The sequence below is a fragment of the Hydractinia symbiolongicarpus genome, chromosome 1 (genome assembly GCF_029227915.1).
Source record: "Hydractinia symbiolongicarpus strain clone_291-10 chromosome 1, HSymV2.1, whole genome shotgun sequence".
Taxonomy (NCBI): domain Eukaryota; kingdom Metazoa; phylum Cnidaria; class Hydrozoa; order Anthoathecata; family Hydractiniidae; genus Hydractinia; species Hydractinia symbiolongicarpus.
In genome coordinates this window covers 27,458,773-27,530,437 of record NC_079875.1, presented here as the reverse complement: position 1 = coordinate 27,530,437, position 71,665 = coordinate 27,458,773, and the positions used below count along the sequence as shown (strand labels likewise).

General features: G+C 35.4%; 7 protein-coding genes across 8 annotated transcripts in view; 5 read left to right on the top strand and 2 right to left on the bottom strand.

Moving 5' to 3' along the window:
• Window positions 1–7,210: 7,210 nt before the first annotated feature.
• Window positions 7,211–9,822, top strand: LOC130648885 (piggyBac transposable element-derived protein 4-like). Its single transcript, XM_057455007.1, has 2 exons — window positions 7,211–7,562; window positions 7,723–9,822. Exons 1-2 carry the CDS (start codon window positions 7,396–7,398, stop codon window positions 9,686–9,688), a joined length of 2,133 nt encoding a protein of 710 aa, XP_057310990.1. The 5' UTR covers window positions 7,211–7,395; the 3' UTR covers window positions 9,689–9,822.
• An 11,994-nt stretch (window positions 9,823–21,816) lies between these two features.
• Window positions 21,817–29,523, top strand: LOC130648873 (uncharacterized). 2 transcript variants are annotated; one of them, XM_057454994.1, is made up of 3 exons: window positions 21,817–23,848; window positions 28,748–28,784; window positions 28,966–29,240. In XM_057454994.1, exons 1-3 carry the CDS (start codon window positions 23,261–23,263, stop codon window positions 29,094–29,096), a joined length of 756 nt encoding a protein of 251 aa, XP_057310977.1. In that variant the 5' UTR covers window positions 21,817–23,260; the 3' UTR covers window positions 29,097–29,240. The 2 variants fall into 2 exon arrangements, with proteins under 2 accessions (XP_057310977.1, XP_057310970.1); XM_057454987.1 differs by lacking the exon at window positions 21,817–23,848 and having other exon boundaries at window positions 27,169–28,784; window positions 28,966–29,523.
• A 6,669-nt stretch (window positions 29,524–36,192) lies between these two features.
• Window positions 36,193–41,182, top strand: LOC130627439 (uncharacterized). The gene is made up of 7 exons (XM_057441387.1): window positions 36,193–37,649; window positions 37,736–37,812; window positions 37,899–37,933; window positions 38,081–38,173; window positions 38,499–40,273; window positions 40,421–40,492; window positions 40,666–41,182. The coding sequence occupies exons 1-7, from the start codon at window positions 37,577–37,579 to the stop codon at window positions 40,962–40,964; spliced, it is 2,424 nt and encodes an 807-aa protein (XP_057297370.1). The 5' UTR covers window positions 36,193–37,576; the 3' UTR covers window positions 40,965–41,182.
• Window positions 41,183–41,324: 142 nt separating this feature from the next.
• Window positions 41,325–44,061, top strand: LOC130627280 (uncharacterized). The gene is made up of 4 exons (XM_057441377.1): window positions 41,325–41,402; window positions 41,913–42,039; window positions 42,193–43,545; window positions 43,790–44,061. Exons 1-4 carry the CDS (start codon window positions 41,325–41,327, stop codon window positions 44,059–44,061), a joined length of 1,830 nt encoding a protein of 609 aa, XP_057297360.1.
• A 3,967-nt stretch (window positions 44,062–48,028) lies between these two features.
• LOC130627119 (uncharacterized) lies at window positions 48,029–52,338 on the bottom strand. Its single transcript, XM_057441366.1, has 6 exons — window positions 51,725–52,338; window positions 50,434–51,646; window positions 49,425–50,275; window positions 49,283–49,382; window positions 48,267–48,354; window positions 48,029–48,118 (listed from the first exon to the last, which is right to left on the bottom strand). The coding sequence occupies exons 1-6, from the start codon at window positions 51,801–51,803 to the stop codon at window positions 48,029–48,031; spliced, it is 2,421 nt and encodes an 806-aa protein (XP_057297349.1). The 5' UTR covers window positions 51,804–52,338.
• Window positions 52,339–52,433: 95 nt separating this feature from the next.
• On the bottom strand, window positions 52,434–55,474 carry LOC130648862 (uncharacterized). The gene is made up of 2 exons (XM_057454975.1): window positions 53,859–55,474; window positions 52,434–53,736 (listed from the first exon to the last, which is right to left on the bottom strand). Exons 1-2 carry the CDS (start codon window positions 54,292–54,294, stop codon window positions 53,084–53,086), a joined length of 1,089 nt encoding a protein of 362 aa, XP_057310958.1. The 5' UTR covers window positions 54,295–55,474; the 3' UTR covers window positions 52,434–53,083.
• Window positions 55,475–70,804: 15,330 nt separating this feature from the next.
• LOC130648853 (P2X purinoceptor 7-like) overlaps window positions 70,805–71,665 on the top strand; it is a 1,058-nt gene continuing 197 nt past the window's right edge. Inside the window, exons 1-2 of the mRNA XM_057454964.1 lie at window positions 70,805–71,093; window positions 71,479–71,599. Coding sequence (XP_057310947.1) covers window positions 70,805–71,093; window positions 71,479–71,599 — 410 coding nt within the window. The remainder of the gene's footprint in view (window positions 71,094–71,478; window positions 71,600–71,665) is intronic.

Below are 71,665 nucleotides of genomic sequence, written 5' to 3'. Positions count from 1 at the left end.
ATTGTGAAGGTGATTTTTCAACATGAGTAACAAACTTGGTTCAATAATTGCAAAGTTCGCAAACCTTTCCAATAATAACATATCAGCATTTAATAACCAAAGTTTTATCTTCGAAGGAAACAACTTTCCAATGGTGTTTAGAAAATAGTGTAAGTGGAATACAATATTGTCCTAAATATTACAGCCTAACGAAAATATGTAAATCTAGTAAAACTTCAGATGGACACCGTTGGCGATGCAGAAAAGACCTTCATGACGTCGAAGTCTTTGAGAACGGATTCATGGTTCTCACAATCAAACTTAACAATAGACCCTTTCAGGGTTGCGCAAAGAACTCTGAGTAGTCAGTGCAAACAAAAACAACAGAGTGGATAGCGATAAAATGTTTGTGATGGCGTTTGTTATTAATGCGAGGTTTTCCTAAGATTATTAAAAGTATATAGTTATATGAAGCAAAGGTGATGGCTACGTCTGAAGATATTGAATGTTTGGAGAATTTTTTAGAGCTATCTAAAGCTGAACTTCAATTTTTCCTTTCCCAACGTGGACTACCAACATCTGGATCCTATAGAACGTTAGCTGCAAGAGTCCTAATTGCTCATGAACAGAAAGTTAAAATAAAAACCACTGCCAAGCAGCTTGCTAGGAAGCTAATAAAGACTATAACGATCTACTTCATGAGCAAGAGCTGGAAGATCCATTTACTTATGAGCAGTCCTTTTATAATGATGATGTAATCAACTTTCCGAAAGTTAATAGTGGTCAGATTTTTCGTATATTCTTCCAACCAAAGCCTTCGAAACAGAATATATCGGACATTATAAAGTTCGAAAAGCTTACTCTTTTTGTAAATCTGGCTCGGTTGATAAGGTTTACATTGGTGACATAAGTTCGAGAAAAGTAGTTGAATGTGCTGTTACCCTATCTCAACGTATTAACGAGAATAAACATAAACTATGGATTTTATTTGATGACAATAGTGACATTTTGTCGTCATTTTGCACATTTACAGCAGGCTATAGTAGTTGTTGCAATCATGTTGTGGCTACTTTGTATAAAAATGAATTTGCGAATGCTAAGGGTTTGTCAGATCCCACATGTACTGAAAACCTGTGCTACTGGAATAGTGTTTCTAAGCAAATAAAACCAATGAAAGTATGTCACATGAATACTGTTGAGCACAATCAGAAAAAGCAACAAAAGCAAAGAACGATTAACTACAGTGACAAATATTATTTTTGACTTAAGACATGAGACAGCGCATTGTAACTATAAAAAGAAAAGAAAACTTCATGGAAAAAATTAGAAGGACATTACCCAATCCAATGCAGTAATTAATACTTGTTTTTTGCCTCCCATTGATATGGATGTTCCGTTTCCCTTGGATGTAATTAGCACAGCAGGTCCTTTTCAGGTTGCCTGCAGCCAGTAATACTGAATTATTGGAAGAATTTAACTCATCGTTATCAGTCAATGATAGCCAGCTAACAAAGTTAGAGAAAAGTAGCAGGAACAAGTCCTCGTCTAATTCTTGGTAGGCACAACAAGATAGATAGATAGATGTGCATATTTTACATGGCTAGCCTCACAAATATCGAGGGATATACCCTGTCTATTATTTCCAGAAGGGGGCATGGCTTAGATGGAGAGTCCTAGAGTATTTAATGCTCATTTTGAGCGATGCAGACCCAATTAGGGCCCGCGCTCTACTAGACAACTCCCGGCAACATCCAACGGCCCACACAGTGTGCCATCTTCCCAATTTCCCTCACATGGCTTGGGTTAACCTGGGGCTATGGTAACATTCAATCGCCCATGTTGAATCGCCGTCAAGAGGAATCGAACCCCGGTCTCCCGCACAGAGTACGAGAGCTATAACCACTAATCTACGGCGCCATAAAACCCAACAAAAAGGTTGTATTACTGCTTTAAAATTTCACAATGTCTACCAAAAAGTGCAAACTTCTTTATAAATGCAGAGAGAAAGAAGAAAATGTTGTTTTACCCCATTAATTTTGGGATTTGTTTAGGCCAAAGAAAGAACTAATGTTTCAGTACTCACATTGGGTAAAAGGTAAAGCTGCAGAGGCATTTATGAAAGCTAAATTAAATATGATAAAAATCGTATCAAGCTTATAAACTTGATAGCATTTGGAACAGACGATAAGAAAAATTTATACGATATATTCATTGCAACGTTACGTTCAATTTCGCAAAGCATTTGTTATCTAACATCCAAATGAGGGACAACGTGCTGAAAAAGTTTTCCGGCCTGGGTATTGACAGTACGCCTTATATTGATGAAATGTTGAATCAGTATAAAAAAACATAAATGAACATCTATGCTGGCTTCCACCAGGACAGCGTGTGGTTTAGGTAATCAACCAACACATTACGCATAAAATAACATCAAATCAATTAATTCTATGATCAAGAGAAGCAAAGGAATTGGCAAGTAACTTTGAAATAGATCATCAAATTGATCCAAGACGAGGTGAATAAATACGATAAAAAGTTAAACTTGATCTCTGTAGGAAAGGTGTGTCAATTCTTTATAATTAGGTGGTTTAGAATTTAATTGAATCGATAAACTTAAAGCTAGGATAAAACGTAAAAATTTCATGGTTGATATAGGAAACGACGTTCAATTATTGTAACGTTCCTTGTCAGAACATTTAATTAAATGGTTGTAGGACCTGGAGACGGTTTTGGTGCATATTATATTGCGTTTTTTTACAGGTGACTGGATGATTGGCGAAAACTAGAGAGATATGTCAACTGCACACTGAATCACAGCAGTCCACAAATTTAACAAATTTGTCATGAGTGATGAAACTTTCATTTTCAACTCATGTATTTCCATCCATTTCTATTAATTAAAAGCAGCCACTGTCACAACACCAGATCATCCACAAATAATATGTTAGTTTCTCGAAGTGGTGCAGCGATTTTTAATAGAACATTTTTATATTCATCTCTAAAGCTTTGGAATATTTTGCCAGATGATATCAGACAATTAGATAGTCTCCTTCAATTCAAGGTTGCAGTTGACATGCGTCATAACTTTAAATAGTAATTTCTATAATTTTTACATACCTTATAAAATATTTTAATCTTTCTTTTTTAACACAATTAAATGATCCTGATGTTTAATAATAAAAGTGTCCCCCACCCCCCTTCGTTCACAAGTTGCTCATCAATCTCTGAACCTTATGGGTACTCAATTACTCTATCTCTCTCTATCTATCTTTCCACCAGAGTGACCGTAACGTCTGAAACATTAACAGATAACATCTCCATATCTCCATCCCACTGTGAAGCCTCTTCAGGATATCTAACTATAGGTATTTCTGATCAACTGCTACAATTCTTAATTTTGAATTCCTTTCTAAACTAAACCTTCTTGTAGATCAAGATGCTCCCATGAGAAAACTGTCAAATTTATAAGACCCTTAAGCCAGCCCGACCAGTCTGATGCAATAGTGAAAGGGGCAACGAAGGACAGACGAGTTAATAATATTGGCCTCTTTAATTCTATATCGAAAAGAAATAACAAGACATTGGCGCAATATTTTAGCAACCGTTTTGCTACACGATTATGACTATTGTCAACAATTTTACGAAGCTAACAAAAGCGCTAACAATACTATTAGTCTCAAAGCGGGTTTATTTCATTGCAATTGCATGTAAGTAAGTAGTAAGTAAGTAAATATCTTTTCTAAGGAATAATATATACAATAACATATGCTACACAAAAAAAACCTAAAAGAGGTTATCTAGTCTGTGAACATATATATTTTTCTTTTTTTCCGGTCAAGTGGCAAACAAGTTACGGCGGGGGGAGGTGGATGGGTTGACAGTTAGTAAATTTATTTTTAAGAATAGAATATTTTCGCTAGGGTGCTTAATGTATAGTGGTATAAAAGAAGACTGAATTCGCTTGTGTTAGTGCATCGAGGATAGATGAGTGAGAGAAACTAGAGATATATACATATTTACATATAAGTGCTACTTCAAAACATATATAGGCTATAACAAATAAATAAGAAGGGAACTAAAAATGTTTACATGACTAATTGGTACTTTTGTAAAGGCTATTCTTTTTATAAAAAGTTGATTTACAGCGTAGACCAGCTACGTGTAACCCAACTCAAACAATGGAACTATTTTGGATGCTCTCATGAGTTTACATGTTTGTTTTTGAGTAGGTTTGTCTACAATTCGTCCTTTTTTATCATTTCTGATTTTAAGGATGTGATCAATGAAGCTCTGGTGGCAGTTTTTAGACTTGAGTCAAGCCGATTCCAAAAATTCACAGCGAGAAGTGAAATGAAGTTGAGACCTACGGAGTCAGGTGCATGAGGTAATGTGAGTCCAAGATTACCAGCCAATCTGGTGTTATGATGATGAGACGTTTTTGTGAACAGTTCCTTTAATGTTGCTGGAAGATTGTCGTTAAAATAATCATGGATTAATTTGCATGATTCTAAATTGAATAAGTTTAGTATGCTTAATATATTCAAATTGTGAAAATTTTTATGCTCATTAAAAGTCATTATTTTGATAGCTTTTTGTAGTTTACGTTTTAAATTATTAATATGTTTGGATTTTATTCCACCCCATGTTGTAATGCAATAAGAGATATGTGATTGAATTAAAGTATGATATATGCTTTTGATCATAACTATGTCCATAAATTTCCTAAGCTTAAAAATTACCCCAATTCCCTGTGATACTTTATTACATAAATAAATGATCTGCTTTTCCCATGATAAGTTATTATCAATCCTTAGTCCCAAATATTTTGTATTTTGTTTTTCGTCAAGAGAAGTATTAAAAATTTTCAGGGAAGGTGAGGGTATATTTTCATCCTTTTTGAAAACTAAATAGTGTGACTTGGAGGCATTCAAACTTAGTTTATTGGCAATAACCATTCTGATACTGCTTTCAGGTCAGCATTTAATAAGTGTTCTAGCTCCTTGGGATTTTTATGTTTGAAGAAAAGACTTGTGTCGTCAGCAAATATAGTAGCTTTTGCATTGCTCAATATGGTAGGAAGATCATTTATATATAGTAAAAATAGTATAGGTCCAAGAACAGAACCCTGAGGTACACCACATGTTATCTTTTTAATACCAGAAAGAGTACCTTCAATTTCAACTTTTTGCATACGATTTTGTAAGTATGATTTAAAAAAACTGTTAACCACACCTCTTATACCATAATGATTTAATTTTTCTAGTAATATTTCGTGGTCCACAGTGTCAAACGCTTTGGCAAAATCCAAAAATACTGCACAACTAGTTGTTCCTTCCTGCATGGATTTTATTACTTGTGAAATTAACTTCAGTACCGCATGACTTGTCGATTTTCCTTGCTAAAACCCATATTGATCAGGAGAAAGAATCTTCTACTTATTTAGGAATGCTACTAACCTCGTACATATTAATTTTTCAAACAACTTATCAAATAAAGGTAGTATGGATACCGGCCTATAATTTCCTAGTATAGTTTTGCCACCACCTTTGTATAACGGTATAACTCTGGCTGTTTTAAGAAGATCTGGAAATACTCCATCCTGTATACATTTGTTGAAAATAGCAGTTAAAGGTTCACTGATAATATCTTTCAGACCAACAATAATTTTAGTAGGAAAACTGTAAATATCTTCAGCCTTTTTCAGATCAAGTTTGGCTAGTAATTCCTTTATTTCTTGTGAGATAATAGGTTGGAGATACATACTAGAACTGTTCATATTTTTTATATAATCTTTGTGACTTTTATTAGTTTTGCCCAGTTTATTAAACAAGTTCGGAGCAACATTTACGAAAAAAGAGTTGAACTGGTTAGCAATTTCATGTGGTTTATGGGTTAATTTTCCATCGATATTAAGTACTAGTGGTGATTCTTTGGACTTGTTTTTAGTGTGCAGAAGTTCATTTACCCCAATCCAGAATTTTTTACAGTTTTTTTTATGAGTATTGAAATATTAGTGTACTATTCTCGCTTTCTTTTCCTTATAAGATGATTGATTTCATTTCTTAAGCTGGTATATGTCTTATGAACATCTGGATCTTTTGAGTGCATGAAAGATTTAAAAAGACTGTTTTTATATGTAATTTTGTTCAAAATTGATGGAGATATCCATGGTTTTCCTTGGGCTTTAAGCTCTTTCCTATTCATTCTCTTTACAGGAATATGTTCAGAGAGAAGTTTTAACAAATTATTATGAAAAAAAGTGTACATGTCATTTGGATCGTTCATGTTTTGCAAATTTTCTAAAAGATTAAGTGCTTTTAAGTCTGTTTCAAATGATTGTTGATTAAATTTGAGTAATCCCTTCTGAACTTGTCCCTTTTAAGGTGCTGCAGGGGTTTTCTTTCGAAGATCAAAAAATTAGGAAGATGGTCAGTCACATGCGAGATTAAATTACCACTCACCAGATTGCAACTGGTATTATTGGTGAAGATATTGTCAATTAAAGTTTGCTTACCATTTGAAGAGAACCTGGTTGGCTGTAATATAAGTGGTAAAAAGAAGTTTTCCAGTGTAATTTCTATGAATTGATTTGTTTCCTTATGAGCCTCATGTTTTAATAAATTTAAATTGAAATCACCCATGAAGACACATTCTTTATTGTCAGAATTTATTTTTTGTAATGTGTTTTGTATGTACTCCATAAAGTTTTTGCAATTGCCACTAGGGTGCCTGTAGATAACACCTACAATCTAATTTGATTGCTTTTCGTTTATGATCTCTACCCATAAACCTTGAAAATCGGGTAAGGAATCGCTTGCTTGAAGCAAATCTGTTCTTATAAAGTAGCGAAGACTTTTTTTTATAAATAATGCACAGCCACTGTTTTGAGAAGTGCCCTGTATTCTTTCAACAGTGTGATACCCATCCAAATTATGAAATTGTTTTTTCCTAGTGTTATTTTTAGGATCCCAAGTTTCACTGAGCCCGATAAGATCAAAGTTGTGTTGAAGTTGTTGAAGTGTGATCTCTAACTTACTTATATTTTGTTCGAATGACCTGATGTTACAGTGTAGTACAGATAGACTATCATTGTTAACACGATTTTCCAATTTATGAAAATCGTGTAACTCATAATATTTGAACTTTTTTGAGCCTATGAGATTCTCTTCTTTGTCAAAGGGGTTCCTCATTGAATTTAAAAAATTAATGTTTAACTCTTTCTATACCGCCCCAGCTAAAATCAGTCCTGTGGGACTGATGACTTCAAAATCGAATTGTGAAACAACCACTGGTCGTCTCGCAGGCTATAAAAGCTCAAAATACGGCTTTTGAATCAGCCAATCAGATTCAAGTATTTTCGTTTCCGTGTGAGTTGTAGATTCGGGCCAGCAACATCACAAACATTCAAAAAACAAAATGGCGAAGGCTGGAAGCTCAAGGAGAATTTCTCTTGAAGATGCTGTCAATTATATGCTTGAAACTGATGATTCTGACATCGATTCATGTCATGGGGGCCTCAGTAGTGACGAAGAAGAAAGAATAGATAATGCTTTATTGGGTTACTACTCGGATTGGGATGAAAAGTAAGTGCTTTATCGTCCTTTTTCTGTGCTTATGCGTTTCTCGCTTGGAACCTGTCTTGTAATTATTTTATGTAACATACTTGATGTCTACTTTTAAACAGTCTCAATAAAAGGTGATGGTAAGACTTTTCTCAGGGTGATTGCTTCCTTTTATTTTTAGTGATCCAAATGCTGATGTTGAAAGCAATCTTGTCGGTCGCTCATCACCGCCTCCTTCTTCACCGCCACCGCCGCTGTCCACAAACTCGACTGAAACGTTGAACAATGAAAGTCAAGTAACTGCTCTAAATTCTGCTGTTTCTCTAACATTCTGTGCCAATAATAATGTTCCTGACCATGCCACAGTCACTAATGAGCCCAGTACGAGAATTTCTCGTCGCACGCGCCGTCCTCGAAAACAGGTTATTGATTTGGGGTCAACCGATGATGACTGCGATAACAAAGAAAACATTTGCGAGAAACATACCTCTACAAAAAAAGGTAAAAAGAAGCCAGCTAACAAGAAACCAGCCAATAAGAAGCCAGCTAATAAGGAGCCAGTAGCACATAAGAATACCAAGAGTTATGATGATCCAGATACTCCAAACATTCTACCAGATTTTACTCCGACACGTGACCCAGGATTGCATTGTGATGTTCCATTGATACGCGGCGTTCAAGAAATTGATTTTTTCCAACTATTCTTTAGTGAGGAATTGATTCAGGATATAGTGAAGCATACTAATACATATGGCTGGAGAAACATCAGCAAAAAGAAAAGTTGTGCAAAAAAAGATGGGTCATGGAAAGAAACCTCTGTCCACGAGATGAAGCAATTTATCGCTTTACTTATGTACATGGGTATCGTGCGGCTACCGCGACACGACCGATACTGGAGTGTCAAATCACTGTTTCATGGTTTATGGGCAAGGGAGATGCTGTCCAGGAGTAGGTTCTACGCTTTGTTGTCCATGCTACATGTTGTGGATCCTGAGGAGGAGGAACAAGGTCATAAGCTAAAGAAGGTCGCACCGTTCATCGATCATTTTAGAAATCGTTGCCGCACGCTGTTCCAACCAGAACAAAACTTAGCAGTTGATGAGCGCCTTGTCAAGTCGAAACATCGTTCTGGTATCCGCCAGTATATCAAGAACAAACCGGTTAAATTTGGTATCAAACTCTGGGTAATTGCCGACAGCAAGACTGGTTATACATGTGACTTTAGTGTTTACACGGGGAGTGGGGATAGAGTTGTCCATCCAAAACACGGGCTTGGATATGGTGTTGTGATGACCTTGGCAGAATCCTTCTTGAATCAAGGATATCATATTTTCTTTGACAACTTTTACACGTCATGCATTTTGGTCATTGATCTTCTCAAACACCAAACTCCGTCTTGTGGAACAGTGGTTGAAAGCAGAAAAGGTTTTCCGGATTCGATGAAGGGAGGAAAAAAGAGCTGGGCACCTAAACAACACCGGGGAGCTATGAGATGGAGCCGTGAAGATAAAGCGTTGTGTCTTCAATGGAAAGACAACAAAGTGGTTACCATGGTGAGCACCATTGACAGGGCAGATAAATTTGTTGAAGTACAAAGGAAAGTCAAAGCTGATGGTAAATTTTCTACAGTTACGGTTAGACAACCAGAATGCATCCAACGGTACAATTCTTATATGAATGGTGTAGATAAATCCGACCAATATCTAGCAAAATACAACATGCTGCGAAAATGTGTAAGGTGGTGGAAAACTCTGTTCTTCCACATGATCGACATTGGTTTAGTCAACGGTTTCATACTGTTTCAATTGCATCGCTCCCGTAACCCTGATGTTCCGGGGCTCAAGCGACCTAAGTCTTACGCTTTGCTTGTTTTTCGAGAGGCTGTTATCAGGCAACTAACCAGTATGGAAGAGTATGCAGATCCTCCTGTTTACAATAACTTCCAAGCTCCCATTGATAAGAGATATAACACTGAACATATGCCGGTATTCACCGAAGAGAAACGAAATTGTAAAGTCTGTTACGCAGAGTTGAAGAAGCAAGTCCGTGTTTACACGAAGTGTTCTGCTCCACAATGTGATGTTTATTTGCACTTTACAAAAGAAAATAATTGTTTTCAGAAGTGGCATACAACATTCAAACACTAGGAAAAACATTCATTTGTGCAAATTTTCTTTTGTTTGTATTCCTGTTCTTTATTAGGATTTGAACCGATTATTCGTCGGTTTACGATAATTCTCTAAATAGGAGGAGGCTGCTTCATGTGACCATATCTCCGGAACTAATTGTCTTTTGGACGTGAAATTTTTTGCAAGGTGTCAGAATTTTAATGGGGTACAACTTTGTTAGCAAAAATATCACTCTAAAACCAAGTGGAAGTCATTTTTTGATCAAATAATTCATTTTTACGCACAATTTTGAAGAAATTTTCACAGCTTTTCCGCCATTATGGATTTCAATGGGTTTAGATTTTCTTTTTTTTCTTCAAAATTAAATCTTTGATACATTACCTTTCTTTTGAGGGGTCATTGACTTTCTAGGAACTAGTAAGTATTATGTTATTAGACTTTATTTAGGGTACACTTTTCCATTTTTTATGAATATTTTACGGTTACATTTTTACTAAAATAAGAAACCGGCTTAGTTTGACCATATCTCCGGAACTAATAGTCCTTTGGACCTGAAATTTTTTGCAAAGTGTCAGAAATATAATGGGGTACAACTTTGTAAGCAAAAACATCACTCTAAAACCAAGTGGAAGTCATTTTTTGATCAAATAATTCATTTTTACGCACAATTTTGAAGAAATTTTCACATCTTTTCCGCCATTATGGATTTCAACCGGTTTAGATTTTCTTTTTTTTTTCACAATAAAAATCTTTGATACATTACCTTTCTTTTGAGGGGTCATTGACTTTCTAGGAACTAGTAAGTATTATGTTATTAGACTTTATTTAGGGTACACTTTTCCATTTTTTATGAATATTTTACGGTTACATTCTTACTAAAATAAGAAACCGGCTTAATTTGACCATAACTCCGGAACTAATAGTCCTTTTGACCTGAAATTTTTTGTAAAGTGTCAGAAATATAATGGGGTACAACTTTTTAAGCAAAGAAATCACCCTACAACTATGTGAAAACAAGTTAGAAACAAGAGAATATAAAAACTTACCATTTTCTCTAAAAATTTCAACAGCTTTTCCGCCATTATGGATTTTGGCCATTATGAATTTTGAAATTTTTTTTTTTATTTGGAATCCTTGATCTTTTACCTTTCTTTTGAGGGGTCATAGATTTCCTAATAATGTTTCAATCAAAAGATATGAGGCTTTTTCAAGGGCTACCAAATTTACCATGAAATTCACGTGGTATAGAAAGAGTTAAGGAAGGAAGACCTTCACAGAAAAAATTGGGTGTAGAGTTTTTACAAGAGCAGTTGAAGTTGGAGTTATATGAAAGTTGTGTTTGAATTTCTGTATTTTCTACAGTAAAAAAAGGGAATGGATAGCAATCTGGACAGGACCAGATTTCATTATTTTGTTGTTGTATTTGACTTTTCGGTATTCTCAGACATTTGAAATGAACATGATGTTTCCCTACATTACAGTACAAACCATTGGATTTACTCTTAAAGGCATTATTAATTTTATGTTCACATTTTACACAATATAGTTCTATAGGGGCAAAAATTCTAACACTAGAATTAAAAGTTATAGAATCAATGTAAACATTAGTTTGATTACAAAAAGGCATGGCATCTCTAAGACAAACCATACAAAACCAAGCTCCATCCTGCTGTGATAAATTTCTGAATTGTGTCAGTGACATACCTAAACATGTTCGATGCAGCCAAGTTTTGCAACAATCACAATATATGACCTCTGTCTCAGATTGCATTTTGCATAGATGACAAACTACAAATTCTTGGTCATGTAAACTCATCTGAGGCAAATACTATGAATAATATAACTAAAATATGGATAAGTCGTTGTAAAATGTGTAAAAACAAAACAAAAACTCTATATAATATAATGAGGATAATACCTGGCTAAATATGCAAAAAGAATTGAACTGGCTAGTTGGCATCACGTAAATTATCAACTTGACGTTTTGAAGAAATGGTAATCTCATCAGTATCGTCAGATTGTCTTGCGAGAATTTTCCCATTGTTAGTCCATATAAATTTAAATTTCTTTGTTTTCAGAAGATGTGTTTTCGCATATTTCTGGAGGTCACCTTTTGCTCTTGTTAAACTTTCATTTATGTAAATGACTTGGTTTTGCAATTTTACTTCCTGATCATCGTTATCATTCTCATCCATAATTCCAATTTTCCCTAGAGTAACGTTCTTTAGCCTACGCCTTTCTTTGAAAACAGCATCTCGAGTTCGTCTTGAATAAATTTTACTATTATATTATTATTAGATGGAACTCTATGGGAGACTTCAATATCAGCAATGTTCAAGTCTATGCCTATAGCTTTGGCTACATTAATAGCTATTAAGTCTGTGTTTTCCTTTGGTTTTCTAGGTACACCACTGATGTTGATCATCGGACGGCGTCCATATTGCTCCAGCTCATCAAGTTCTTGTGTCAAGGTAGCTAGTTCCTTGTCCTTCTTTTTTATTTCTTCACACAGCTTTTTTAAGGACTTGTCTTGGGTGTTTATGCACTTCTCCAACGTACTCGTTTTTCCTTCTTGTGTCTTCAGTGCTGTTTTATGCTTTTCAAATTCATTGTGTATGAACTCCTGTGACTGCGATATCTCTGTAAGTTTATTTTCAATATTTTTGATGTTGTGATTTAGCGTTTCTAAGTTGGTTAATCGCTTATTAATCGATTTTAGCTCCTCTAGTATCTTAACAGAATCCATTATATATGATAGATGATAAAGATATAATCAATATATATAATAAGAATTAGAATTACTAGCGATTCTGTCAAACCACGAGGCCACCACGTCCGCCATCTTTGCCGCCATCATGAAAATGAACTTCTTGTCTTTTCATGTTGGAGTATTTAGCCCATTCATAGAATCTTCTACGGCGTCCTTATGGTTTAGAGACATCTGGGACATCTGCGACAGAATTTACTATTTATCAGCAAAACGTTTGAAGTATCAATATCACTGATAAGGAACAAAATTATTAGTGATCCCCAAGACACCTGGACAAAAGTCGTTCTGTTATTACTTTTTAGTTAACTTTTCTCGTAATTTTTGGAATGATTGGGTCTAAAAGATACAAAGGAAAAATCTATAAATTATCAATAGAACATAATCAAACAATGATGCCATGAGACATGGCAATAAATAGTCAGGGTAAACACTTAATTAGGCGATGGTAGGCTAATTAGGGCATACCACCTATTTAGGCGACTCATTGTAGCTTAGTTAAGATATTACAATTTTTAATGGCTTTTCACACATTCCTAAGAAAAAATCGCAAAAAATCTTTGTTCAGAATGGATAGTCTACGCGACCACGATTCCAAAATTGTCACTCGTGCCTCGATATGTTCGCGCAACTTAGAATTATGTTATATTGAAATATATAACCTAATTAGGTTAAGTGTCGCCTATTTAGGTGCCGGTAGTAAAATACGCAATAATTTAATAAAGATACTCTTTCACAAAATGCAAAAAAAGAAATATTTTTTTTAAGATGGACGTAGTAACAATTACTGAGAGTAACATAAAATGTTATCATCGTTTTAGAATACAACCGCAGCCAAGAATCAAAATAATGCTAAAAAGAGATTGAAAATAAGCACGACAAGAATGCAATGGTTGTTACTATGCCGTTGCTTATCCATGTTGAGTCTAAGACTTCTTGCTCATTATACGTAATTTGACACAATTGGCACATGTTTTCATCCACCTTAAGAGGTGGATGAAAACATGTGCCAATTGCTCGTGTGTTACAGAAGGTGATAAAGATTCCAGCAGTGTCTTCATTATCTGGTTTTCATTCATTATTGGGCGGAAAATTTCAGTACTTTCCAAATTTTCAGATTGGTTGCATCCTTGCTGTGTTTCAACTGGTAATGGTGTAGATTGAAATGGTAACGGTGTTCTCAAGTGTTCATGTCTAAGGTCAGAAAGCTTTTCTGTTTCCAGGTTTGCTGCTTTTTATTCTTTGTCACAACCTCTCTAAGGGCTGGGTTCCAAGTCTACCTCTCTTAGCCCTGGGCTCTGTGTCAGTAGGTAAAAGCAACAACGATACGATTTGCAGCTGTCGACTTTTCTTTTTCCAAAGTTTAACAAAAGTTATTGGTTTTGGCGAACTGTGTCAATGAATGTGGCTGGTGTCTTGCAGGAGGCAGGGGATGCTTACTCAAGGGCCCGCACCAGATCCCAAGCATGAGTGAATTTCACCAATCCTCGTGTTTCCACATTCATAGGTGTTTTTTTCAGTACAGTCGAAATCCATTAACTTTCCAATTATCCTTGTTAAGGGGAGAATGCAGAAGTTCTCCAGCAGCTTCTTATTCTTTGGAGAGAAACCTCCTTTTTTTAATTAAACTTTCCGTCTTGAAAGACTAGTTTTATCTGCATTGCGATGTAGTTACTCCTATTCTCTTTTGAAGTCGTAAATGTTGTTGTTTGAAATCAATCCCACTGAATATGGATGACGAAGAAGATGATGCGGGTGACAAAATTGGTGGAGAAAGAGATGGTGTTAGTGGTATCTGAACATCAGCAGAAGCAGCTGTGGCATTTGGCAAAACAGGAATATATAACATGCTAAACCGCTTATGCTTGACCATTAACTCCTTTGAAGTTGCATTATTTTTTCTGATGAAGTACCCTGACATGTAATCATTTCCAGATAGCAGTCATCTCCAGTGGTCAACTTTAAATCGTGCATTGACTTTGTAAACCCCAATTTTCTCTTATATCGACCATGACTTCTTACACTATTATCTTCTCTAAAGTATTGAGCTCTCACTCGTTTTTTGTCCTTCGGTAGGTTGTTTTTTAACGTTTCTTTATGACTCACCTGTTGTAACAACTTTTAAATCTTCATCAAACAATGCCACGTTTTCGTCCGCCATATTTATTATTCCCTGCGGCGTGAATGGCTGAAATCCATTATTGAAAACAACAAATAGGGCCACACGAGGTTTGGGCCTTAAGTTACCAATGCACTGTGCAAATAAGACGATATTTTGTCAAAATTGTAGTGCGAAACGCAATAATTTCGACGTATTTACAACAAAGTTTTCGTTGGCCTAGTCAGGCTATGGGTGGCCTAATTAAACTACATCACGTCGCCTAACTAAAGAACTCGCCTAATTAGGTCATGCCGCCTAATTAGGTGTTTACCCTGACTGATAGATTGACATCTGTCCAACTCACTTCATGTTTCTGTAACTTATGGTACAGTTTATGGCACAAAAGGTACAAGCTGGATCCTTTGGTGAGAATCGACGAAGGTGTTTGCGGTTGCATCTTGTAAGTCTGCCAGAGCCATCGACTCTCAGGGTGTAGCTTTCAAAACCATGGATTTCAACCACTGTGTCGGAGCGGTCCCAACGTTTCGGGTAGTGGCCTGCCTGATTTTGGATGAAACAACGATCACCAAGTTGAAGGGATGGTAGGCTGTGGGTTTTGGTATCAAGCTTTTTGATTCAGTAAAAGAATCGTTTTCTCATTGCTATATCTTTCTGTGCCCACGCATCATGCCATAGTGGACGAATGTGATGGTTATCGTACTTGACCAGATGGTTCGCGAATGCAAAGGCATCTCTGATGGGTGTGCCGAAAACGATCTGGGCTGGAGAAATTTTGCAATCAGGGTCAGGTGTGTTTCTCATTTGCATCATTGCACATAGGAATTTGTCAATATCCCGCGATCCAGACGGACCTGTGTTGGCACGAAGAAGGGTCATGGGGGAGGAAAATGTAAATCAGTTTACCGTAAATACCCAGAGGATAATGAGTGAACTCTTCTCTGGTAACTTATAAAATGCTTAGCGCAGGGGTTTGGTTTTAGCCTGTCTTTAAGTGTAACGACCCCGCTTTTTACCCCAGTTCAGTAAGGTGCCCAAGTTTACTAACTTGGTCTTCAGGCTTGACAACCCTGCTGTCCTTAGTCAAAATATTCACAGGCTGGTCCTGTTGTGACAACCTCCAAGGCTGAGTGTTGGAGCCCTGTAACACGTGTGAAGGAGGGTTCTTTTTTATAATAATATAATTTTGACATATAGATTTTTTCTATTTGTGTTCGATCTGTAACCAGTCCGTTTGTGTTGTTCGCTCTTCTTTGTGTCGTGTTGTTTTTGATAGAAGAATTGTTTTTCTCTTTACGATTTTCATAAAAAATGCTTTTAGGTCCTAGTTGGACAGTACTCATACTTGTAACAAGCAAAAAAGTGTTTTCAGCACCTACTTCTGGGAGCCGAATCCCAGTTTACAACCACCGTCCCTGTAGACAAAATACTTCAGTACAACCAGGCTAAAAAACCAGGCTGTATAAGTGGATCATGACTACTGTCGGTGTTGCTACTAAAACATTATTTTCTTAATGCATTACATCTTCTATGATGCATTTGATCAAAAATGTTTTGCCTAAAATTTAATCTTAGTATAAGTAAGTTAATCTACTTATTTAATTAAAATTTAACTAACAATCTTATTTATATTTACCTGTTCCCGCATTACCTTGCAACACAACAATTTTTGCTTCAATTCTAGTGACATTTCATACTTGTTTCTCTACATAAAAGTTGTTCATCATGATCAACTTCTTCTTCTTTACTACTAAGTGATGATTCATTATTTTCAATGGAAAGATTAAACTTCTTAGGTTTGTTGATTGTTAACATGATATTCTTTACAGAATAAAAACCTTTATTACTCATCAGTTAGGTGTTCTACACATTATTCTGTTTTCATTGTGGGACACGTGTCTGCGATCCGTCCTAAACATTAACGACAATGTTTACCAAGTATTGAAGAAAAAAAAAATCCATATACCACATAATTACACAAAAATGTGAAAGTAATTCCCAAGTTTTATAGAAAAACAGTTGAATTTTAGGGGACTCAAAATACAGAAGAGAAAAGTTCGAATAAAATGAATTTTATTGACAAATTTTTCCATGTCACGCACCATCGCATTTTCATCGTCCCATTATTTACTGTTCACAGCAACGGTATTCGCAAAATATGAAATACGTGGTGGTAATTTTTCTGTTTCTTCATTAACATTATAAAAATGGTACATTCATATGTATGTTGCCAAAAGTATGCAATATTGAAAGCGGAAAGATATCTTGTAGCAACAAGTCGTGGTTTTTCACCCAGTATGGTGTAGGTGACTAAAATTATTAAATATCTGACAATTTCATACTCATTCTTAAGTAACAAAATCTCGCAAATATTCCCAAAGAGCCGTATATTAGCTGTTTTCAGACCGGTCCAACAGGACTATCTTTCACAATTAGGTCTCTTCATTTTTTTCGCAGTATTTTTAATATGGTAGTAATACCTGAACGTCCATTCGGCACTATAGCATCCCCAAGAATGTGTCAATATATGCTCTCAGATTTTGGGCGTATGCTTTCGCGCTGTGTGGCAGACGTGCATATAAAATTAAATGAAGTAAAAAGGGAGATCTTGCACTGAATATAGATCTCTAGAGGGTGTAACCTCTACAATTCAAAAACAAAAGAGTCAGTCGACTAGTTCCATCATTACAGCTTGCTGTTTTGTTATTTCACAATCATTAACTATGTGCGTGATAGTCAGAAATATCAGCATGTTTGATAACGAATTGTTTTAATCACATATTATCCGATTGAAGGATTATTGGACTTCATTTTCTATTTCGGCCTCTTTAAATCTATCTGCCGACTAATTTTCAGCCATACTAGTAAATGCAGATGTATTGTCCCTCGCTTTCGGCATTCAAACCGATAAAAGTACGTTTTCACATTTCTCTCTTGCATACTAGAACATGCAAAAACTGCATTGTAAATACTACTTTAATAAGCCTACAAAACCAATATTATTCAGTACACGTAATGTTATGTGTAACTGACTGTGCATTGTAAAAAAGAGTTCTTTTCCATCTTTCAGAAGTACTACCCGTCATGTATCCGCAGATTAGTTGCTCCAATATATGCACGATGTTTATACTTGATACAACACCATTACTGAGAACATTATTTGAATATAACCTCTATAATATATATAACCATGGCAAACCTCTCTTTACAGAAATAGCAGTAGAAAAAACTGCAAATCATCTTTATTTTTTACAATAGTGTATATCTTTGTGTAAATTGTTTATAAAGATGTAAAGTATTACTTATTACAGACACAACAACTAGATGTAATTTGATCAAGAGATCCTTACACAGCTGAGGGCGATGGCTGTTGTTAATGTTTTTGAAAACTGGACTTGAAAGTTTTATTCCAAACCAAGTTATTATTTGCTTACCCCGAGACTATATTTCATAGTGATAAAATCTTAGCATTATTTTCAACGAATTGTGAAAATGTGTGGCTAATTTTGATGGAATATACTAAAACATAAGATAACTTTAAACTCAATTTAGCCGGCAAGTTACATCGATACAATTTCAATGCTTTCCTAAAAAGCTTTTGAAAGTTAACTAAATTACTTTTGGTACAAACATTTTATATGACTTTTTGTCTTCCAATTACCCACCATTTTACTCACAGCAAAAAGAAAACAGCCGAAACTAGGAAAAAAGTTTATATCATTAACACTTTTTGCTTTTAGCGCACAATTAACTTGCCCGCTCTTCTCTAGAACTTTATTTAGAAAATCAAAGATGTTTAAAATGCGTTTTAGTATAACAGAGCATTTTTGAAGTCCAATGGGTAGCCGTTTTACGTGCGTTGGCTTCCGTTGCGTTGGCTAGATGTAAGTAAAAACGCTTGTATGATCTGCTGTTTTCTTTCTTTTTCTCAATAACATAACAAAGAAAACAATATTTACATTTACTTTCTCTAGAGATACGATGCGCATGGACGTAACCCTATCGAACAAAAAAAATGTCACACCTTTACCAAAATTAAGATATTTGTCAGGGTTAAATAAAATATTCCCAACAATTAATTTTGTGTCAAAAGGTTTGATTCCACTCCAAAAAAAGTTCTGCGCATTTCCTTATTCTTGCTTAAGAAAGAGCGGGAAAGCAAATCTTGAAAGATGATGTCCGGTTCATTCTATCACATTATCTAATGTAAAAACTGTACACAGCATAATAGAGGACACTGAAAAAAGAAATTTAAAATGAATTTTAAACAAAAGATTTTAAACCTTCGTAAAGCCAACTCGTGCAATAAAAAATAACGTAAAATTCCCAGAGTTACTCTTTAAATTTTCCAAACTTTCTTTTTCCAAATCTTGACACCATGAGTAATAAATACAGGAAATAGCGGAGAAAATCAAAACTGACTTGACACTGGCTAATTTCCAAAGTGGATCGGAACAGACAATTGTGGTTTCTGGATTATAAAAGTCAAAATATTTTTTCATTTTTTTTCTTCTTGCAAACAGGAACAAAAAAATAAAAAAATCAATAACTAGTAGATAGCCAATCAAGTATTTTCTTGCGAAGTTACGCTTTGCTTCGATTTGTCATGCCCCAAGTGTAAATGTAGATGGATTTTTAGTTTAGTTAACATAACGCGCTAATAAAATGAAGAATAACCGTAAACCAACGTAGACAAAAACCAACATTATAAGACGCTATGGTTCACTTGGGCATCAACTTTTCCAAACCTAAACAGGGAAAAAAGACACAATCAACTTAAGAAATTAACATATCGGCTTTGCAGCATATTGCGAAAATATTACAGCGTATTATTGACACAATATGGTTACGTATAATAGATATTGATTGATGGCATGCAGGTGTCTAATTAATAAATATTAAAACTAAGTATCGTCACCCTACATGATAGTAAAAAAGAGATATTAAAAAAGTATATGACATATATAGAAATGTGCTAACGTCATCATTCAAACACATGATCTGATGGCATAATGTAAATAAGACATAATTGAGGAGGAAATCAAAGGGCTTCATATTTATTCAGCGGTTGTACACTAAAAACAGAGCTCGTCGCATCACCAATGTAGTATACCTTCGCACATGAATATATTTATGATAAATGATATTTATATTTAACGTGCTAGCTCCAAACTTTAGAATACCTTGTCAGGTACTTAGCCAACACACACCTGCGTGTTGCAAATTTACTCTAGGTTTCTTATTGATAAAGAAAGTCAAGCAGCATATATAGTTTACTTACTTCTAATTTCCTTCATAGTTAGCTTGTTGTGGAGTTGCCAATGTGTCTACTATTTCTTTTTTTTTAAAGAAAACCTTTGGGGAAGTCCCATGTGGTAACATGCGTTGACTAGTAAAGAATCTTAACATTACACCCCTGAAAAAACAAAGCTATTCTTCGCATAGCCCTCGTATAAAATCATATTGTCAAAAAGTCTAGTATTTTTAGTGAGATTAGTTAATGGCAAAAGTTTTAGCAAATTTTCCTAAACTATAAGTGTATACTGCTGTATTTATTTGCATCTACCTTCACTTTCGCTTTTGCTTGCCAAAAACCTTTTCTTTACAGCTTAGCCTATCGATCACTTCCTTCCTAAACCAAAAAATAATGCTGGTCGGACAAATATAACTACATACAAAGTGGAATACGTGCAAGGAAAGATCTATTTATCTTCATGATACCGTAACCCCTTTTTTCTTTTAAAATAATGCTTATTATATAAACATTTTACATACCAATGTAATTTTTTTAGCATATTCTTACAGCTCAAAGAAAAATCTTAAAAAACTCGTAATTTATCTTAACTACTCTAGAATAAGAGCTTTCCTTAAAGTTATTCTTATGTCCAATAAAAGGTGAACACAGAAAAGTAGATACCCAGCAACCTTTTAAAGGAATGACTCTCCACTTTAAATGATATGTCATATTTTCAGTTACCGGAATTTGCAGAATTAGGTGCTTCACTTTTATTCATGTTCAGATCTTGTTTTATATTGGGGATGACACCAAGGTGGGCTGATGACAAATGAGATATAGACGTCTGCCGACCTTTTACAGACGTATAACTGCGAAGTTAGCAGACGTAACAAAGAGGCTCTTTAAAACAAAAAGTGACTTTTAAAATTTTCTTTTATAATCAACTAGTATTCACATTCGTTACATTACATTAGTATCAGAAGACACTTGATAACTCATATTTATTTACAATAACTTTATGTTCCCAAGCATAAACATTCTTCATCACCTCTGCATTTTTTTACGTGCGTATTCAGTATCGAAACGATTTTTCATAAATTTCTTCTTCTATTTGCTATAGAAAAGAAACAAAGGTATCAAAATATGATCTAACTAGTGATATAAATTGCAAGTAGAATTTGTCACAGAGCGAAGATACATGCTTTTATATAAGAACATTTCTCGGAAATGCCAAGACGTGTAATTGTGAAGCTACAATCATCCACAAAAATATTGACTAAAAAATTTTGACTAAAAAATTTTACAAACTCGCACCACAAGTCTTCTCAAACTTGACGTACTTGAGCCTCCAGGCTCAAGGAACTTCAGTTTTAGCTTCGACTTAAGACTAGGGTCTTAGGAAATTCTGAATTCAACTAGTGAAACCGAAAAGTTCACTAGAACTTAGCCTTACAGTGCTGCTATAGGCTAAATATCGCTTTTTACATGTTTAAACCGTCTCAGTTGGAAAAATGGGCATTTGCGTCAACGGCCATTTCTGGTTTTTTGATAGAATTTCTAGTTTGTCTCAAAGATTATGTGAATGGTTGTAGGTGTTCGAAGAAAATTCTACAGTTTTCAATTGACGTGCCTAAATACAATGTTAGTTATATAGTACCTAGAATTACTTACTGTTTCTTCTTCTTAAAACGGGAATCTTCTCAATTCCTTTTTGTTGCTTTTTTCATCAACCTATAATAAAGAAATTTTTCTATAGCATATGAGAAATAATGACACCAAATTAACTTGAAATATGTATACATTGTAATTCATATAAATATTAAGGGTAACATTAAGAAAACTTACTGATCCTTCTCATTATATTTTGAAATATATCCACTTTCTTTCTTTTTTTCCATGTCTTCGTAAAAACAGAATCTACAATACTTTACCAACAACAAATGCGCGAAAGAAACTGACACATATGTAACGCCGTTTCAACAATTAAATTTCAAAACGTTTGCAACTTCAACTTTCTTTGGTAAAGAGAAAATGGTGTGTTTATTTTTAAATTCGATGCCACTTCTTTTCCGTTCGAATTATTTCTCGTTCGAAAGCACGATGTTTCAACAAATCAAATTGCACAATTTTTATCACATGGTTTGGTCACATCTATTACATATTTGAACTGGAAACTTTTGCGCTTTCTCTCTTAAAAGTAAAATTATGATAAAAAACGTATCCCTCGTACAATCTCCAAAAGTCAGTCAGTTATTGCATTCAGAAGCAGATCTAATGTTAGGCAACCTAGACAATTGCCTAAGCCAAATTTTATGGACTTTATTTTAGATTGTGTACGATGGGAGTGAGTGATGTAATCTTCCAATGCTTGTGGTGAAAAGAAAGCGAAACCGTTATTGTTTTGCTGCCCAAAATTGAAGCTATTTAATAAATCTTGATAAAGTTAAAAAACTGTTTTGATTTGTTTGTTTTTGTTTTAATTCTTTCCCTTGAGTTTTCAAAATTCGTTACAGCAGATTCTGTGGCTTCTAGTGCCGGTATTTTTACGTGAAAAAATACTGTTTTGTGGTAAGGTCATTTACGAAATCGTTAACGTTAGGACCAATTTCTGCGGGTTGTACAACTCGATGTATTACATATCTTCCGGAATACTGCTAAAAGAGTAATTTTGTATTGCGCTCTTTACTTTTATCATTCTGTGGGAAAAGGCGGTACAAAATTTTAACACGCATTATTTGTTTTTGTTAGTTTCGCGTAATCTAACTTTTTCGCACATTTTGAAAAAAATATCCCACGCACATCAAACACTTGCGCACTCTATTTGCAAAAAAAACCAACTGTTTTTGCGCAACGAATTGTTCTGCTGAGCGTTTATTTTCCTACCTCGTCCACAGGGTTTTTTTACGCTATGATATTCAATTTTGATGTATTTCGGAAGATGTCAGCGCCAAAGCAACAAGAAGCACTAGGGACAAAGTATTGGATAGTTTAATTTTGCTTGCAACTTGCGAAATGCTTTGCAACCTTTTTTTTAATTAGCTGTGGAACACACAGCTTCTAGTTTCGGCTGAAAGCTCGAACAAAATCTTGATCTTCTGGGATTTAAGTGAAGTTACGCGTGTCTCCGAGGCGGTTAGTAAAGTTAAAAAAATCACGTGAAATATCACGTTATCTTCGGGTAAAAACTGCATAATCACGCGAAAACTCACATGGTACCTGCTACTTTTCCCCAATCAAATGATTTTGCCATAAAACCGGCCAATCAGCGTCCATGTGCTCGAATACTCCTCCTCAATCCTCAAATGCTGTACCACGATGCCGCGCAGTACTGGTTGCAAACTGGTTGGAAGTAGTAAAGTAAAACTTTGATTGTAAAAAGGTATATAATAAATTTATTTTATTTCATTTTACTGACAATTGACTGTACACTTGTCCTTCCAACATTATTCAACTTTTCCAGCGTTCTTTATGTTAGAAATGTCAGAATGTGGTACAAGCGTTGAAGTAGATTCTGGCCTAACTTACACAATTATTAAATGTACGAAGGGTTCATTTTATCAGGGTCACGAAAAATTTAGCTATACAAGAGGAATCCAATGTACCTGCATATCATTATATGCATCTCTCTTTTCATTTTTTAAGCATGTCTCGCGATGGACAAAAAATGACATCAATTGTGTTCTTGAAAAGGGTGATAATTTGTACAAACTGCAAAATACAACTCAATTTTTAACATGCACTGAATTACCTAGAACTGTTTCACTTGAAGGTGTAAATATGGATGTAAATTTTGCCCATAACTGTTTTGGTTTTTTTGTGACTTCAAGTGCTACTTCTATTAATGAGTTGATTTCTAATTTAAGGTCAAATTTAAACAATAAAACAAGAATTATATTTATTATCAATGGTGTTGCAGTGTCAATTTTAAAATGCAATCGTCATTATTACATTATTGATTCTCATTCAAGAGATGCTAATGGTAGACCATGCCCAGATGGTACTGCTGTTGTGTTAAAGTTTATTAATTTGTTTGAAGTCGCAAAATATATATCAAAGGTATACCATAATAATTCCATAAACCCTACACAATATGATATTCAGTTATCTCGATTTCTGTAGAGAATGTGACAGAAGCTGATAAAGCTGTTATACTTGAAGGCCATAAAGCCCCTTTTTTAAAAGTTGTTTCTAGTCCAAAGAAAAAGTTTGACAACAAATCTAACTCAGCTACAAATTGTAAAAATTTATCATTTTTATTAGACACTGTTGACACTAGCATTAAGGGTTTTCGGCAACAAATATTTGAAGGACCAAGTTATGTATGTGTTATATGTGGGCGATGTTTGTATAAAAAATCTGTTGTAGTGTTTGATCCTTTAAAATGCAGTGAAATAGGTAACAAAATATATAAGAATATTCAAATAGAAAATGGCTTATTGTATATTTGTAATACATGTAAACAAAATGTGAAAAACGGTAAAGTTCCTTGTCAAGCGATGGCTAATAAATTATATGTCAATGATATTCCGAATGAACTTAAATGCTTAAATAAGTTAGAGGCAGTGCTTATATCGAAGAGAATTTTATTCAAGAAAATTGCAATAATGTCAAAGGGTCAAATGCCAAAAGTTAAAGGTGCTATTTGTAATATTCCTGTTGACGTTGACAGCACCTGCAATTCACTTCCTAGGAATATTGATTCTTCTGGTATACTCTTAGTTAAATTGAAAAAAAAATTGCAATTTAATGGCCATGTCTATTATGAGCCTGTTTCGCCTGCGAAAGTTGGAGAGGCTTTAACTTATTTGAAATTAAACAACAAATTGTATAGTGATGTACATATCAATGTAGCAAACATTTCTGAAGAATTGCTTAATTTACATGTTGATGAAGAAATATGCATTGAATTAGATAGTAGTACTGTCAATGATAATTTAGAGACTGATTCTAATCCGTTGGATTCTTTTCGCCAACAAGCAGGGGAAATGTGTATTATTCCAGAACATCTTACAACTGAAATATTTGAGATTGCACCTGGTGAAGGACAAGTGCCAACAAGTATTTTAAATGATCAATATTGTGAAGAGCTTTCCTTCCCTATTCTTTTTAGTTTGGGTGAATTCGGATATAAAGTAGAAAGAGATGTAAAACTTTCACCAGTAAAGTATTTTAACCAGAGGTTATTACACTATAAGCAAACATTTGCATCTTCATCAGATTACATTTTCTTTGTTCAATTCGTTTTGCAACAACTAAGTTTTAACAATCAGATTTCCATTGCAATGCGCAAGAGTTCTGCCAATGTAACGGCAGGTATGTTACAACAAGGATATTCTGAAACTATACAATCACTAGTTTCAACAAACAAAGCTTTTGTTTTCATGAATCAGATAAAAGGTACACCTGCCTATTGGAAAAGATTTCAACTTGAAGTCTTGACCATGATTCGACAACTTGGTTGTCCCACATTTTTTCTCACTTTGTCTTGTGCCGATTTACAATGGGACGAGCTTGTCAGCATCATTTCTAAACTTGATATGAATCCCCTTTCTGAGGAAGCTATAAGCAACTTGACTTACTTTGAAAGATGCGAAATACTTAACAAAAACCCTGTATTAGTTGCAAGGCATCTTCAATATAGAGTTGAACTACTTTTTCGAAATGTACTATTGAGAACAAATCTTTTAGGGGAAATTTTATATTATGCTATACGTGTGGAATTTCAATTTCGTGGAACTCAACATACTCATTCCTTCATTTGGGTTAAAGATGCGCCTACACTGACAGAGAGGAATATTTCTAACTACATTAATTTTTTAGACTTTACAACCCATGCTTACCTACCACGAGAAAAGAATGAGTTATACAATTTAGTGAAAAAATACCAGACTCACAAACATTCAAAATCTTGTCGCAAATACAAAAACACACCATGTAGGTATAATTTTGGCAGGTTTTTTACTCAAAGGACTATTGTAAGCATGTCCAATTTCAAGTAAAAAAACAACTGAGGAACAATTTAATGATTTGACAGAGCGAAATAATATATTAAGCAGGGTAAAGACGTATATAAATGAGTATTTAGATCCCAGCAAGCAAGGTTACAAGGGTGATTCCATAAGTATAAGTGACATCCTTAATGAATTAAATATAGTAGAAAAAGATTACTATCACGCTTTGTCAATTTCAAGTTCAACAGATTATGAAATACACTTAAAGCGTCCTCCAGATTCTTGCTTCATTAACAACTATAACCCTTATATTTTAAAAGCTTGGCAGGCTAATATGGACATACAACCAGTGTTCAATTACTATAAAGCGGTATCATATATGTGTTCATACTTTTCGAAATCAGAGTCTGAATCATCTCAGGCTCTTATTCAAGCAAGTAAGGAGATACAATCAATGAAACTGCGTACCAGGGAAGCTATGTACAAATTGGCATCTGCTTATGCCACATCAAGACAAATGTCCTTGCAAGAGGCTGTAGTGTTTAGTTTACCAGAACTTTGGTTACGAAAATGCTTTGTTAAATGAACTTGATTCAGAAAGCACTGATATATATGCAAAAAATATGATCGATCGTTACATGGATAGACCTGATAGTAACTTTTGTTCAGGACGTTATACATCTGTTGATGATATGTGTCTTGCTATGTTTTTATCTCATTATTGTGTCAAAAATGATAAAATTGATAATGAGTTTTTATGTGATTTTCAACCTGTTATACTTACAGCAGATATTTCAGAGAATTCTCAAGCTGGCTGTAATTTTCCCAGTATTATACCATTAATGTCATGCAAGGAAAAGTTAGTTTGCAGGAAAGTTAGACAAATTTTGCGTTATTCAATCCCAAACAATGATTTGTTCCCCGAAAGGCATGCTCATTATCTGTTGTTCTTGTTTCTCCCCTTTCGTTCAGAAACAGAATTGCTTATTAATAATAGTTACTGTGAAAAACTGTTACAACATGGAGTCTTAGATGTTGTGAATGTAAATAGAAGTATTTTTGAACCTTTTTCTGATGATGTAAATGCTGCATATATGAGGATGAGTGCATCTAATAATGTAATGATTGAAGATACAATTGTAACTGAACAAACTGATCAGTTGAATTTAGAGGAAGTCTATCAACAGCCAGTTTTGTTTAATTCAGTTTCTAATAATTCTATCAGTTCTAATAATTTAATAAGTGATGATACCTTAAGGCAGAATATACGGTCATTAAATCAACAACAGCGCTTATTTTTTGATTTTTTGTATGAATGGGCAAATAACAAAGTAAAGCAGCAAAATTGTAATTCTTTCAGAAGGGTAGAACCTCTTCAAGTTTTCGTTACTGGTGGTGCAGGTGTAGGAAAATCTTTACCTAATAAATACTATTTATCAATCTTTATCAAAGCTGTTTAACTTATATTCAGGTACACCTGAAAAATGCAAGGTATTAAAAGTAGCACCTACAGGTGTTGCAGCTATTAACATAGATGGAACCACCATCAACTCTGCTTTTGGAATTCCTAAATCAAAATCTTTGAATTTACACAATTTGAGTGACAACCTTCGTTGCAAATTTAGAGACAAATATTCGCATCTTAATGTTGTTATAATTGATGAAATCTCCATGGTTTCAAATGTTAAATTATATCATATACACAAAAGACTGTGCGAGATATTCCAGATGAGTCTTGATAACCCATTTGCGAATAAGACCATATTGGCTGTAGGTGATCTATACCAACTTCCTCCGGTTCAAGAGGCTAAGATATTCACTCCATTTAAACATGACTTTCTTAATATTTGTCATCCATGGAAATCATTTAAACTGTATGAGACAGCAAGGAGATGATAGTTTCATAAAACTTCTAAATAATGTACGCATTGGAGAAGTAGGTGACAAAGATTTGTTACTTCTTAATTCACGAATTGCAAAAAACATACCAGTTGACTCGATATATTTATTTGCAGAAAATAGTTTAAAAGACCAACTGAATTTGTCAAAACTTAGTAAATTAGAAGGTGAAAACATTGTCATTAATTCCCTTGACAAATTTCCTGAAAATGTATCAATATCAAAAATCAATCAAGCTTTGGACAGAAATGTAAGTCAGACAAATGGACTATGTAAGTCATTAATTATAAAGAGAAATGCTTTGATAATGCTAACTAATAATATTGATATCGATGATCGACTTATCAATGGTCAAATTGGTCTTTTTCGTGATATACAATATAACAATGATGGAACCATCCAAACTATTTTTGTCAAATTTAATGACCATCAAGCTGGAATACTAAAAATGCGATCTAACCAGTATGCATTTGAAACTCATACAGTCCCAATTAAAAGAATACAGTGCACAGCATTTTTTAGAGCATGACTTATTTTTGCATAACAATACAGATCGATTTAAAAGCTTAGCTTTTCTTAAAAAACAATATCTTCAATGTAATATTTTGCGATTGCAAAGTGCTCTATATCTCGAGTTTTTTTCAACCAGTGACCATTTTATCTCACTAATTTTGTTTTATAAAAGTAACAATTGCCACCCACAGCGTTTTGCAGATTATGTTTCAAATCTTGTAGAACTTCATAAACCAGATTTTGTGTTAGGAGATTTTAATTCAAATGCACTCTGTGACATACTTCCACCTGTTCTTACTAGGATGAATGAATTAAATTACAAACTTTTGGTCACCGAGCCAACGCATATACTTGGTGGTCTTATAGATCATGTATATGTAAATAATGAATTTCACAATATTGAAAATTTGTCTGTTGCTATTATACCTGTATATTACTCAGATCATTGTGCAATTTCTGTGCAAATCAAACATTGGAAGCTTGATACAATATGTCTAATATCTTTTTGTTTAAATTTATTGTATTTATTCCAAAATCAGGGACTTCATTTACATTATATTTATATATTTATGTCTATTTTATTTATTTATAGATGTCGTCAGAACAGAAAACACCAAAAAAACGTCTTGGTAAGATATCTTTCTTTACCATTTTAAAGGATCCGTTTAACCATTTGTAAAGTGTTAAGAAAACAAACTACATAATTTAGGTCATAAACTTTAATCTTATATTAAAATATAAATGTCAGTGTCAGTATTCTTATATTTGGCAGGAATTTATAGATAGAATTTATAGATTTTGTTTTTTCAGATAATTCTATTGTTGGGTATGTTACGAATGTATCACCAATTAAAACTGCTAAAAACAATCCAAAGAGGAAATACTTATTTCCTTCTAAACACAGAGGACAAAATGGAACGAACAGTTTGTTTTTCCCCTGAAAAACATAAACTGGTATCAGAAGTTCACAAAGATCTCACTGGATGTGAAATAAAAAAATACAAAAGGAGCGACACTAATGACATCATTATAACAGATTTTTCATCTGTGAAAAAGCTTGCTCCATCTTTTGAACTGCAGACCCCTGAAGTTGTTCTCAAAACTATTCCAGCAATTCTTAATGAATCGATGCTGTATGAAATCGTAAACACAAAAGCATATCTATATGAACTGAGTGAAACTAAGGCGCTGACAGACAAGAATGGAAAAAATATGTCATATCGCAATGCCATTCTTATTGACGAAACAAGCGAAAAACTGCCAATCACGTTTTATAATGAACAATGTGGGCAAGTGAAAAACAAGGAAACATATATTTTAACAGAACTAAGGGTATCAAAAATATGAACAATCGTTTCTTGAAAGCCACCCCATTCACCAAACTAGGAACTGTGGATCCATTAGAAATAAACGACGAAGCAGTAACAGTAACAGATTGTACTTCACATTTCACCATAACTAGTGTAGATTTAAAAAGTTTTTCAGAAAAATTCCAGTGTCCTTCATGCAAATCCAATGACCTTGAAGTTGAGAAGGACTATACCATATGCAATAATTGTTGCACCATGACAGATGCCTCGCGATACTGGCAAACTTGTCTTAGATTGTTCACCTAGCTTGTTGGAGAAGTGTTTTGGCATTCCGTGTTGCAAAAAGATTCCACTAGCCAAAAAAATGATCAAGGCAGATGTTATAGTTAAGTTTGATCAGCGGGATAACTCGATAATTGAGATAAGGCTAAAAGAGGATAACTCCATTAAGATGTGCCTAAAAGAAAAAGAGCAAGACAATGTGACATCACAAAATTATATTAGTGAAGAAGAAGAAATGGTATTACTCGACGGGAAAAACGATGAGGAAGATTGACTTACTTATTCAACTGAACTATCATGTTTTTTGTTATGTTATGCTTGCTTAAATGTTATGCTTGCTTGAACTAATTTAAAAAGTTATATTTTTTGTTTGTTTACATTTTGTTCTGATATTTCTTATTGACATTTCAGTTTATAATTTTTTACTCAGCTTGCTGCAGTCCACAAAAATTGCTCCATAGAAATTTATCACGTTCTGTTTGTTGTTTGTTTTGTTTTACTGAACTCTTTTATCATTGTTTTAAAGTACGTGTTCATAATTTGATATGCTTACATATTTCCTACAAATATAAATATAAGACAAATGATACGAGATAACATGGGGATCATTTATTTAAATACATATTCGGACATTATTATGTTAATGTATTGTTTTTATGCTGGTTAGTCAGATTTCCTTGGCAAGTAATAAAACAATGGTTAAGGACTTCTTTTTGGTACCGTGTATTCGAATCTGAATGCTCTAACAACACTCTTTCCCATTTCTTGGTATTTTATTAAACTCATTCACTTACTACATTTTTGCTCAATTATTTTCCTTGGTGAAACTCTTGCAGCGAAAAACCATTTTGAATAATTTACATTTATCTCTTTAATAATAGCCGTATTCTGTCTGTTCAAAAGGATTACCGCGTCCCGTAACGGAAACACGAAATGTGATATATAAAGGACGGGCGACCCCGTGGATTTTTCCACGGTCTAACGACTTCTATATTATAATGCCCGTATACGTCTGTCCGTCCGTCTGTCTGTCTGTCACGCAAAATGGTAGCTTAGCTGCGACGGGCGAACCCGTGGATTTTTCCACGGGCTAACGACTAGTTTAAAAAAAAACATAAGGCGAACTAATTATGCAGAAAACCTATAACAGTTAATATTTTACAGAACGCATTTTATGATTCGTTTCAACCTAGAGGTAACGCGGGAATGTATTATAATTGTTAATGCAAGCCCCTAATCTGGCATAAGCAAAACTAGCACCCAGTTCTTAAAATTCCCAGCAATTTATTCCCCTAGGTTTTTCGCTTTCTTGATATGCGTGCTGGCGCGGTTCGCCTAAAGTCACTGTTGTAGGAATCCGCCGTGTTCGCAGGACTTTTCAAAATTGGAACGTCGGTCAAGAAAGCTTTGCTAATATTGCAAACTGAAAAAGAAAAAAAAAAGCTAAGAACGACGAAGTAGCCTGGGTTACGTTTTGACCGTGGCAGATAAGCGAAATAACAGTTGTATTTCAGAATCTCCGTTCCACAGCTTCATAGCTGGTCAGTTATCTTGTTTCTATTGTTTTTATTGCTGCACATGTTTTAGACGTTTTATTTCCACGGTTATAAACATAGAATAATGCAAATTGTGATTTTTAAAAGTGCAATTTCCTATGTTTTATAGGCACCCCTCAAAAGGACTCAATGAGAGATTCAGTGGATTCTTACACGGGAATTCCGCTAGTGTTTTATAATAAATACAAATATGTATCTAATAATGATATCTAATATATTTTCAATAACAGATGTATGTGGTAAAACATCTTTTCATCAGATAGGTTGTAACTATAGCTATAGCTATAACTTTAAAATTAATATATATACAAAGTGTTCAATTATATCTTGATGAAATCGAAAGCATTTCCATCTGAATCTAGATTTTGATAGATAGAAGGTGCGATTGTCAATAAAAACCTGCTAAAGAAGCTATAGTTTATGTCTGCAAAAAATAGGTCCAGTAGGTTTTAAACATAATTTGTTATCTATAGTTTTCTCTATATTGTTAGGATAATTTCACTATCTTGATACTATTGCCCACCCTGCATTTACATGGCTACTCTATATGTGTGCATCACAAATCACGCCGCTAGTCCAAAAGTCAGCCTTAGCCTCTCCTTGCACCACGACCCATCAAATTTTTGAGCACAGAAAATTCCATCATACTTTTGCTTAAAACAACTACTGTTACGTGATGTCAGAATAGCCTACTTGATTTTCCACCAATTCCTTGATACACTAGGTGATGAAAAACGTTTCTTATTTAAGAGTTTTACATTTTTACAACTAGTAAGTGTCCTCATAAAGTGGCTTCTTATCAATTGTCCCTTTAAAAATGTGCACAAACAAGTAAAGAATGAGCGTAAATGATGAACTCAGGCAAGGGAACTACATTCTATGTTGCTATCAAAATGTATAGCTAGGTTTTTCTCGATCATAGCCACTTGCAGAATTCAGTAAAGCACACGGCTTGTTGCAAACTAGTTGCTTACGAAATATGTGTAATTTTTAATTGGCTTGTGTATTTAAAGCTCACCTCCTAAGAAAAATCAAGTCGCCCTAAATGGATTCATAACATCTTAAGGAGAAACAATTTAACGTTTATTTATTTAAAATCGGTACAGTATTCAAGAAACCAGACAGGGTGTTTTAAAACTTGCGCCTCACGTCACTAATGAAAAGCTCACATTTGGACCCCTGGAATGAGAGGCAAAACTTTGCGCATAGAATTTAATTTGTAAAAAAAAAATCCACAAGTAATCACAAAGAATCGTTTTCTAAATTAGACTTTATGCGCAGTACCTGGTTGTCTTAACCACCAAAAGAAAAAGGGTATTTCTTTTTCAACTTTCCTAAAGATCCCAAACAACGATTTATATTGATGAAACTGCTCAAAAGTGACGGTGCACTTCCAAAGAATTTAAAGAGCTGTGAAGCTCATTTCACTTCTGAGTGCTTTGATTTCAAAACCGATTATTTTGAAAGAAAAGAACAAAGAGCAGAAGGTTATAAGATATTTTTTATCATCATTTATTTGACTCATACTCTATTATTTAATTTTAATACATTTTTGTACGACGACAGGTAAGATATGCAGTGCACGCAAGTAGTACTGGTTGTCTTCCATCAATCTTTTTAAATAAACCAATCACTGTTGAGCGACCATGCAAGTTTGAATCGCCTCATAGTAATTGAGATTATTGCGGTAATTTTTCCCTGTACGCTTTCAGTCGTCTCCATGAAAGTCGAGCTATTGTGAAAGTGGCATTCGGATGAAAATGCCTTTTACATTGTGTTTAGTTCCTCCTTCTACAGGCTACGTACCGAAAAAATAACACTGATGTGAAGTTGGAAGGTTCCGTATTCGTTATATATTTTTTGTTTATGCAAACAAGCGGGATTACTGAAGAAGCGAAATAATGGTCAATTAAAATTTAACTCAATTTGAAACTAGAGCCTGCTGGACAGAGCTTAATCACTTTATTTTTACCTTTGTGTGAAATCTCTCTGTTTTTGAAAAACATGCATTCTCTCTATAAAAAAGATCTGAATATTTTTGGCGGGAAGAAAGTTGACATTCAAAACTAAGACGTATATTAATTATTTATTTGTTTTATTATTTTTACACGAGTAAGGATTTCTTTTTAAGTTTTTATATCTGCATTATTTTATTGTTTTGTGGAATTCTTGCATTATTTTTAACAGAGGGATTGATTTTCGTCAAGCGTGCTTTTTAGACAGTTTTACCATTTTACTTACTACATTTTTTTATATTACAAAGAAATATTTCCCAAGCGTTAGTTTTAAGTTTAATGACACTTTTCTTTTATTAAAAGTACCCAATAAGGAATTAAATATGACATTAAATCTTGTTCATAGGTTGAGTTCATCATTGCGGTGGCTTGCCACCTCTTTGTAAATTATTTTCTTATTCATACCCATAACTGATATCCCATGACATTTTAAGAAAACGATTTAATTCCACGTCTTGTGGAGATAAGCCATGTTGAGTGAGAGAGGATAGTTTCTGAAATTTTTTTTATTAAAACCAAGATTGGTTGGATAGAAGTTTGAGTAGACGATGGTAAGTTGCGTTTTTACTGATTTACTATGTATTTTTTTCTTTTGCCTCATTCAAAGAACGCTGCATCTGTTTTTAATTTATTTATAGATTGACCGAAGAAACTTAGAAGCAAGAATAGAAAATATGTCAAACTGAACGATGGTTAGTTAACTTATGTTGGTTTAGCAGCATTTTATGAAGAGGTGGAAAAAGGAATGATTCTGGATTGCTGTATGTGTTTTTTTAATTTCTAATATATTACGCATCGTATGCAGTGAATAGGTGCGCGCCTGCCAAACTGCAATATACTTACTAAAGTATATAAAGTCTATGATTGATGCTCATACAATATACTTCATATAAATTCTTAGCGCGTGTGTACTCTGAAAAATGCAATTTACAATACAATTAATACTATATTCAACGATAAATATCAAAATGTTAATACTGTTTTCTATTGTTTAACATCAAATGGTTTGTAATCATGGAATTAATAAAAAAAAACTTTCATGATTTGGATTATTATTTTACTGGAATCATAGTATACTGCTCAGATAAACGATACTAACGTATTTATTAAAATTGCAACGTAAAGTTGTGTTCTTTACAGGCTTTAATCGGGGAAGTTGATGTTTTTTTCGGAAGAATATCTTTCCGTAGTTATTCATCATAATATCGGATTCGTCCGTAAAAATAACGTCGTCAAAGGCTTCCTCTCCCTTAGTAATTTTTCACAAAATTTAAAAAAAAAATAAAAAAATCGTACCAACAAATGCAAGTTTGTCATTTTGTTTATAGCATTTGTCTATAAATCAAAATGTGGTATGTTCAATATTCTTTGACGTCCAGACCGGTTTTGCTGTTATAATGTCGCGCTCACGATGTTAGGTGTTCTGATTCCAGTACTATAGAATAGAATCAGTATGTAACGTTCTGTATGGCTGGTAAATGCTTAGCTAATCACCCTTTGATAACTGGGCATTAGAAATTCAGCATAGAGAAGAATTAGCAGTTTCGATTTTACTAAACTTATATTACAGCGCACAATAATTATTATTTTTTAAAAATTTCAGCTTTTCTCAAACATTGGGGCACACTGGTCGAACTCCTCTATTGAAATTTTTACTATTTGCATCCTTGCGGGTCTCCATGTTTCGATCTTGTTGCAACAAAATGTTTATCAAACCTTTCTTCACTAGATGCAATAGGAGATGTTGCAGCTAGTTATAAAAGCTAAAACACAAACAATTATCATTTCATCATGGATTATCATTTCGGCTAATTTGTCCTAATTGACGCTGCTTAACGACCTTTTTGTGTCTCCCTTTATTAATTATTAAAACAATTTTTTTCCTCCGTACTATTATTGCAAACTTTCTAACGCGCTAAAAAGTATATAATTAGAACGGAGTTGCATTTATTTTAAAATTGCATTCTACCGATTTTTCTGACCGTGTGAGCTTGTGACGTATGAGACGTTTCTATAACAAGCATTTCTATTACTATAATAACTATATTTCTGTGTTAAAAGAATACAGTCAACTCCTGGTAACTCGAACCTCCAAAGGACTAGAGAAAACAGTTCGACTTAACGAATGTTAAGAAAATGTTCGACTTAAGCGAAGCATCCGTTAATTCGAACTTAGGCAAAAATGATATAATAGCTCGAGCTAAGGTGACTTTTTTTTTCACGTGCCAATCACTATGAAAAATGCGTTATCACTATTACTGCAACGCCTTTCATTATCCAACTGTCAGAACAAAAGTGTATGGTGGACAATTTAAAAAAACATAACATATATTTTAAAAGGGGATCGTCACTCGCAAGAAAGAAACTTTTGTTACGGGCAAGAATGTATTTATTTTCTTACCTTTTTTTCTACCTCTTCAGCCATCCATCTAACGCTTTAAAATTTATAAGATATCAAAACGAACATTTTGGCTCCTTTGTAAAGAGAACTATTTAAGAACAACATCTTTTGAAATTTCTGGCTACGTTACATACCGGTATTTATTTTTCGAACATGTGTTTTTTACTTAGACACTAACGTTTGAGTTATCCGAAGAAATTAACTGAGGGAGACCATGGTTCGAGTTATCCGAGGTTCGAATTAACGAGTAGATTTATAAGGAAGTATTAAGAAATGTCCGAGGGACGTAGAAAACAGTTCGAGCTAATAAAAGTTCGAGCTAACCGGTGTTTGCGTTACAGGGAGTCTACTGTATTTATACAAGTAAAACTTCAACTACGTGAAATATCTACTTTTCTGAGTTTTTACCGTTTTTGATTGGTTAATCTACACGAAATATATGTTACTTTTATCTACTCAGAGAAGAGTGCAACTTCCCATAATGCAAACAGCTTTTATGTTTTCTCTGATTGGCCAAAAAAACATTTTTTTATTTTTTATTTGATTAGTTCATAAAAGTACGTTAAGCATTCAGTAAAAGTACGAAAAAGTGGAAATAACTGACGTCATTTTCTGCTTTGCTATCTAGGGTTCTCATGGGACAAAAATAAACTAATACATTCGTTTCGTCGTTCGCCAAAATTTAGCCTATACGTCATCCTGCTTGTATCTCCTTAACTGTTCGTCAAAAGCACAAGATTCTGTACATTTCCTGAATCAGCGTTTCAAACTCAGCATATTACGGCAACGGACAAACAAATTTCGCCAAATTTTTTTTATATTTACACTGCTGACATCATCCAAATACTTAGAACAACAAATGATTTTTCTACGAGGCTTATAGTACATTAAATTGACGTCGATATTGCTGAAAAGGTAAGGTCATTGCACTTTTACATTTCAGGCTGAATAACATGGAAACGAATGGATGTAACAACTTAAATTAATATTTCATAACTGGGCTAACACGGTTAATACATCTGTTTTAAAAAGACAGATTGTATTAATAAAGATACTCTTGAACCTTTAGAATGAAGGCAGCCAGTATTCTTCAAAAAAGTAAGTTTGGTGTGTTTCTATTAAAATGTATTATAAAATTTCAACAAACAAGTATATTTAAAAATGTTCAGTAATTTTGCCCCTAAAATAACTATAGCTTAGCACTGTTTACTATCTGTGTGTGTAACGTTATTCATTAATGACGCCTAAATCACTGCCCTACACCCAGCTCTCTATACTATACAAATTCAGGAGTGATTTTTCGACTTTAAAATCTTCAACCTCTTAAGTTTCATCATCATCATTCTCAGCTTAACGTCGATTGATACAATATAGCCTTCCTTTCATAATTATATTGACTGATGAGAAACGCCTTGAACATATCAACATTGTGTGTGGAGAGTATTTTTAATACTTTAAAGATAATTTTCTTTTTCCCTTTGTGTTTTAGCGGCTATGTCATGGAATATTTATTTTGGAAATATGCTTAATGCACAAATAGAGATGGTAATGGAAATGATAACTCAAACATTTTGCAAATCTGACATAAAGGTAACTATATATAACGCTATAATCAAATTTCTGTTCCTTTCTCATTTGCACATTTATTTCTAGTACAGGTTTGAAAAATCCATAATTTTTTTTTTCAGAATTACGATTATGTAATGAAAGTGCTATTTCCTGATTTGTCTTATCCGCCTTTATGCAAAATCAACAGGTCTCACTTTCACTAACGTAAGTTTATGGACATTGTTTATATATGCATGTATGTGATAGGCTAATGTATAAAAGTACATTAATACTTTTCTTACCTACTGAATGCTATGTACATCCTTGTTTCAGGCAGAAAAGATTTTGGCACGTGGTGGTGAAGTTGAGGAAAATGAAAAAGGTATTGTGGCTGTTAGGTTTTCATGAAAGATGTATTTCTAAATTGAATTATAGTTCACAACAATGTATTTTGTTTTTAATAACCAGCTGAAGATGTTCCAGAAGCACCTGTTAGTGATCATGAATTAGTAGAAGAAAACAATCCATCTGCCAAAAATAATATGGTATGCTATTAAATCATTTCTTTCTCCATGCTGCATTACCTTTTATTGTCGGGTCTATAATCAGGTTTTGATATTGTTTGTTTCAGGTTGAAACATCGTCTACGTCAAATAGTTTAGAAAGGTATGTTCATTTCTTTTTTAATATGTACTGAAATTGCTGTATAAGCCAACTAATTTAAGATTAAATTAAGAATTGAAGTTGCGCATATAAGAAAGAGTCTGCAGCTTTAACTGGTACTAATTTTAGATTCTTTTATCCTTGCCTTAGTATGTTGATGAGAGAAAATATCAGGTTGAAAAAGAAAATTTCAGAGCTCGAGAACCAACTTTCAACTGACTCTACAAGCTTACCTATCAAAAAGTATGATTTTTACTGCCATATACTATTTACAACATGTAGATTTTTATTTCTCCTATCTCCTTTATTCGAATTATATTTTAAATGTATTCAAATTATTATTTGAAAGTAAAAGAGAAAAAAAATTAGCAAAACCAGAAATGCCAACAAAAATATTCTGCAAAAGCTTCATTCTGCCGAAAATCTTAGTTTAAATGTAATATATTCCTGCGAAATTCAACTCTTGCAAGACATATTGCAATTAAAATACTAACAAGAAATTTCTGTTTCCCACTGTTTTCTTGCAGTCTCAAACTATGTTAATTTAATTGTTTGAATTGTTTCATAGAAACCGCAAAAAATGTCCATTACAGTCATGTGATAGTTGTGTTACAAATTTATCTCGGCACATGATAGAAGTACACTATTGGCCCCAGAGTAAGGCAAAATATTGCGTTGGCATATACGGATTGAGGAAACCAGGTGTTAAAAAAGAAAATTGTGAAAAAAAAATAACGGTCAATGGAGAAAAGAAGAAAACATTCAAGAAGTACCACAAGTTAAGAAAATGCCCGATTTTAGGTTGTCATTCTAGAAACAAAAGAATGAGTTTGCACCTTCAAGACGTCCACAAACTATCAAAAGGACCTTACTATTATAGTATGTTGAAATTAGCCAGGGTGTGTGACGTTGCATCAAACAACGGAGATACACATGTGACATCCATCCCTGCCAAGCATGTCGCCACTGATGCTCTTCCGCAGGAAACATCCGAAGTAACAGATTCGGATAGTGACATGGAAGATGACGAAGTGGTTGACTCTGCTGAAATTTTAGAGAGGTTTGTGACATATAAAATTTCAGTTGATGGAGGGAAGAGTTGCCAAAAGAGTGCTATTCAATCAAAGCAGCAATTGAGAGATATTTTGGCAGCTTTGGATTCCTCAAATCCCAGTGATTTAGTCAGAAAATATAAAATTCGCGACACCTTTTTGACAACGTATGCCGAAAAGACAAAGGAATACAAAGCTTTAACCATTAAACGGTATCTTTTGTCACTGTCACACTTCTATGACTTTCTCCTTACTGAGGAGATCCATCTACCTGGAATAACACCAGATATGATTTTAAGGATGAAAGTTAGTGTATCTCGATGGAGCAAATCTTATAATGGAACGGTAGAGATACAGCAGCTTGAGAGACAGATGGAGGAGCAACAAGTGCTTATCACGCCTGAGCAGATCCAACGGTATGAGGAGTCAGCCAGTGCAAAAGAGGCTATCTCGATAATTAAAGATTTTTGTAGCCCTTACCGAGAAAAGACCTTATCTCGTCAAGAATATGCGTGTATACGGGATTTTCTCATAACGGAAATAACTATAATTAATTGTCAGAGGTCTGGCGTACCTAGCAACATGACCATCGATGAGGCGAAGGCTGCTGTATTTCGTGATGGAAAATATATTATTAAAGTAAAACGTCACAAGACATTTAGGAAACACGGTCCTGTTAATCTGTGTACGAGCGAAACCTTGTACCAACAGCTCTTAATTTTTATCGATTCAATTCGCAGTCAGATACACAGTGACCTTGAAAATGTTTTTGTTTCATATAATGACAAGATGTTAGAATCTGGAGCAATATCAAAACAAATTAATAGCACTTGGAAAAGGTCCGGTGTTTATGGTGAAAACGATCCGCCAGTGAGGAAAAACATCACTTCAAATATATTTCGAAAGTCTGGATCCACCATCATTGAAGATAAAAATCCAAGTGAAGCTTCATATGTTGCTAGCCTGTTGACGCACTCTGAGAGCACCTCCAAAAAATACTACCGTTTGATAGAAAAGGAAAAGTATGCCCTTAAGGGTACAGCTGCCTTGGAGGAAACTTTTAACAAACGTGGCAAAACAAATATTTACGAAAAAAAGAAAACGTGGACTGATGCCGAAGTCGGGGAGTTGGAGACTCTATTTAAGCAGTTTTTGACTGCGAAAGCTGTCAGAATTGGCGATATACGTAATCTACGTGAAACGTTTATCCATCTTATTCATTTGTCTGATCGGCAGATTTTAGATAAATTGAGAAGCTACTGGCGCTATGGAGTCACGGAAGAGGAGAAAGGTATTTAAAACTATCGCATTTTTCTTCTTATATGTTGTATTGGTGACTTTTATTTGTTTTACGTTAGTATAAATATAAAGTTTTTAATGAAAATTGTGCCTGTTTTTTTATTAAATTTAAAAGAATTCATTTCCTATCTTTTAATAGATGGTAATGATGCTGTTGACAACTCCTGCTCCTCTATTGCAACTGAATACAAACAATCTGTGTCAAAAGGAGGTATGTTTGTGTTGTGCTACTTGCTAGTTTAATTGATTTTGAAAAAAGCGCTGAAGCTTTCACAGGCAGAAACTCGCGAAATGCATTTTTTTGTGAAATTCACAATTCTAGTTAAGGCTTAATAGTGTGTGGTATGCTCTTGTTGCGAAAACACAATTTTGTTTTTGATATAGTAGATAAGCATCATGGTAAAAACGAAGATGTTGACGAAGAAAGTGAAGATAATGATTATGAAAATACAGTTTCTGGGAAGGAAAAGATTTTCTCGAATGTTGAAGCTAACATCATTGTCGAAAAGTGTGCCGAGATCATTCGTTCTGGACCAATATCCATCAATAGAGTAGAACGTGCACTCGAATCAAGCTCTGTTGGAAAACGTGTACTACAAAACTTTGACATGTCGCAAATACAAACAAGGCTTAAATATGAGCGCTTGAAGTACAGAAAAAGTTTCAGAAAAAAGTGTCTCTAAACTGTTTTATTTCTACCTTTACTGTACGAAACATTTAACTATAATTTTAATTTTTTTCCCACTATTAAACGCTCCTCATTAAAATAAGTACCATTTGTTAAAATAGTTATATCGTTTTGCAGTATACAAGTTATGTTTTATGTGCATCACTTGACATTTTTATGTATGTTATTTTTTTGTACATATATTTAGTTATGCAAAAACAAAGAACAAAATTTCCGTAATTTGCTACATTATTCATCATTCACCTAAATCTAACATCGTTTGCTTATGTGAAACCTTATTACATTGCCTTTATCGTTATGAGTCTTATGAGTCGCCGTTAGGAAGAACTGCCATGTAACTAAAAACAGTCAATAAATGCACGATAAAAAGCCCTTGATGCTCGTTAAGGAGAAATGGGCGTTTTGGAAAAAGAAGTATAAATGTTATACTACAGTAGGGGACAAATATTAAATAGGGTGCCTAACCTCAAAAGGCGCTACATCTAGCTAAATTTAGTACTTAATAAGTCGGTTAGGAATAACGAAATTGTAACGAAAAGTATAAGCTAAACGCCAGGAACGGTCTATTTAATTTTGCAACTGTATTCTGTAAAGGACCCTGCAGTAAAGAGCGCGAGTGTTCTCATCTGTTTAAAACAAACTGGAATAAAAACAAAAATATCCTTTTAAAATAAATACGCAACATACTGTCATAAAAGTGAGGGAAAGTCGAAAATAGTAACATTAGTCATTTATTGCAGCGTGTGCCAAGAAGGTAAAAAAATGGCCCGGTTAATGGCTCAGCACTATTGTTAGGTCACGCTACTATATCTTTAGTGTGTCAATAACGTATCCGTATTATAACTTGAACAGCACGTTATTATAAAAACTGTGGGTAATACAATAGCAGTTTTGACCACTAACAATTATACTTGCGATATAATGATTTGGCTTTTATATATAGACAGCAAGACAAAGCGGACAGCAAAGCACAAATTTAGGTAGCGTTATTAAGATTCTTAGGTGCGACCTTGAATCAGCCGATCTGACAATTCTTCCGAACGCACCTGAAGTTGAAACTATGATGTGGCGTATTCTATTTAGAAGCGCGCTGTTTGTGATATAATATTGCAGGATAAATCATTGGTATAAGAAATTTCGAAGATTTCGGGAAACAAAGTTTCTTTTCGGATTCTGCACTGCAATTAGTGCGTAAATTACGCGCATGTGCTGTGCCAAAACAGAGTTCTCCCTCAATAAAAGATGTGAAAAAGGTGCAAATAAACCAAAGGTCAAAAGTATCATCCGTAGTACGAAGACAAAGATACAGAAATTAAAAGCAAAACGCCCACCTAGATATTGTATGTTCTGTGAAAAAATGATACCAAACAAACTGAGTAGACACATCCAACGTGTTCACAAGGCTGATGATAGAGTAAAAACAGCACTGTCTGTTAACAAAAATGAGCGAAATCTAATTTTTCAACAATTTCGATTGGATGGTATTGCTGTCTATAACAGAAAGCAGGCAGGTGAAGTAAATATAAAGTACCAAAGAGAAAGGCGAAGGAGAAAAACAGATACTGACAACCTTATTTATTGTAGTGATTGCAACAAATTTATTTTGCCAAAAAGTTTTTTCTGTCACAAAAGAAATTGCAAAGGAGATAGGAGAAGGAAGATTGCCCCCACACCAGTGTTTGTATTGGAGACTCAGGAGCGAAATGATGGGCTTGATCTCTCACCAGAATTTCAAGAACACATCCTGTCAGAATTCAGAAATGATCGCATTGGAAATGTTTGTAGAAACGATGCTACTCTTTTAAAACTAGGTGATGTGTTTTATGCCAGGGTTAAGAGGAAGAAAGATAAACGTGTACAAGTACGGAAAACTATCAAATCTGAAGTAAGGATCATAGGCCACATCTATGATAGAGCTCTTCAACAAAAACAATTTAACTGTGCTTTTAATAACTCGCTTGACATTTTTAAGAGGGATAATTTTTCGTGTTTACGATTAGCCATTGAGAAGTACACATCTGCAGAAGATGATACCATAAAACCTGGCTTAAAACAAAATATATATTATATTTTAAAAAGATCTTCTAAAATACTGCGAGCTTTAATGATTTCGCAAAACAAAACCGATGTTGCTCAAGAAATTCAAAATTTTATTGATCTGCTAGATTTGTGGAAATATTTGATATTTGGTGATGCAATTTATGAGACAAACAAGAGAAGGGAAGTATTTTTAAGAAAGCCAGCTCAGCTTCCAAATGAAAATGACATGAAAATTATGAGAACGCATATCCTTGATAGAATAGAGACTCTTACTAAAGATAAGTTAGTGTTTTTTACGACTAGCGATTTTGTTGAACTTCGGGATGTCACATTATCAAGGTTAGTAATAGAGAATGGGCGTAATGCTGGTGAGCCTTCCCGTCTTGAAATTTCTGATTGGAACATGGCAAAAAACGATGAATGGATTGACAAACAAAATATGTCCCATTTGGATGAATTTGACAGGATCTTAGAAAGTTACAAATATACCAGGTATGGGATTGGATTTTTATTGGAAGAGCTGTGGTGTAACCCCTGTATGTTTGTGTTAATAGTTCTTCCTATTCTAAAAATTATTACTAAAAGTTATTCCTGTCGTTCCCAAAAAATATAGTTGTCCATTTGTTAAATGAGATATCAATCCAGCTAACAATTGCAACTTGTAATACACAAAGGAAAAACGATATCGATGGAGCTGTGGTGGCTATTCCTTGACACCTTTAATTGCACTTTCTTTTACATCACAAAATGTAATTTTCAATTCATTTTCTCCTCAAATAGGTAAAGGGAACAAACATTTGGTACCTCTTCTAATACCCAAAGAAACAGAAGCTGCACTAGATCTTTTGTCGTCCCCAGATTATCGTAAAATTGCTGGAATTTCGGTAGATAATCCTTCCGTTTTTGCCAACACGCGACAGTCAGAAGATCATACTTCTGGATGGCATAGTCTCCACAGCATAATGGAAAATTTGCCATTAAAAGAGCCTGAGAAGACCAAGTCCACTGCTAACAGGCATCGAATAAGTACGCTATTGGCCTCTATGGATTAAAGTCAGCAGGATAGAGACTTATTTTACAAGCATATGGTCCACAGTGAAAAAATTAATCAGACGATATACCAAGCACCTGCTGGGTTAATGGAAGTCGTTAGAGTTGGGAAGCACATAATGGATATTGATCGAAGTATGTAAATGAATTCTTTGATAGCTATTTCTTCTCACGGAAATTCCATGCGTTAAACTGATGCTAATGTGCTACTTTTTCCATGTTGTATGATAAATTACTAGATTTTTCTGTCAATCAGAATAAAACGTGATCACAAAATTGATTAATGTGAGTAGTGTTAGATAAAGAGAAAAATGGGGAAATAAATTGTTGGAATAGATACTTTGTATAGCCAAACGAGCTAATTTTATTTTTAATGTTTTTAATCTAAATTTTTGCTAGTGTTAATATCAAAAAGTAAAGCAAATTCATCATCTTTAATCATATTTTGGTTATAGGCGACCAGGAGCACATTCCTCGTGTCACGGAAGGTAGCCATATTTGTTTACATGTTTTCCCGCCGTCCAAAGTTTACATTTTTGCTTAATACGGATTTCAAGACGGGACCCCAAACGTACTCGATCCAATCCCTTTCCATGAAATCCCGTCTTGATTGCCGCACCGTTGTCTTTGCTTAAGGTCGCTACTATCTTGTCTTCAGGGACGGTGGATGTAAATAAAATTGGGATTAGGCTCCCAGAAGAAGATGATGAATACACTTTCTTGCTTATTAAAAGCATTAGTACTGCCCAACTTGGACCTATAACTATTCTCTGAGAAAATTCTAAAGAGAAAAAACAATCCTTCAATCACAAACAATTCGACAGAAGACAGAACTAACAACATAAAAAAGAATTCAATAAAACTCCGTTGCGCCAGAACTTGTGACTCTAGCGCATAGGAGGTAGCTTTCCACATGTGTTACAGGGCCCCAACACTCAGCCTTACACAGGAGGTTGTCATGACAGGACCAGACTGTACATATTTTGACTAAGGACACCAGGGTTGTCAAGCCTGCATGGCAAGTTATTAAACTTGGGCACCTTAGTGAACTGGGTAATAAGTGGGGTCGTTACACCCAAAGACAAGCTGAAAGCAAGCCCCCTTGCTAACTTTTAAGTTACCAGAGAAGAGTGAGCTGAACTCTGTATTTTTGTTTTGTAAAAATAAGAGGTAAAAAATAATTTAGTTTCTAAATTGACACAATTGTTTTCTGTTTTTGAAAAGAAAATACTTATTATTTAAACTGCGCTATATATGATACTAAAACCTACTTGGAGAGAAAAGGAACCAGCGATATATGCAATTATGCTGACGATAACACGATTTATGTTATAGGAAACTCTGAGGAAAATATTTTGTACGAGCTTGAAAATGAGATGAGAACTGTCTCAACATGGTTTAGGTTAAACTGCTTACAACTGAATGAAAGGAAGTGTCATTTTATGTTTTTCGGTAGCAACACACAATGTTTTCTACAAGTTAATATCAATGGAACAGCTGTGCAATGCTCTTCGGAGGAAAAACTTCTTGGTATTACAATAGATAATATGTTGACTTTTAGCAAACACGTTAAAGATTTGTGCAAGAAAGCAAGCAATAAATTAAATGCTCTTGTTAGATTATCACCGTATATGGATCAACAAAAATTATATCTCATATTAAATTCTTTTATTTTATCTCAGTTTGGTTACTGTCCCTTACTTTGGATGTTTTGTAACCGTACTACTAACAATTCCATCAATAGAATCCATAGTAGAGCCCTTCGTGTAATAACTAATGATTATAGCTCTTCATTTCAAGACCTATTGGATAAAACTGGAACTGTTAGTGTACATCACCGTAATTTGATTATTTTATTAAAAGAATTATATAAAGTCAAAAATAATACCAATCCTGATATTATGTCCGAAGTATTTATTCTTAACAAAAATAGGTACTCGAATCGTATTAATTCAGAGTTTTTTCGAGGTAGAGCACAAACTGTAAAATATGGCTTGGAAACTGTAACCTTCAGAGGACCGCAGCTATGGGCAACTCTACCAAAATCTATTCAAGAAGCGCCATGCATTTCAACGTTTGTAAGTTGTCTAAAAAAATGGAAAGGCTTAACTTGTCAGTGTCGTCTTTGTAGATTGTATATTCACAATTTAGGATACATATAGAAATAAGATCACCTTTTGAGGTTAAATTCTTTTTAGTTTATTTATTATTTTTAATTTATATTTGTTAGTTACATGAAGTCGATTTTAATTAGTCATTTTTTTTCAATATGACTATTTTTATTGTATTTTCGACAATAAATAATGTGAAAATAAAAATAAATAAATAAATAATAGGAACATAAGAGGACTCAGATGCAGATTGTAACTGAGTAGGAGTAACACTTAATGCTTGCAAAAATAGAAATGGTGTAGCACGTATAACCTAGAGTTATTGATGCAGTCTTGTTGGTAGGCAAATCTCGGAAAGGCTTTTCAGACGGGTTGCTCTTACAGTAAGTTCGTTTTCTTTCTGTGGAAAGGTTTTTGTTTTTGGAAGAATCAAGCACCGTTATGAGGATCTCATACATACATCAGCAAGGTTACGGCGTTGTGACGCCGTAGATTAGTGGTTATAGCTCTCGTACTCTGTGCAGGAGACGGGGGTTCGATTCCTCTTGACGGCAATTCAACATGGGGGAGTGAATGTTACCATAGCCCTGGGTTAACCCAAACCATGTGAGGGAAATTGGGATGATTGCACACTGTGTAGGTTGTTGGGATGTTGCCGGAAGTTGTCTAGTAGAACACGGGCTCTAATTGGGTATGCATAGCTCAAAATGAGCATTAAATACTCTAGGACTCTCCATCTAAGATATGTATGGTCCCTCCTGGAAATAATAGACAGCGCATATCCCTCAATATTTGTTAGGCTAGCCATGTCAAATATGCACATCTATCTATCTAGGTTACGCATAGCTGAGAAAGTTTTGTTGCTGTTCAACTCTAATCTTTTTAGAAACAGTGAGACTGATCAGATCTTCACAAGAAACCACTCCATCTTCCCACTAACAAAAAAAACATCACTGGTATTGTGACGACTAATAAGCCAAAACAGTAAGTCTTTTCATTGACCTCTTTAACCTTGAAAATAAAGAATTCACGAACATAATCATTAAGCCGAGAATGATGATGAATCATGATGAAAAATGTAGAAATATGCCATGCATTTTGTTAATTTGGATTCTGTTAGTCAATCAACCAATGTGGTGAATTTCTGGCAATCGAACACGGAAAGAGGCTTTCACGCTTAAGCTTTCGCGCGCTCAAAATGCATTAATGACATAAAACGAGAGTAAATTATGAAATAAGATATAATGAGTCTTGTCCAATTATTTCCTATCTTTGTAGAGGAAAAACTCTATGCATATCGTAAAACAATGCAAGATGTGGTGTGTTAGAGTCAGTTTAAAGCTATTCAGTTAAGATAATCGCTTCAACGGAACAAAATGGAAGTGGATACTTGCCAAATTGCGATTGGAATATTTACGCGTCTCCAAATGTACCGTCTTTAGCATACGGTTTTGCTACACGATTCTTCGTATTTCTGGATAAATAAGGGTTCAATAGGTTGAGCTGTGAGATGGTATGAGAAACACAGGGGTCATAGGTTGAATTGTGGGATGTCATGAAAAAGAAGCCTGCTGAGCCCGCATGAAAGTTGGCAGCCCCAACCCAATTGTTATATGTCGCACACACCAAGCTTAGGCTGGCAGTGGGATGTATTTTGCTTTACGAAAAATCCAAATCTTTTGAACCATGATTTTCCAAAGGTTGTTGACCCAGACCTTACTAGGACTATCCCTTCGGATATTGATTGTAATATAATTAGTCGCACAGTGTTCTTTCTCAGAAACAAGCAGTTATTTAAAACCTTAAGAACAACCATTTGCATGCCCAAAATTTGCTGACACTGCAGCTTGGAGTGCCTTCAATAATGCAGTTTTCCATAATCTGTTAGGTTCTTTTCCTCTGTCAGAGAGACTGCAGCTACCAGATTCAACAATTTGCCATTACTCATCTAGACATTTTGGGAACCTTGGTTCAGGAATGAGACATTATCTTGGAAAGAGGAAGAATTGTTTTCTTTTATATGAGCATATTTCTTAGAGGATCAAAACCTCTAGACTTTAGGACTTAACTGGGTAAGTTTATCATTGTGCGTGCACTTTGTAACTTTCATTCTTTTTCCCTTCTTTTAAGAATTTTAGTAAAACAGAAAAATTCTCCTCTTCATCATCTATCCAACTTGTTAGACTTCAAAGTTAGCAACATTGCACAGAGGAGAGCGAAATCCAAAAAAAGCGTTGGAAGACCCGCAATGCAAACCGTGCCTTTTGTAAACATCCTGACCAGACTGGCACCCTGACCCCCTCACCAATATGTTTTTTTGTTTTTGGTGACTGAAGAGTGTGTGTTCTTAATTGGTTAGCGTGGCTCTTCAAATACAATTCAGAAACGATTGATAACTCCTTCCAAAGAATGAGGTGTGGCGGATTTCGAAGCATAAAAGTTGACTGGGTGGTGAAGTGAATTACTTGCTTAAGTTCGAGACGATATCTAATGGTTTACAAGGTTTTAATATCCAATGCCCTGTCTTAAGACTGGCCAGGCTAATCTTCTAACAGTGACAAATGGGTAGCCAGTCTTAAGACTGGACTCCCCAATCTATCAACATACATGTCCAATCTTAGAATAATTGTGGAAAACAAAGAGAGCAGTGACAATTTTAGACTGTACCTCTTAAAAGGAACTTTAAATTGTAAGTTTTCTCGGCAAATCAAAAATTATACCATTTATATAAAAATGTGTATAAAAAAATTCAAACTATTTAACCATATATGGCTGACTATCGCTACCTAGCTGGGTAGCTAAACTTCTCATTCAAAATGAAGTTAACAGCTAGCTAGCAATTTATCTGATTCTTTATATAAAACCATTTTTTTTAAAAAAAATTGGTCAATACGAGCTGTATATAAATGCCAAATGTGTAATACGTGCTAGCTACAGCTAGCTAGCTAGGATACCAATTGGTATTTTTATTTAAAAATGAATTCCATATAACGGGACCTCTGTGTCGAATAGAAAAAGGGTGGTGGCTAGTTTGTATCGGTGAAAGTTGGTCGATATTTTTTGACGACTTTTCAAAATTCGTCTTGCCGCCAGTCCCGCGCCTCGACTTCACGGTCCCTTGTGTTTCCTCCGTACGGGAATATTTATCATGGAAAAGGAGGAAATTAGGTGTGTTGTGTCATGGTTTGTTGTTGATAAGAAAAACTCTAAATCTAAAAAATATAGGTACAACTAAAAGAAATGTCCGTCCTAACATGCCAAGCATCTCCATTTTTTATGCTCATCGTCGCTAGCAAAAACTTTTGCTGGAATTTTCGCACAGCGACGATGAAACCATTCTTTGCATTCACCGCACATGGCCATGAACAAATTTTTATCTTCTTCAACATCTCTATCAAAGAAAATATCTCTACATATGCAGTAAATCGAATGTGTCTTCGCAAAAGGTCTACAGAAACGTTTTCTCTTTGTTGATTTTGGGAAAAAGCTGAAGGTTGCTGATTCTAAACACTTTAGTAGGTGTGGTCTCATCTGTTTAGTGTCAAAAGATATCGATTGTGGACTTCTACCGAAGGATTCTTCGACAGCGAACGCAATGGCAAATAGACCGCAATCAATATCATTTTCTTGTTGTTGTACTGACGCGTTAGTGATCTTTATGGCGTCATCGTGGCAATACATCATTCTAGCGATTTTTTTCAACGTGTTTCGTTCAAGCTCTTTGTTATACACACTGAGCGAATCGTACAAGTAAATTTCGTCTTGCGACTTTCTTTTTCCTGTCACCCAATGATTTCGCTCTTTTATAAAAAAAATCTGTACAAATTGATTCGGAAATCTTGAATGACAGGTGTAACTGAGTCCCGTATCTTCGAATCCATCTACACCACTCTGCTTCTTCAAAATACTCTGAGCAAAATTTATTGTTGCATGTGTCAGCCGTTCTCCATTCATGACTTCCTTGCGCATCGTATCGTCTAACACACCATTGTATGGTCTTGGTGGTAAGTCTGGATGGAGGATTTCATCAATGATGGAAACTTCATTGTCGTCACCACCTTGATCGAGAGTGTCATCATGTGCGGTATCAGCAAGATCGTGAGTTCTGAATTAAAGGAAAGTTACTTTAGGTTGACCATGGAAGAAATACGTTTTCAACATACAAATTTCGAATAAATAAGTGAAATAAGGCTGTTACTAAAGTATACTTTGAAATTTATCAGAAAAAAAATGACATTTGACATAACTATATGAAATATTTACCTCTCTGTAGTTACAACTTCCACCTCTTCAGCGACAGTAAGTTCTGACGAAGTTGGTGGAAAAGATTCTTCTTTTCTCTTTCTCGGATCGTTTGCTTTTGACTGTTCAATTTCTGTCAGGGAAATGCGTGCCCTGTAATACTGTCTCATCATTTCCGCAGTGCTACCGACTCTACCAGTATATGGATGTTTTAATGTTTTTTGTTTCGGTAATGGTTCATATTGGGATGTTGATTTAGATGTGGTATGTCGACGCTTTTTTGGTGAAGGTCGTTCAGTAAGGCCATCACCATGAACCTCTTCTAAATATTCCGACGTTTTTGTTATCAGAAACTTCACATCATTGGTCAGCTCGTCAAGAAATGCATCACTAGCAGGAGTTTCTGAAATCGTGTAGCACTGTTCATTAAACACTTTGATGAGCGCCACTAAGTTACCACGTTTTCGATTAAATGTGGAACTCCTGAGAGAAAGCGATTTGTATTCAACGTCTACTTTCTTGTTCAAACAAGTAGCGCCACTTTCGTCATCTGCAAAATCGTCATCTGTAACATCACTGGTGTCTGGTTGAAATAAGTCTGTGTTCGTTATTGGCAAATTATCAGTTACGTCATTATCGTTTTCAGCTTGGTCATTTGCGCCAAAAAGATCATAGTCCAATGTCACATAAGGATGAGATCGATACATCGGCGTTATGCAGTTAAAGTGTAGAAGTCCAGTTTTCAAAACAGCGAAGAAGTGCTTGCAAAGAGTCCGATGTCTTTTGAAGTGGCGACATGTACAACTACAGATCTTTTCATCGGATCCAAAGTTCACGTAGTAGTAAACATTTTCTCCTTTAACATTGAATGTATGACCGAGACCTACTCCAACTGAATCAACCATAGTTGTTGTTACTTTGTCACGCTTGTCAAGAATATCACGAACAAACCATCTTGGGCGATCGTGTAAAAATGGTGGAATACTTGATTGATACTTTTTATACCCAGAGGTGTATTTGACATTCATCTCGACGTATTTATCGTAAAGTTTGGGTAGAAAGCTCTCCACAATTATCTTCAACAGCTCGCTCAATGTACAAGAACGATATCCTTCAAGTTCGTCATACTTGATGTCTTCATTCAACCTCTCAGTACCATTATTTGTATTACACAACATAAGGTCATCTGGGCGAAATGCGAGTGCCCACCTTTTGATTTCTGGTAACCAGGTCCCTTGAGAAAATCAACAATAACTCATAAACAACGCACTCCTATATATTACGAAAAAACAATTGGTATTAGAAAACATACCTTCGAACCATTTCTTCAATTTTCCGCTATACAATTCCCATTTTTTCAAATCTTCGACAGCGTCGTTCATTTCTTGCATAGAAATTGAATTCGCAATACGTCTTATCCTCGCTTTCACATCCCCAGCTATGTTCGACACACAATTGTCAGATTTGTTCGTCCACCTAGAATGTCAATAGGTATAATAAAGTGTGTAGCACAAAAATCAAAGATCACTCAAGTGGAGGATAACTGATGTCCCATGGGTTCACGTACAGATATAGATACAGTGATCGTATGCACAAACGTTATAAAATAAAATAAGAAAAAAAACCTTGTCCACGCCTGTTCTCGATGGAAGTCACATAAGAAAACTTCTATATCTGGAAAAACATCTTGCAAACTCAAGATTTCTGAAGTGTCGTAATCAACCATCGCGTATTTGGGTTTTACAGCTGGATTCCACTCTACGATGGAAATAAATAAATAAATAATAAAATAATAACTAAATAAATAAGTTGCTCTGCATCGTTATAATTATTGGCCCACCTTTGATAATTGATAATGATTTAGTAACCATCATTTTCGACTCATCTTGTGGGATCAAAACAGCAGCAACCTATAGAGAAAGAGAATTGACGACCTATATATCACTTGATAGTAACTAAAACTAAAATTTTTGAGTAGATAACTAACCATGTAGTTTACGTTGGTTATCACAACCAGAAAGTACAGTGGCAGGGCGTATTTAGTTGTCCTGTAGGTCGCATCCAACAATATCAGCTGTGAAGCGTATCTTCTGTAGAGGCGTTGCATTACTTTTGATTGATAAACGAAGAGAAATTTACCATCGGTAGATGTGGTGTCATAAATTTCATTTAAATTTTTAAATATCGAGATCGTTATCGTTTTTATCATCGATTTCATCGTCTTTGAATTCAGTAGTAACTTCAACTTGTTTGTTTTGCAATCTTGAAAAAAGTTGCAAGATGAAATTAATTAAATACGGAGATAAAAAAAAAAAAACATTTCGTAAAAGCATTCGTATAGTCTCACCGTGCACTGAAATAGATATCCGCCCAGTCTGACCATTCGTTTTTCAAAGACTCAACATTCTCCTGGTCAATCTTTGAATATCGTGTTTCGATTTTGACTGAAGTAATCAAATTTTTGATTTTCTTTCTACTTGGCGTGAATCTGCGCCTACTTTTTTCTGGATTTGATCTACCAGAAAAAATAGTGTTTTTCACAAACTCAGCTGCTGCCAACTTCAGCTCTCTTGTTTTTCGACAACCACCTCTAATTAATTGTTTCATATAATTAGCAACTCGTTTGTCCAATGGTTCGATTAATCCAGCAGCCTCTCCCATATTATGGTTGCTATGCGTCTCTAGATAAAAAAAAATAAATAAAATAAAATAATAATAATAAAAAATAATAATAAAACAAACAAATAAAAAATAACGTAAAAATCCAGTATGCGCTAGCGCTCGTTCCAAAATTTGCTGTCGTACATGTTGCAGATAGAACAAAGTCGAGTAAGAAGAACATATAGGTTGGTATATGAAGAAATATAAAAATCGTACCAGTTGGAAATGTCGTTATATACTGCAATCGACTCTCTATTGTTAATTGATCATCTTTCATGTGATACTTCACCAATGCGCCTTTCAATTTTTTTGAAGCAACAGTTCTGTTCCATTTAGAATCTTTTTCGATTTTATACCCAGGAAACAGTAGGAGTTTCTTCACGCTGAATACAACAGGACAATCCAACTTCTTGGTGTGTTGTGCCAGTTTTCTCGTTCTAACACATTCGGGGTGGTCACCACGAAGTTTTTCTTCTCGATCTTGTTTGTATTTCTTTTTTATAGAGATACCTCTGTCTTTCCCTTGGTGGCATTGGTATTTCTTTGTACCGAGCCATATATATGGTATGCCATTAAAATGAATGGGAAGACTGTCTTCTTTATGTGTTAATTGCCAACAAATTTGAGGTGATGAAGAGGCTTCTAAAACCTCTTGTAAACATTCTGTAACAAAACGATCAAATCTACATTTTGTGTGATGTGTGATCAGTTGATCTTTTGTTATTGCATTGATTGCTGAATATGAGTTCAAATGAAATATATTGATAATATTAATGAAGACTTACGATCTTTGTTGAAATCTTTGGTTTCTGACAAAACTGTGTAATGAGTTTTCGTCTTCACTTCGTATGAATCCAAAGCCTCGTGAAATTCACTATACGAGGGATAACGATGTAACGAACTACTAGATTCACCGGATTCACCTTGAGAAAAAATATCAAAAATGTAGTAATCCATTTCGTGGATAAATATTTCTACATGAAAAAAAAATTCAGTCAAAATAAATGAAAAACTCACCCATAATTTAGCTACAACACCACAAAGTACTCCGTTTTTACCACCAAAATACGTATAAAAAATACAGTTAAGAAAAAAAACTTTCAATTTTAATATTTTCTTCGTGTTTATGAAAACACGTGCAACGCACACCTTCTTCTCATTATATAATAATTTTATGAAGTACTTTTCCCGCGGAATCTGATATTCACGGCGAGACGACATCGCTAACGTCACACGACGTCGAAAAAAAAATATATTTCAGGCCGCCAACTTTCACCGATACAAACTAGCCACCACCTAGAAAAAGTAGTAGATTTAAGAATGGTTTTTGGAATAATAAAATTTTCTCGCCCAATTTGAAAAGAATATCCCACGCACATCAAATCCTTGCTCAGTCTATTCACGAAAAAAAACTGTTTTTGCGCAACGAATTGTTCTGCAGAACGTTGAATTTCCTACCTCGTCCCCAGGTACATTCACTTAATGCAAGAAAAACGTTTGAAAGGTGTTCCGTTAAAAACGCAGTGGATAATTACGCGATTTTAAGTATTCTTACAATAACCTCAAACCGAAACTTTTGATATTAATGTATTAGTTATAACTGCTACAAACGACGATGTCATCAATAGATAAAGACTCGTGAAGTACATATTACATCCCGCACGTGTATTCAAACTGTCAAACCGGCTATTTTTTATAAATGCGAGAACTTCATTTTGCGACTTTTTTTGCCTGAAAAAAACATGTTGTTTTAATTTGTGGTTTTAAAAATAGTCTTCTTGACAGTTTTTTTAGCCCACTTCTTCATCAACTTGTGGCTCAACTCCATAACAAGCGCTCTTTAAATTAGATAAAATAGCATCTTGTTGACTATGTTGTGGCATACCAATTTGGTTTGGAAATTAATAGTTAATAACCAAAATATTTGTTCACATTTAACGAAAACTGCGAAAACCACAAACCTCCACAATTACGAATGTTATATATATTATGATATAAAAGTCTTCAATGTTGAGTTTAAAACATTTCTAATTACTTCAGGTGTCGTGGTATCAGATACAGCATGTAGATGCATGTATGCAGACAGTTAAAATTGACGATGTCACAATTCCAGAAATTATAGAAAACGATAACATAATGCTTTCATTTCTAATATTAAAAAATTATAGAAAACGATAACATAATGCTTTCATTTCTAATATTAAAAAAAAAACAGTTAAAACATTGAAATACCAAGGGGAACATTTGGTTATATGGACGGCATTCTTATATCTCAATCACAGATAGCTCTACCTTCTATATAGCGCAAATTTCCAGTTCCTGACATCACCGTCTGATATTAACGTTGAATGCGCTACCCCACTGTTTTAATTTTAAAAAAATTCCTGGGCGGTTGGGTGGACATCCCACGAAAGTATAACCTCACTATGACATAACCCTACCATCACAAGTTTCCGCAACGTGCAATGTAGGCGTGCTTGCAGTGAACTGTCATATTAACATGCATACTTTGTCCGCTCTCCCTTATTATATAGCGCATTTCTCCAGTTTCCGACACCAAGGCGGAAACATTTACTGCCGCTGTGTTAATATGGACCGTGCAAAAGTAACTTTTGTACCAAGTGGTATTGTCTTGGCACCGGCGACACAAACCAGAACTGTGTTACTATACGACATGCTAATCCACTTTTGGACACAGGAGCAGGGTAAGTATCAAGATGTGTTTTTTATGCGTAAAGCAAGAAAAGAGAAAATGATTGATTTTGTATTTTCTTATCTTTGCCACTGGCACCACGCACGAAAGCTACGTTTGTATATTGGTCCCGGGTGGCTTTTTCTTTACTCTCTGTACGCCTTAAATCGAAATACGCCATCTAAATGTAAAAGTAATATAATTAACAATTATTAATTACTTAAAGAAATTAATTAGGCACAAGAATGATTTAGAATTATTATCCTTTTCTAATTTACTTTCGCGGTTTTCATTATTTTCATTACACCAATGTCTCATTTCGTCCTCTTCCATTGCATCTGATAGATACGTACTATTTTACCATGCTAAACCGCGCAAACACCGTAAAATTTTCCATCGTTACGACTGTCCATACTTTACCGCTAGCTACACCACTTGATTACCTACCTGTAATATAAAAGATTTCATAGTTATTCATATTGCAAAAGTTTTTGGTGAAATAAAGTTTAACCTTAAAAGCAATGTAGCTCTATATAAATTTACTTTTTCATAATTTTCATATAGCAACACGTAAACTAATTCATTTTAAATACATCAGCAATTTTTGTATCACCACAGTCACGATTACTGTAAATAGTTTGCGACGAACAGTATCTGGAATGAGTAAAAAGCATTTTCAGAAATACACATACAAAATGTTTAATTTTACAATAAACGAAAAGTTCTAATTTGATTTGGGAATTCTTGCAATTTTTTTCCAAACATCGAAATTGTTGATTTAAATTGAAAGTTGAACAAAGTTGTTGTTGCTTATCACCAAAAAACACAACAACAGGATGCATAGGCAATTGATCAATACTTTGTATGATATGCTGTCCAACTTTTTGAGATATTTGACTGACCTAAATAACATCGGAATCATTTACAATTTATATTCCTACAACTGATATCAATTGTTCTTGATAAAGTTTGCAATGCGTTTTTTCAAAACATTAGCTATATGAAAATGTGCCATTACCTATACACATTTTCTGAAACATTAAAAATTTTTCACATATACTTAGATGTGATGTCGTACAAAAGCAGCAGTATCATTTTTGATCATTATCATAAGGACTTCCTTAGATCATACGGTACAGCGACTATTCGGAAATCCGCGGCGGAAGGGGACTTCAAAAAGTTACAACCGTTCACATGTGAGCGGCTTAACCCTATTCGGTCGGGGGGGGGGGGGGGGGGGGGGCGGATTCCGCCCCCCCTGACGGTTTTTTTTTTAATAACTCCTGATTGCTTTCTTATATGGCGAGTTTCAACTGAGTTTCAACATTTATGACACCTGCATGCTAAATTTTTAGGTCCCATACCTTTCAGAGGCTTTGATATTGGCCATTACTCGAAACTACCCCTAAAATCTCTATGAAATCCTTATAATGGGGAAAATATAATATTGCCGCCATTGTGTTCCTTTTATGACGTACTATAAGTGTGCCAAGTTTGATTCAATTTGAACAATCTTATGAAAAGTTATTGAGGGGGGGGGGGGTGAATTTTTAAAATTTAGATTGATTCATCGGTACAGTACATCAGACAGTATTAAACCAGCCAAGGTTTTCTTGTTGATATCTAAAAAATTGTTATTCACAGTTTTTTCAAACGACTTTTTTTCTTAGGGCAATGATTAAATAATTTGAATTTGTCAAAACTTTAGGCTAGGTGCCTGGTTTAGTGTTTTAACTTTTATTTGTTACGATTAAAGATATATTTGCCTAAAAATGTTTTCAGGTTAAAGGTACATTAAGAGTCACTGAGCCTTCGGATGGTGAAGAAGATAGTGAAGAAGGCAGTGTTGTGTTTAGTGCTAACATTAGAGAATTGGCGGACAAATTTCTTCAGAGGGTTTAGGTGCATGGTTATCTCCTCCGTTTTTACCATTTGTACTTTTATCACGCGTACATTTGCTGGTAAACATTACTTCTTTCTTGTCAGTATCTGAGCTATCCCTGTTGTCACAGTGGCAAAAAGGAAAAAGCATCTACTATTATGTCTGATACTGTTAGTAACGATAAAAATAATAAATTCATTCTATCAACTCAAACTTCTGGAGAAATCCTTCCGCCAATGCCACCAGTAAATGAAAAAAACATAGTTAGCGGCACTGGTGTGTGGACCTTGATGATGGCTTGGGCGAAGTGATTGATACCGCTACGGAAGAACTAGCATTTACCGTACAAAGCAAAAATGGTTAGTAAAAGGAAAAAACAAAGAAGCGCTATCGACAAGTTATGTGGGGATGATGAGAATGTGGTCTAAAAGTGCAGTCACAAAATACTATCAAAGGCACGGCTAAGATGTTCCAGGCTCATTATTTAGTTGAGGGAGATATGAAAGCTGACCAGGTGAGAGAGTTTATCGCAGTGCTGAGTCGAGCACGAGGTATTTGCAGGAGCTTTATATGAAATAAAGTAAAAGACGAACAAAACCACTCGAAATCCGGGAAACCTCCCCACTAGCGAGGCTGTAAAACAGCTAACTATTTACTTGCGAAATTTAACTTCGAAAGAAAAGTTAGCTAATGAATTACCTGCAGAAATATATGTTGATGTGCGTGATGCAGTTTGTGCCAGGCTTACCATGTACAACAGGAGAAGAATTGCGGAACCTGCTCGTCTTTTTATACATCAGTGGAAAGAAGCTATTGATGGTATATGGTTGCGTCCCGAAACGCGTGAACAATATCAAAGTGCAATTAAAACCGGTAACCGAATAACCTTTCAGGAAGGTAAAGGTAACAAACAAGTTCCAGTTTTCTTTCAGCCTGACGTTGTGAATGTGACGTTGTGAATGCAATAAATTTTCTCTGCGATTTTGCTATCAGAAAACACTGAAATGTAGCAGACAAGAATGAACACGTATTTGCGTCCACAAAAGGAAGCGATAACCATGTATCAGGTTGGCACTCGCTTACGGCGTGTTGCAAAAAAGTTAACCTGTCTGACAAGGTAAATGGAACTATGAATCGGCACCGTATGTCGACGTTGATCGGATCCTTTGGGCTAAGTGAGGCAGAACAGCAGTTGGCTTTTGACCATTTTGGTCATAGTGGTGATGTAAATAGAAATATATATCAAGTTTCCCAACCTGACAAATTGACACTGCTACACACAGCAGCAACTCTAGTTCAACTACGTGTTCTGATCCCGATAGCATCAATACTATGGTAAAAACACTAGCTTCAAATTAAAGCATCTGCCCTACTAACAAAGAAGGACCTAACGTATTTTCTTGCGATACGAATTCATCTAAAGTTGATGATGGTATGGTAAAAACACCAGCCTTGACTGTAAACATCTGCCTTACTAAAGAGAAAAGGCACAACGTGGTTGCCTGCAATACTAAGTCATCTAAAGTTAATAAAGAAAACTCCCCTAAAGTGCTGTATTTAAAAAGAAAGTTGGCTACGTCTACTCCTGTGAGAAAGTACAAACTGAGAACGGGTACGATCACTTTTTAACATTTAAGTAATGTAAAAAAAAACTCTCCATATTATAAATGAATTTTCTTCTTGAATCATCATCGCAATACACGTGCACTTAATCTTCATTGCGTTATTTTGTGCACAATTTCTGAAAAGTTTCTTCTATTACAATTCTCGAAACAGCCTTTAAGTGACTTCTTGAACAACCTTTTCTTATATAATTTTTATTTGCAGCCAGTGATGAAATGAAGTTGTTTGGGGATCTTCACGGTGTACCATTTGAAAGAATTCGAACCAGAATAGTTAACGAACGAATGAAAAAACGAAAAAGAACTCAAAGAAGTATGAAGATGATGATGTGCGAGTAAAAACGCCTTCCGTCCACACCATTTATTTTAATTTGATGTTTTACCAGTGTTCTGTTATTATACCAATGTTTTGTTATTTTTGCAACACGATACTTAACTAATTATTGTTCTGAAAAAATCTTAATTGTAATAACCTTCTCTTATTTTTCACAAATTAACGGTAACGCGCAAATATTTCTCGGCAAAAAGATTTATTAACTAATTTCAAGGACAGCGAAGATGCAACAAGTAGATTTATTTTTAAAAACTAGGAACTATCAACGTATTAACTAAATGTTTAGCAGTTAGTTGAAAATAGTATATGTATGATGATAATTGCATTTGTATAGTCATACATGCAGAAACGTTTGGATAAATAAAATGTTTCATATAAAATGTCCTTTTATAAGAAATGCTAAAAGATTATTTATCAAAATATATTTTTTAAGAAGAGTTTTATTAAGTTTTCACTTGCTTTTATCGTTAGGGCAACCATCTTGTTTCTCTTTCTCTTCAGCTTCTGTAATATCACCCTCATGGCACTTCTGAAAGAGAACTTATTTAAGCATTCAAAACCTGAATACCTTACAATATATTTTTTATGATCCTGTTCTTAACTTTAAAAGAACAGCAGCAAACTAAAGGTACAAATACAGAATATTAAGCAATCCAATGCTGAAACTTGCATGATCTAATAAGCAACCCACAATACTCTCAAAACAAAAGTTTTCAATAAATAATGTTAGGTGATTGTCAGGCTGAAATCGGTTAACAACCAAACCGGTTTACAAAAATCGAATACAGATTGAAACTCAATCTTTTATACATTCTTAATTCTGCTGTGACTCCTCTAATTTGAGTAAAGACGTAATCTTCTATTAATTTGTATATGCCTATGTAATGGTACAGTTGATAAAAAGATGTTACTGAAAGTTTATGCTATATAGATCTAAATACTAAAGATAAGGAGAAGTAGTTAGTGATTGTGTTAGTGAGTATTTATTATAAAGTGGGAAAGCCAGGTGTACTTTTTCGCACTGTTTCCCGTCACATTATCTGCTTAGATTCTAGTTGAGAAAAAAAACGTTGATATTTTCATCGTGTTTGAAATCATTAGAAACTTCTTTTTGTTTCTTGATATTTTTTTTAAAAAAAATTTATTCCCTAATTCTAGTTAATATTTCTTTCCCTTTTTAATAATTGAGGGTAATCTTATAAAAAGATCAACGTGAATATAGGGAGTGTAATAACTTAAAAAAAAAGATAAAAAAAACTTTTACTTTGTTTTGCGAAAAATATTTTAAGGCCAGAATCGCAAAAATAAGATCTGCAAAATGTTCTCATCTTTAACGCCGTAAGCTAGCCATTGTTAATCTTATATTTCTTCTTCTCCCAATTAAATATGTTTTTACCTGAAGTATATATACATTGTTATCCTTATCATCAAATATATTAAATAAGTGTATCATCGATTTTTTAGGAAGATGTCTAAAAAATCGAAATTATTAAAAACGAATTCGCTGTCAAGTTATCTATTAAAAAATGAACTAGTTGTTAATTTTAAGAAAAAATAACTAAATCTATGGTGTTTGGTATTGCAACATGATCGCCGCCGTGGCGAATTGTATCTCGTACATCAAGTCATCAAAATTGACTCAACTGCGACTTATAAATATTTCCGCACGGTTGTATAGACCAAAACTTTAACATGGGTAAGAACTTGCACCTAATATGCAAGAAAATAAAGCAAGAAAGTATCGAAAATACGATTATTGGAAGCATCTAGATCCTGCTTAACGAAGTAAGAAGTGTCATTTTACCAACGTAGCTAGAGTAGTACACCCTTATAACCAGGTTTTAGGTTTTCGACGGTCAAAACCCTATTAAAAAACGCTGCTTTTAGACCCCCTAAAACAGCTGTGACGTCACAGATTTCATCATGCCTCAAATGCGTAAACACGTGACATCATGCTGACAAAACTGCTGACATCAACAAACGCGCAAATCTGTTTGAGTAGGGAAATTCCCTACTCAAATTTTGTCCACTTCAAAAAAACTCCGAAAGTCAAAAATCTGTATATAATAAAAAAGAAAAAATGAGTTGGTTCAAGGTCACATCGAGATTGTTAAGCTGTGCAAAGAGTGGGGTGCGACGAAATTTGATTTGGCTCTAGCTAGAGCAGCTGAAAATGGTCACATCGAGATTGTTAAGATGTGCAAAGAGTGGGGGGGCGACGGACTTTGATTGGCCCATGAGACTTGCAGCTGATAAGAGTCACATTGAGATTGTTAAGCTGTGCAAAGAGTGGGGTGCGACAGACTTTAATTGGGCTCTAGCTAATGCAGCTAAAAATGGTCACATCGAGATTGTTAAGCTGTGCAAAGAGTGGGGTGCGACAAAAATTTTATTGGGCTATTGATCCTGGTTTAAAAATCTATAATAAAGAGATGCCTTTCCTATCTGCAGACCAATTCGATGCCTTGAAATCAGAACACGAGAGCATTATGAAGTGGCGTGATGTTCCCACTGGAATCTTCTTCAAAATTGAGTATGTTGAAGAGATCAAGACCAAAAAAGATGATGCAACTGTCATCACCTTGATCGATTGCGCAGGTGAACGATTTCGAGTATGGGCAACGAGTGTGCTGCGAGAAGCTTTGATAGGTCGAACAGGTCAGATGTTTATCAAATCACTGGGAAAGAAACAATCTATGAAGAATCCTGGTCAATTTTACTATGATTACGACCTTGTGGAAGTGGAAGACTAGACGGTTGACGAGCATCCAAAATGACTTTGGTGGAGCACCTTAAAGTGGCTCCTGCGGTATAGCAACCAGGACAAAAGTAGTGAGGATCTTTTGTGACTGTCTCCAGTCACAAAAAAATAAACCATGAGCACACTGGAAATTTTGCGAGAGAGAGGTCTTCGTGGCTATTCAACGATGAACCGAGAGCAAGTAGATAAGGAAGACAAAAAGCCTTTATCTGAAGTGCCCAGATCGGGGTGGTAGTGGGGGACGTTTCATCCCCCACCTACAACGGAGGAAAAGCCATCTCCATGTAGAATGTGTCTTGTCGCTGTTCACATAAACAAATGGACAAACTGCGTCAAGAAGCTAAAGCCTTAGGTCTCAAAGGGTACTCTACGTTGAAGCGAGTAGACGTTATCGAAGCCATACGCAAAGTCAAGTATAAGGATGCGTCGACACAAACGGACGGACCGTACTGCGAACCTTGTGTTAAAATTGCATGGGAGAAAAATCTTGAACAATATTTGAGGGATCTCGCTCAGCGACATGTCGTACATGATGGCGACTTGCTCATAGAACAAGATACGGGAGAAGTGCTTGAGGTTGTGATCTAGTGTTTTGAACAATACACTAGATCTACGAATAAGCAGGTGGAGACTCTAAGTAGCGCTGGCATACTGCGCAGATTGCAGTTTTTTAAAAATTTCATCTTTAGCTTCTTGCCTACCTTGTGCTAGCAACCCTGCGCGTTCATTGTCGTTGATGGATTTCACAGCTTTTTTCGTTCATTGTCGGATCTGCTCTTTGAGCACCATGTAGCGCTGTTTTTCCTGCATAATCCATGTAAACTCATCGTCTGAAATTGTACCATCTTGGATCGCTCTGGAGATCTCATCGTATACAGTGTCTAGTTTTGATTCAGCTAGGAGTTTGATGCACTCATGTTTGTGCACCTTATACTGTATCCGTTTGGAAGCATTCTTCAAACCTACTTGGCCTATGCCCACTGCAAGAGCCGCGGCTTCAAGACCAATTGCTATGGGGGCTCCGAATCCGGTTGTAAGCGTGGCAATACCTGCTGCGGAGGTGATGACAGTAACAGCAATCATGCCATGATCAGCATAACGAAGCCCCATTCCCCAAAGCTTGAACTTTTTGTAGAGTTTTTCTCTCTCTTTGATCTCAGACCGTAGGTACTGCTCGATTTCTTCGATCTTTTTTAGTCTGTATACCTGACTTTCTTCAGGCTCATGCTCAGGCGCACTTAGCGGCAAAGTTGGGTAAAGCTTCATTGTATCAGCCAAATATTCTATGAGTAAATGCATCGTAATTCCGACGAACGAAACATTTTTTTCATGATGATGCTCGTCCGTCAGCATGAACTCCAGTCTGTCTGTTGAGCCTTTCAAAGGAAGGTAGATTGGAGTGTCAAAACTCCATGTAAGCATATCTCCCCATGCGTTTAACTCTCTGGTGGGAAGCAAAGCAAGAACTTTTGATTTTTTCCCATCCAGTAGGCTATCGTCTTCATCCAGCTGGGGGCAAACGAGTCTCAATCTTTGGTACACGTCAGTTTTGTAGAAGCTGTCATAGTCGCCTTTGGTAAAATACTTTTTTTGCAGGGTCGTAGGGTAGCCCCATAAGCTCCTGCAGTTGTCGATGGATTACCACAGTATACCCGTCACTAACCCTAAGCCTACAGAGTCCATTTTTTAATACAAACAATTTGATCTGGTCCCCTGCCTGACTGTTGACGATGGTTGCCAAACTCTCTATCCTGTATAGACCGTTCATAATTTCAATTCTAGTCTCTGTCTGATCAGGCCCTGTCCTACGAATGACAAAATCATTGTCGCTGTAAAGGTTTAGCCATACGGGCCTGATACTTATCGATTTCAGGGCAATTCTCGTGTCCTGCCCTAGGTAATCGTCAAAAATCGTAGGCTTCTCTATATCCGTAACATACAGCTGTCTCGTGTTTATTCTTAAAGAAAAGATGAGCATTTACTCATACAACCCGAAAGCAAAGTATGCACCCAACCATGGGAGATATTTAGAGAGACTTGATGATCTTTCAATGCAGAACATCGTTATTGATGCTCAAGGGTCCTCGTTCAGGGTGAAATTCCCAGACATCTTTGTCGCCTATGAATTCCATTCTGCCACTAGCGGGCTAGTGAAGGAGTGGAACAGCCACTGTTTCAGTCTCTGGTCCACTCAACTTAATTTTGCTACCTACTGTGCAACATCTGCTTGCGGTATTTCCATGCAGCATCTTACCTCCGAGTTGCCTATGATTCGTGCCGTGTATCGATTTCACGCCTATTTCCAAATCCGTAAAATTCTATCGGAGCTTGACATTTCTCTACCGGGCTCAGTTAGATTTCGACGTCTAAACAACCCCTTCAACAAACAAAAACTCCAGCAACTAGCTCGCGAGTTTGGAGTAGCTGGTAGTGAGCAGGAGTGGAGGAACGAAACCATCTTCAGTAGTTGGCAACTTCATCGCAAAGATTATCCTGGTTCAGGCCCTAGCTATCTTGACGAGGACTCGTGGAGTCGCTGGATCATTAAAAAATCCCAGGGCCTCACTCGTATTGGTATTGAACGGTTATCCCAAAGCGTGCGCTTCTATGCCTACCTAATTCTCGAAAGCCATGCAAATGCAAGATCTGGAATCATTGGAAACCAAGGCAGCGCAATTGATGCTCAACGCCTGTACCTGACGACATTTTAGGATGTGATAATTAGACCTAGCGACACTGGTAAGGAAATTGCCGAATTTCAAAATGTGCTGAAATATGCAAGGTCCAAGGTGGATTTTAGTGTTGCTCATGGCGTCTATATGATCCCAAGTAATATGAGCCTCACGAGCAAAATTTTGATTAGCAAGGATTATTTCCCCATCGGTATAAATCCGAAGATTAACGCGAATCAGGCCATTGTTGATCGCCGCCCTCCACAGGTGAGCCGCGTGATCCCTAAACATGAGAAGCACAGGGTGGAGACGCAGACTACGCTAACAATAGAGGCCGAAAAACACGATGACATCAAAGCTGGCTTAATTACAACGGGAGTAGTATCGATCCTAATGTATATTTGGTTGAAGAAATAAAAGGCTAGTGTGTTTTGTTCAACACATTTATATCGCCTAGCGGCTCCGCAGGAGCACTAATATTTACGATAGTTTGTCACCCTTCCCAACGTAGGCCACAACAAAAGCGACGGCAGCAGCGATTGTCATGTAGAGGTGTTTGGCTGCGTATTCAACAACTTTTGCTGCTACTCTAAAAAAGAACGAGACAACCGTGCCAATAATCCCTGGTAGCGCCGCACCTGCCTTACCTGCCAGGTATTTCAAAAATTTTCCAAGCCTTTCCAGCTGTTTTTGTATAAAACCGTTTTTCCCAGCGCTTCCTCCAGCTGCAGCACCCGCTCTTCCACCACCTGTAACTGCGAGTACGATGGTGGAAATCAGTAGACCAACAGCCGAGACGGTGCTTCCTATAGTAATCTCTTGCTCCTTGAACAAGATTCTAAGCTTTTCAGCTAGAGATTTATCGCCTTCTGCGATTTTCATCAGCGTTTCCTTCTTTCAGTTGGCTCTGAATGTCAGATGATAGTAAACCGTGTGCTTCTCGTCCTACTTCCTTTTGATCTTGGAGTCGTTCTAGATCTTCCCTAGCCTTTGCAATGTCTTCGTTCCAGATAGTTTGCTGTTCCTCTGATACTCCAGGTGTAGCTTTCTTCGTCTCATGCCTTTTCACCTGGGCTTCTGCTTTGGCGATCTCGCTGTCGTAGAAGATCATCTTGCTTTTCAAGTGCTTCAGGTTACCCCTTAGCGTTTGAAGCTCGAGGTTGAGCCCTCTTCTTTCACGCTCTGTGAAGGCTTGCTCTTGCTGAGCCGCTAGGCGATCGCTGGCGCCAAAGGGAGTCTCTTGCTCCTGCGGAGCCGCTAGGCGATCGATCAGGCTCTCCGTTTCATCAAGGACGTTCTCGAGCAGCGGCATCATTTCGATATCATCAGCCTTCTCTTGCTCTTGCTGAGCCGCTAGGCGATCAACGTGAACAATCTCGTTAAGGAGTTTCTGAGCCATTGCTTTACTGCCTTTGTTTGGTGTAGTATAGTCGGTAAAACCCATGGATCGCAAGCGATTTGTACCTAACCTCCTCCGTATCTCGGCAACGCTCCTCAATTCACCATGCCTTTTCGTGATCTCTATGCCATCGAAAAGAAGCTGGTTTCCTCGTGCCTCAAAATCGTTGTAATATCTCGCGATTGGCTGCCCCAGCTCCTCACCAAGGTGTTCGTAAAGATCGTCGACCTTTGATTTTAGTAGCTCTTCGCTCTGTCTTGTTGTGGTGTCTCGTGCTCTTGCTGAGGCGCTAGGCGATTGACCCTGCTCTTGCTCCTGATCTGGCGTTAGCGTGGAGCTGGCATCGGGCCTATTGAAAGATTCATCCTCGTCTGGAATTTTTTCCTCTGGCGTAAAGTCGTCTCCTTCGTATATTGGATTAATCGGCATTTATTTCAGCTAATAATAAAGCATGAGTAACATATTCGGAACTAAGCTCGATCCCTACGCGGAGATTAAAACAATGATGGCTATGAAAGGCAAGAAGCAGCGTGTAAAAATAAGTCATGTGCCTAGTACGATTAATCAGAACGAGGACTTGTATGTTGACATCCCCAACATGGGGCAGAACGATGTAATTTTTCCAGGTAGTATCAAACTACTTTTCAATCTGGAACTTACGGGAACAAACACAAAGCGCCTTATCGTCAGCAATATAGGTAAATCCTTGGTGCAAAATCTTCGTATCACTTTGAATGGCAACGAGGTGCAAAATATTAGCGACTACAGGGTGCTCGCTACCTACAAGGACCTATGGTTGCCCAAGTTTGATCGGGAAAACTACTTGATCCTAGAGGGGATCAATCCCAACGACGGTACAATCCGCGCCCTACAGGTAAAAGCGACTGATCATGTAGGCACGGATGAAAAAGATAGGTGTAGTTTATTACAATAAACATTTAAGAACAATGTTCTATGTATTTTTATTCCCGTAGATCAGTATACATTACTAAAATGCTTTTATTTTCGATATGGCGAATTAAAAAGTCTACTTTATAATATCTTAATGACTTATAGTACACTTAAGTGTGATTCGTTGTTAAATGCGCATTTAAAGAATATAATAAATACAAAAAAATTGTTGGAACAATGTTCTTTGTATTTTTTATTCCCATAATAAAAAGAAAAAAAATTCTTGGAACAATGTACTTTGTGCGCCAATGTTATTTTCAATAAACATTACTGAAATGCCTTTATTTTTTTTTTCGATATTCCCAATTAAAAGTCTACTCTAAAATTATCAGCAAAATCGTTCATTAACATAACACAGAAGCGGAGAAAAACACACGTACATGCTTAAGTTGACCTGCAGTCACAGCTGACGCTCAGTGCGTTGCCTATTGTAATACAATACCGTACTGTCACAAACAACAAGACGCAAAATAATGTTACAGCTCACGCACCGTGCGTGGACGCCAGTTACAAGGTAACCTTCGGTTTCTCGTGGCGTGCAAAGTCACCAGCTTACTTAATATTACAGCGGACGCACCGTACGTAGACGCCAGTTGCAAGGTAACCTTCCGTGTCCATGCGTTACGCTAAAATTTACCGTTATGGATAGAATAATTTAATTTTCCCCCCAGATTAACGTGCACGCCGTATCTAACGGAAACAAGTTGTTTATTAACTAAAAATGTAATCCTGGAAAAAGTTGTTTCAAACAATGTTTACTCATCATGAGGTTGGATTAAATTTGTTTTTCTATATTTCCATTTTTGTGTTCTGGGACGAGGTTGCTTACTTTTATAGAAATTCTATCGGATTCGAATGTGAATGTAATTCGAATCTGAAATGTAAAAAACAAAACTGTTGTGTTGTTGTCGAACGAAGTCTGTGTTGTTTAGAAATATTTCTAACGTGCGATGATTTAACATCACAAAGAGAACGGATTGGAAATGTTTCAAGAAATATCTGTGCGAATTTTTACTTGCAGAAGACATAGTCATGGCCAATGTGAGGAGATACATGCACACATTACTTGAAACAATTAAACAGTGGAGTAAAAATTAAAAAATACAGGAAAAGATTTTAAAACACAAAAGATCTGTTGATGATTTTACGATGCTTGTAGATGATGAACAAGTAAAACGCTATAATAATAGTGAAAATGCTAAAAACTCTGCTGCGATCTTTGAAACATTATCAAAATTCCCGAATTATCAGTTATTGCCTCATCAGGAATCACTTGTACATAAAAATCCACTTTAAAAGTGTACCACGCTCAGGCGTAACGTCGAACATGACAATCGCAGAATTCAAAAGTTCAGAGTTGCAAGATGGGAAATGGCTCATAGAAGTGTGGGATCATAAGACAGTTAAACACTACAGTCCGGCTAAGATGATTTTAACGGCAGAAAACTACGACTGTTGCAGATCTACGTCATTAGAGCAAGTCCTCAAATATCCCCAAAATTTGAGAATGTTTTTGTAACTTGGTCAGGACAGAAAATTAACTCTGGTGACGTAAGTAAGGATTTCATTTAGCATGAAAGAAAGCAGGAAACTTTGAGAGCAAAGATGTACCAAAAAATGTAACTGCGAACATCATAAGGAAATCCACAAGCATCGGATTAAGAGAAAAAAAAAGCAAATTTACCGCTGTAAGAGTAGGGCGGAAGACCATTATTACATATGAAATATGAGAAAGTCAGCCAGTATTGGGATGAATGTGGTTACAGATCTATTCTACGGGAGTGATTACCATGACAAAAAACCGACCAATAACTACTACACCTGATAAAACAGCAACTCCGCAATCAGTATGCACACCCACTTCACAGAACAGATCTGAAAAAGAGGTGAGTTAAATAGAAACCGCTTTTAAAAATGAGGAAATTAGTTATGGTTTTGTTAAGAAGAAATGTGAGGCAATTAGTTCAATAGATGCTTCACCGAGACAAGTATATGACAAACTCAGAGTGCTGAACAAAGTGAAAAGGTCTCCGTTTCAGCGTCGTTGCTTGTTTTCAGAAAGTGACTTAGATGTGTTGGTATCTCGAGGAAAGAAGTTAATAAAGGGCGGAAAGCTTACTGAAGATAGAGTGGACGAATGATTTGACAGTAAAGGACTTCTAGAAAAGTATTCTTTCAGCCAAATCCAAAATGAAGTTGTCCTACGAAAGAACAAAAAAGAATACAGCACCAAGAGATGTGACAAGCCTACTACTTTGCGTTCAGCTTCATAATGGCCGACAGATGTTGTAAAAAAAGAACTGAGTTACAAATATCTTTTTGTTATTTATTAACCATGACTTTTAAGTTAACTTTTGTTTAGAGAATACTAATGACAGTAAGTCAAATATCGGTTACATGTAGATAATTTTTATTGATTTAAATTATCTTTTCATGTGTATTGTACTTTGAAAAATACTTTCTTGCAAAATCATTTCATAACTCAAACTTTCAAAACCTGGAAAATGTTTTTTGCCAGAATTGTCCTTAAGAAACTTTCGACTGTTATTATCCGTACGCTTAAAATTTTTTAAAGTATCGTCAAAGTTTGATTGTGACTTCTTTAATGCTACGACACTAATTCCATTGAGGTCAAAAAAAGTTACCGGACGTCTCTATTTTATCATATTATTAACAAAAAGCTAAATTTTGCTGTTGTAACGGACCATATTTTAAAGACGTCATACAAGCAGTAAAAAGATCTCTTGTATTTCGGGAGAGAATACGCGTAGGCTGTATGGGGGTATATATTTTTTAACAAATCTTTGAAGAAAGGTGCAATACCAACTAAAAATTTTCCACAAAAGTAATTTAATACCAAAGCCTTTCCACACGTTTAATAGCTGACCATTGAGAAATTCAAAGAATGTATACTTTTCCATGTGAGAGTTCTTTAGCAAAACGGATGGCTATCTTTGATCGCTTGAGAGTGTACATTGAAGCAAACACCCTTTCCAAAACATGAGAATCAATGGCTGATTTGCTTAGCGGGATAATTTTCTTATTTCACGTGATGGAAATGCAAAATGCAAAGGGTTGTAGTTTTCTTAATAATAGCCGCATTTTGTCTGTATCTGCAAAGTTGAGTTAAAGGGGCACTCCAGTGAAAAAAAAAATATTTGAAAAAAATGTTATTTTTATAAGACAATACATAAATATGTCAAAATAAACCTTTTACAATCGTTAAAAATCTTTATTTATACCTTAATCGCGTCCGCAAACATCTTCAATTTCAAATAAATTTGCAAGGTCGCGTAAAGTCGAGAGGACTAGGTCCGAATAAATTAGCATACGTCACATCGTGCAAAAAGTCCGTGAGCTCAGCAGCACGCCTTCTAAAAGTTTTGTTTACTTACTGTTTACATTGTTCGTTGATAAGATGTCTTGTAATAATGACGAAGAATATAACTTAGAAAGCTCAGAATCGGATAATTCTCTTCATGAAAAAGACTTTACAAAGCTACAGCCATACGAATTTGAACCTCTTGTGTCTGACGAGGAAGAAGTTAGTAACGGTGTAGAAAATGACGAGGTTTCTTTTACTGATGCAGAGCCACGTACGGGTAATGCAAATTGGTGTGAATGTGGAAATTGTAGAGCAATGGAAACCGATACTGAAAGCGTGTGCTGTGTCGAGTCAAACGAAATTCCTGATGAGTTTTTCCAAGGTAGGTAGGATATATACTGCAAATATAATTTTTTTCTAAGCGAAATTTTCCTTTTTAAACAAATAAAAAATATATTTCATCGCTTTTCTTTTACATTCTTTTCGTCAAAAACTTTATCTTTTGCTTCAATAAAATAATCTTTCATCACTTTTTTTTTACTTCACAAGCCAATTTATTTTTATTTCACGGTTCAACAATCTAATTCCTCCGCATGCGCTTTTTTTTGCACACAAATGCAAAGAAATCTTATGTAATGTTACATTTTCTCCGTGATGGAGAACATTGAAATGCGTGATCGAAAGATCGAATAAGGTTCGTGTGGAAATGATAAGTTAGTAAAACGGGGGTATAAATATTGTATAATTGAAAATCACTCTTATCATAGGTCATAAATGCGTTACAGAAGCTGCTGATTTTCAAGTGGTTGTTTTGACAAAAGCTGTTTTAGAAACTGCGTTATCTGCATTGCATGATTTGAGAGGAGACACTTTAGAATTAAAAAATGAGTAAGTAGCTCAACCTCGTTTCCAAGCCCTTCTTTTGTCCGAGAAAAAGAAGGTAAAAAACTGACA

Coding starts and splice junctions, on each gene's coding strand:
- LOC130648885 (XM_057455007.1), top strand. CDS start 7,396: ATGGCGAAGGCTGGAAGCTCAAGGAGAATTTCTCTTGAAGATGCTGTC. Junction 7,563..7,722: donor TACTCGGATTGGGATGAAAA/GTAAGTGCTTTA, acceptor TTTTATTTTTAG/TGATCCAAATGCTGATGTTG.
- LOC130648862 (XM_057454975.1), bottom strand. CDS start 54,294: ATGTCGTCTCGCCGTGAATATCAGATTCCGCGGGAAAAGTACTTCATA. Junction 53,737..53,858: donor CAAAGATTTCAACAAAGATC/GTAAGTCTTCAT, acceptor GTTTTGTTACAG/AATGTTTACAAGAGGTTTTA.
- LOC130627119 (XM_057441366.1), bottom strand. CDS start 51,803: ATGCAAGAAATGAACGACGCTGTCGAAGATTTGAAAAAATGGGAATTG. Junction 50,276..50,433: donor GAAGTTGTAACTACAGAGAG/GTAAATATTTCA, acceptor CCTTTAATTCAG/AACTCACGATCTTGCTGATA. Junction 48,119..48,266: donor AAAAGAATGAAAGTTACAAA/GTGCACGCACAA, acceptor CAAAATGTCTAG/ATGAGTAATGGCAAATTGTT.
- LOC130627439 (XM_057441387.1), top strand. CDS start 37,577: ATGCTATGTACATCCTTGTTTCAGGCAGAAAAGATTTTGGCACGTGGT. Junction 37,650..37,735: donor AGTTGAGGAAAATGAAAAAG/GTATTGTGGCTG, acceptor TTTAATAACCAG/CTGAAGATGTTCCAGAAGCA. Junction 40,493..40,665: donor ACAATCTGTGTCAAAAGGAG/GTATGTTTGTGT, acceptor TTTTTGATATAG/TAGATAAGCATCATGGTAAA.
- LOC130648873 (XM_057454987.1), top strand. CDS start 28,107: ATGCATTTGAAACTCATACAGTCCCAATTAAAAGAATACAGTGCACAG. Junction 28,785..28,965: donor AACACCAAAAAAACGTCTTG/GTAAGATATCTT, acceptor TTGTTTTTTCAG/ATAATTCTATTGTTGGGTAT.
- LOC130627280 (XM_057441377.1), top strand. CDS start 41,325: ATGCACGATAAAAAGCCCTTGATGCTCGTTAAGGAGAAATGGGCGTTT. Junction 41,403..41,912: donor AGTATAAATGTTATACTACA/GTAGGGGACAAA, acceptor TTTTATATATAG/ACAGCAAGACAAAGCGGACA. Junction 42,040..42,192: donor AGTTGAAACTATGATGTGGC/GTATTCTATTTA, acceptor GTGCCAAAACAG/AGTTCTCCCTCAATAAAAGA.